At 42.6% G+C, this 57,324-nt stretch overlaps 1 protein-coding gene and 1 pseudogene across 1 annotated transcript in view; both read left to right on the top strand.

Moving 5' to 3' along the window:
• Nucleotides 1-11,530, top strand: part of LOC130367398 (transient receptor potential cation channel subfamily M member 7-like) — a 141,721-nt gene extending 130,191 nt beyond the window's left edge. Inside the window, 3 exon segments of the mRNA XM_056569817.1 lie at nucleotides 7,273-7,324; nucleotides 9,255-9,361; nucleotides 11,143-11,530. Of these exon segments, the coding sequence (XP_056425792.1) occupies nucleotides 7,273-7,324; nucleotides 9,255-9,361; nucleotides 11,143-11,264 (281 nt within the window). The 3' untranslated portion in view covers nucleotides 11,265-11,530.
• Nucleotides 11,531-26,636: 15,106 nt separating this feature from the next.
• On the top strand, nucleotides 26,637-40,949 carry LOC130366912 (migration and invasion enhancer 1-like; annotated as a pseudogene).
• The last annotated feature ends 16,375 nt before the right edge of the window (nucleotides 40,950-57,324 follow it).

The following is a 57,324-nucleotide window of genomic DNA, read 5'->3' as shown; positions in this document are numbered from 1 at the left end:
GAAACTTTGCATGCACTTCAGCCACTTGCACACCCTCCTTGAGCTGCAGCATCAGAGCAGTATCCCCCAACATAGTCTGATTTGCAACGTTTCCACATGTTGGAATTCCACCCTCCATATGTTGGACCGACTATATGAACAGAGAAAAGCTATCACCGATTTCTTGATTATCCAAGTGGATAGGGGGACTTCCTTGTGTAACTTCAGTGTCAACCAGTGGCAGCTCATATGTGACACCTTCCGTTTGCTCAGGCCCTTTGAGGATGCCACCTTATTAGTCTGTCGCCAGGATTATGGGATGAACAATGTCATTCCTCTGCTTCAATTACTTCAGCATGTGTTGGAAACGATTGCTTGTTGGGGCACTGGTGAAGTGGCGCCTATATCTCACAGCTACTTGAGCCCTGTGGGGGCTAAACTGGAGGAGGCGGGGAAGGGGCACAGTGGAGCAGAGTTTAGGTTTCGCGAGATGTGCGTTTTTTCTAGTCATCTGAAAGCAGGAGCAGCCAGAGGAGCTAGAGGGTTATGAGGAAGGAGAGACAGAGGACCCAGACACACATTGGCAGCATGCAGTGGAGATGGAGGCAGGGAGTCCCTCAGAGTCACTTTCACAAATGGTACGATGCACTTGCTTGCGTAGTGACCGCCGAATTGTCACCATTCGGCAGCGGGATAACTTTTCACCTTATTTGACCCTCGCTACCAGCAAAATGGGGGCCTTTTTTACACCCACTGAGAGGGAGGACAAACTGACCTACTACAGAGACATCCTACCTAGTCAGTTGGCGATGCCTATCAGCGCCATCGTCCATCCTCTCGCAGGTCTGACTCGGGGGCCCTTTGTGCTCAGCTTCCACTGCCATTGCTGCTGGGGAGGGGTGGTGGCAAGAGCAGTACCAGCTCCATCAGCAGCAGCCTGAGTCTACAGTCGCGGATGAGTAGCTTTCTTCACACGCATAGTGAAGCAACTCATTAGCAGCAGGTAGACCTGGAGCAGGACCTGAACCAGTAGGTGGTGGCATACCTTGACATGACCATGCCAACACACCTTGAGGATCCGTTGGACTTCTGGGCAGCCAAACTTGATTTGTGGCCGCAACTAGCAGAGCCATCAGAGCGGGTGTTTAGTGCGGCCGGGGCCAAGGATAACTCGTCTGTCCATGAAAAATGTGGAGAGACTGACCTTTGTGAAGAGGAATCAGGCATGGATCAGCCAGGATTTTCACCCACCAATGCCTGATGCATCGGAGTAGATTGACCATGGTGCCACACCAACACTTCACAATCATGGATAGTGCCAAACAGATTTAAGGTGCTGCTCCCCAGTTACAGACATTCCTCCGCATTAGACCACAAGTAAGTACTGAGGATATGCATTAGCTAAAACTTAACTTTTCTTAGGATAAAATATTAGATACTGGTAAGAACTTATATTGCCAATGTCCAGATATGTCATTGTTATCTATGGTCACATTTTCTTATTGTGTCATATTGTAGAAAACTGTTACTTCTATATGCACATATTATTCCTTTTTTTTTTTATTATATGTCTTTTTCTTTTTATTGTAATCATTCTACTTTCCTTTTTATGGAAAAAAAATGTGTATATATATATATATATATATATATATATATATATATATATATAAATATATGTACCAAAAATTTTGTTTTTTAAATCAAACAAAAGGAAAGGTGCGTCAAAAACACACCGTGTACCACCTACACCACCAAGTATTGATGTGATGCTAAGACCTCTAAAAGGTGGAAGGGAACAACGTATGGTCCATTGTAACAGGTGGGGGTAAAAACTTCTCCTGTAAGGCCCTACTCTCGCATTATTAATTCCCTTCTTGGCAAGTGTTTTCTCAGGAACCTCTCCCTATTTCCACCTACAAACACTGCCATTTCACAGGGTTTTTAGGTGGAAATAGGGAGAGTTTTCATTGTGGGGCCACCCTTAGCACCTCGGCCCTTGATAAAGCCGGTTACGGCCGGCGAAACGTCAGGGGGGTGCCAACATATGGCATTTTAATAGCAGTTTAGGGACCACGAGTGAATAACAATTAATACATGAATTGGAGGCATTAAATTAACTCAGGAGAGGAGATTAAAACACCACCCGTTGGGAGAATATCCAATCCTACATTACAATAGGAAAATAATTTCCATATGACTTGCTCCCAACTGTGTTTTTAAAGCACATAATTTATATATTTTTTCCTCACAAATGTTAAGAGTTTTAACAAAGAATAATAAAGATATAAATTTTAATATTAGAGGGTTTCCAAGTATTAGGAAATTAGTCCCATGAGGGCGTGAGCCTGAATGGGAAATTGGATACATTTTGCATAAACCCTGGGACCCTTTGGATGAATTGGATTTTTTGGGCCGCCCTTTCTAGGGCGAGTAACACTTGCCAAGAAGGGAATTAATCATGCAAGACTAGGGCTTTGCAGGGGAAGTGTTTACCCCCACCGGTTACAGTGAACCATATGTTGTTCCCGTCCACCTTTTAGAGGTCTTTGCATCACATCAATACTTGGTGGTGTAGGTGGCACATAGTGTTTTTTGCACACCTTTCCTTTTGTTTGATTTAAAAAAAAATTTGGGTCCATATATTTTATCCTGAGAATATTATTAAAAGTTAAGTTTTACGTAATGCATATCCTCAATACTTACTTGTGCACACTTTTACAAAAGAGACCGTTTTCTTCTGCCTACCTGCCTCAGCTACTATTCTGGTCCTGCCACCCGCCTGATACCACACATCTGATGCCAAGTTCTCCTTTTTTCTCCCACCTTCGTCTCTGGGTACTGGTATTGCCACTCACCACCCCAATATGTCACCGGGTCACTTTCAGGACTCCTGATGCTGCTGATGCCACCTCCAGGTTGTCTCATACTGCCACCATATGTTTTCCTCATGCTGCTGCCACCTCCAGGCTGTCTCATTCTGCAACTATATGGTCTCCTCATACTGCCGCCAACTCCAGGCTGTGTCATTGAGCCACTATATGGTCTGCTCTTGCTTCCGCCAACTCCAATTTGTGTCATTCAGCCACTATATGGTCTCCTCATGCTGCCGCCACCTTCAGGCTGTGTCTCTGTACCGCCATGTGGTCTCCTCATGCTGCTGGCACATTAAATAAAACTTTTTAGGTTCATCTATTTGAAATCTTCAATTTAAATGTTAAAAAATATCTTTAATCTTTTCAATTGTGAGGCCCTATGGTCTCGTCATTCAGCCACTATATGTTCTCCTTATGCTGCCGCCACCTCCACGCTGTGTCATTCAGCCACTATATGGTCTCCTCATACTGATTCCACCTCCAGGCTGTGTCATTGTGCCGCTCTGCAACAGTGATTTGAATAGCGACGCCTCTAATGCATGTCATACTGAATAATAGTATTATTTCACTAACCCAGCACACACCCTATGCGTGTTACAGCAAGGCAAAGTGTTCTACACCCCTATTGAGGCTCTCTGTAGGATTGAAATAGCCATTTTTAATAGAGATTTGCCACGAATAAATTCGGACCAGACCAAATTTTTCAGAAAATTTGTCAAATCGTCCGAATCCAATTTTTAAAAAATTCGCTCATCTATACTAACAATGTATATCAGAGCAAAAACCAAGCCATGAGTTGCAAAGAAGTGCCTGTAGAGCTCAGATATGGAGACTAAAAAAGCTCTGTTGCACATAGTTCCCAAAAGCACAGTGGCCTCCATCATTTTCAAATGGAAGAAGTTTGGAACAACTAGGACTCTACCGTTCAAAGAAGAAAGTCACGATATGGCACTCAAGATGTGCTTGCCCGGCTAGTGGCTAATAATGCAGCAAGAAAACAAACTTCCAGAAGGTCAAACATCACTGCAACACTCCACCAATTTGGGCTTCATGGCAGAGTGGCCAGAAAAAAAGCTGCTTTTCTTTTTCAACTGTAAATGTTTATTGAAGTTTTACAATTTGTCAAACAAAAGTACAGATAACTTAGACAAAAGGCACAGTACTGCAAAGGCAGGGCAAAATCAGGATAGTTCAACAATCAGGAAGCCTCTGACTAAAAAATTTGATAAAGCCTGGACGTTCCAGGAGAGCTAAAGTCGGATACATCCGTATCACCAAAGACAACACAATTAGACAGGGGAAGACAAACAAACACACGTTAGACAAAGGACCACAAAACAGAAAAAAGGGGAGGGGGAAGAGAGGAGGTAGGGGAGTGGGGGAGGGCGAAAGGGAGGAAGAAGGAAAGAAAACAGGCTAGGGAGGCTTCCGGTCCATGAACCTGTCCCAGGGTTCCCAAACTGATAGGAAAAGAGGTTGAGTGTTATTAAGGGAAGCTGTGAGGGACTCAAGGGAACGGATCTCACGAATTCTGGCTATCAATTCAGATTCTGATGGGGGCAAGGGAGATTTCCAGTGCTTAGCAATTAGGGTTTTAGCAGCTAGGACCATGTGCATGAAGAGCTTAAATGGTTTCTTGGGAAGGGATCTACAGGAGAGAATTAAAAGGTATACCATAGGGTCCAGAGGTACTTTTCAATAAAAGACACATGAATGGAGTTTGCAAAAAAAGCACTTTAAGGACTCTCAGACCATGAGAAACAAGATTCTCTGGTCTGATGAAAGAAATATTGAGCATCAGGGCCTGCATAAGGGGGGGGGGGGGGTACAGCCAGTACCCCAGGCCGGCCCGGCCAGGCGCGACACTTTTTTTTTTTTACTTCTTGTCAGTCAGTGAATGACAAAAAGTTAAGAAGAGCCAGAGCAGAGGAGAAGCCAGGAAGACGCGTGACTAACTGGCTGGCCGGGAAGGTAACTGCTGCCTTCAACACTTGGACCACTCCTCCTCAGGGACTACTGCTCTGACGGAGCAGTAGACCTACTGCCTCCAGCCATATACTGTGTGTACAGTATGTCTGTCGGGGCACATAACTACTAATAGGGGCACAGGGGGCCTATAACTAGCTATGGGGGCACAAAGGGGGCCTATAATTACCTATAGGGGCACAACACTGCGAGGGGGCCCTGGCCTTGAGCTGTGTAAGGTCCCCCAAAATTTCTGATGGCAGCCCTGTTGAGCATCATGTCTGAAGGAAACCAGGCACTGCTTATCATCTGCCCAATACCATCTCTACAGTAAAGCAAGGTGTCTGTGAAATCATCATGTTTTGGGGGTGTTTTTCAGTGGCTGCGACAGGGAGACTGGTCAGGGTTGAAGGAAAGCTGAATGGATCAAAGTACAAAGATATTCTTAATGAAAACCTGCTCTAGAGTGGACTGGACCTACAGCTTGGCTAAATATTCACCTTACAACAAGACAATAAGGGAAATTTATCCAAACCTGTGCAGTGGAAAGGTAAAGCAGTTGCCCATAGCAATCAATTAAATTACTTCTTAAATTTCAGGCCTTTTTGAAAATAAAATAAGCATTCCTATTCTCCACTTGTTTTGATAAATCTCCCCTAACTACCCTAAGAACACAGCCAAGACAACAAAGGAGTGATTTAGGGACAACTTTGTAAATGTAATTGAGCAGCCCTTCTTGAGAAGATCTGCAGAGAACAATGGCATAAAATCCAGGTATACAAACCTTGTGGCATCATACCCAAAAAAGGTGCTTCAACCATGTACTGAGTAAATGGTCTAAATACTTATGTAAATGCAATATTTTAGGTAGTTTTTTTTTTCTTTCAATAAATTAGCAAATATTTTTAACATTCTGTTTTCACTTTCTTATAATGGGGCATTGAATGCAGAATGATGGGGGGAAACCTGAATTTCTTTTTATTTTAGCACGTTCGCAACATAACTAAAATGTGAAAAAAGTGAAAGGGTCTGAACTTTCTGAATGCATTGTATAATAAAAGGTAAAATGTACTATATGACTGTATCTCAATAGCCTTTAGGGTAATGCACATTGCTGCACATTACTAGTCCATTGTGTATGGAGATAAAATAAGATAATACACACAGCTGTATTGGGCTGGGTTCACAAAATATAACATTTTAAGTGCATATTACATTTTGTGCATAGATATTCCCACAAAATTTAGACACATTTTACAGATTCCATGTGTAAAATAAAATATGTAATGAATTTTACGCCGTGTGAACCCAGTCGTGCCAGTCTTTTTTGTATGGAGACTAAATAGGGCTGCCAGGGAGGTGTACCTCAGTATGACAAACTAAGATAAACATTGTCCAAAAAAAGGAATAGTGTAGCTCACTTAGGACTAGATATGTACCCAAGGTTACTGGTGTTGCCTACACCCAGAATAGGCCAAGAGTATGTGTAGTATGTACCAGTCCTCAAGTACCCCTTTAATGCCGAACTCAAAATTTTTGGTTCCCTTTAGTACCACTTGAGGTTGGGCTCTTCCCCACGGCCCATCACTGGCTGGTCGCATTTCGATGCAGTGAGGGTCCCTGTGGTTGATCCCACCCAAGACCATTATCATTTCTCGGGTTGCACATCTTATTCCTATTTTGGTTATATCTTAACCAGCGTGGTTGATATTAGTCTCATTTTCAAATAGCACTGTCTATATTTTGTCACTCCTTTTATCTCTATTTCTACATCTCCTTTGTATTCTGTACTCTCCTGTCCTATTAGATCCAGTATGATTAACTCCATACCCATGTATTCCATTGTATTCCACTCCATGTTTTTCATCCATACTTTTTCCTCCATTTTGTGTTACATCACCATGTTGAGGTTATATAAAGCACATCATCTTATCTTTGTACACCTCTATACTGCTACTGAAGAAAAGGCCCGAGGCCTTGAAATGCATCTAGCTATTATACTACTGCACCCCAACGTATACATACAGTATACCAAATACTAACCTTGATGCAACAGCTGGAAGTCCCCTATTTGGGGACCACTGCAGCACGCGCACTATTAGCACTTTATTCACACGAGGACGCCGACATCCACCAATGTACCACCACGCATCTATATATCCATGGTATCCATATAATGTATATAGTCTGTATATAAGTTATATACTTTTCTAATATCATAATTGTGGCATGTATATGCAAGGAGCAGCTGAATATAATCAGTTAAATGTCTGGTTATCAGCAGGTATGTTATATCCCTGAACTGTAAAGTACGGTCATTATCTACCTCTGCCAATAAAGCAGGTAAAGAGTAAAGGTCATTGATATATGTCACGTAATGGATCTGTGTTTAAAAAGAAAAACAACCTGCTCAATGCTTTGTCCTGTGCTAATCATATACATATGTTTCTTTAAGGTGTTGGTGAAAATCTGACAGATCCATCTGTTATTAAAGCAGGGGAACACAGGTGAGATGTGGTTAAAGGAGAGGCCTGCTTACATACTACAAGAACAAAGCAAGCTATAATAGAAATGCTAAAAACTCTAAACCAGGCAATAGCACACTCATAGACTCCTATGGGAGTATTAGGCCTTGTTTCTGTGCAGAATTCTGCATTGGAATTCCTCTGGATATTCCGGAGCAGCAGAGTCCCGTTGATTTCAATGAGATTCTGCTGCGGTGTTCACACGGCCAGAATTTCTGTGCCACATGTTGCTGGCACAGAAATTCCGTTTTCCGTGTCCGCACAAAGAATGAACCTGTTCATTATTTCAGAGGACACCGCACAGAATGCATAGCCATCTATGAGACGGCGCACTCATCGGAATGTCCGCACATGGGAACATAGCCTTAGGGTAGGGTCACATGTGCCGTATTTTGCTGCGTATGCTTTGTAGCATATTTTGCTACCCATTGACTTTAATGGGTAGAAAAATATGCAGCAAAATATGGCAACTGTGACCCTACCCTTAAAGGGGTACTCCGCCCCTAGACATCTTATCCCCTATCCAAAGGATAGGGGATAAGATGTCAGATCGCCGCGGTGCCGCTGCTGGGGAGCCCCGGGATCCCCACTGCGGCACTGCGCTATCATTACAGCACAGAACGAGTTCGCTCTGCACGTAATGACGTGCAATACAGGGGCCAGAGCATCGTTACGTCACAGCTCCGCCCCCTCGTGACGTCACGGCCCGCCCCTTTCAATACAGGTCTATAGGAGGGGGCGCGGCGTTCGTCACGCCCCCTGCCATAGACTTGCAATAAGGGGACGGGCCGTGATGTCACGAGGGGCGGAGCCATGACATCACGCGGCTCTGTCCCCTGTATCGCCCGTCATTACGCACAGAGCGATCCCGGGGATCCCCAGCAGCGGCACCGCGGCGATCTGACATCTTATCCCCTATCCTTTGGATAGGGGATAAGATGTCTAGGGGCGGAGTACCCCTTTAAGGGTAGAAATGTGTGCAAAGTAGGTTAAAGGTGAAAGGTTTACCTTCCTTTGGTTAGAGTAGAATTCTTACATCGGTGATCTCTCTACCAGCTAACAGGCTGTGACTGCATTTAGCTTCTAGAGTTCAGTCTCCTATGATTTTGTTTTACATCCTATACATACGAACTTAATACATTAAGTGGGTGAAGGCTCTCCATTTGATCAAAATTCTATTTGAATATATTGATTTACAGGGTTTGGGTTCCCCATTGTATTCTCTCTGCTGACATCATGACCACAGTGCTCTCTGCTGACATCTCTGTCCATTTTAGGAACTGTCCAGAGCAGCATATGTTTGCTATGGGAATTTTCTCCTACTCTGGACAGTTCTTAAAATGGACAGAGATGTCAGCAGAGAGCACTGTGCTCGTGATTTAAAAAAAAAAAAAGTTTTCCACCGGAGTACCTCTTTAATGGTAGTTGGACTGCAGTAACACAGCATGGCTACTACACAATGAATGGAGTCTTCAGCTTCTGGATTTGTTGACTGTGTAGAACTGGTAAGCCGGTAGTCTAGGATGTTGGGATCCTGCAACAGATAGGCCATTAATATGAGGCAGTTTTCTGAAACCATTGATATCCATTAGACACACAATCATTGGGCAAGGACTTCTAGAGACAACTTTTCTGAGAGCAGTGTGCTAAGCATTGCACTTAAAATATCTACTAGTGTTATTTACTGATACCAGTTTGGATGAATTATGATTTTCATTTAGGCACAATTAATTAATCTCAAAGATTAATTGTAGTTTTATTATATATATCTTCTGTTACTGGAAACTGCAGACTGGTACAATACTGGTATCCAATCTTGTAATTCATAATATGCTTGACTGCATTGACCTTTATAATAATGAGGGTCATGTCCGCCTTGCATCATTTTTCTATGTTTCTTCTTCTTGATCAGATCAGAAGATATGATATTTGGACCAGCAAACCTGGGAGATGATGCCATTAAAAACTTTTGTATGAAACATCAGTGTAATAGGTGCTGCAGATATCTGAAACTTCCTGGTAAGTAAATGTGGGGCAATGTTCAGAAATAATCTTTTTATAAAAAAATAAATCTTGATCTCTAAAGTTTATTGTCCACATACACTGACAATTGGATTGAATGGGGTATGGCATGAATAGGTCAGCAGGCAGGTTTAAGCTTTGCCCCCCCAGATCCATGTTACAAAGGCGCAAAACATGTGTCAGGGACCGACCAGGGGGACAGGGAGAGTGAGCCCTAAACTGACCCTAAAACCACTCTTCCTGCATACTTGCCCATCCACCCTAAACGGTGGATTGACAACTGGGCGCCGGTACCTCCCTGAACTAAAGTGCAGGGGCCTAATAAAAACACATACTAAGAAATAGTCTGTCACAAACCAGAAACATAACAGGAACTATAGTATAAAGTTCAGAGGAAACAGATCAGTGAGCAGCACAGAGGACACTATATCAGCGGACATGAACAGAGGACTCTATAGATAAGCGGTCATGAACAAAACTCCAAAGATCTGAAAAAAAAGAACGAATAAACATATAGTGTTCAACGCACCAGACATGAAAACGGATGAGTCTAAAAAGACTCCAGGAACAGTCAGGAATATAGCAATAGAACACTGTTCACACTGAACACACAAACTGGACACTCCACTTAAGGAGTAGCCATTAATAATAAATCCAAATAGACTACTGGCCAGTGGCATACTCCGCAGTGTGTTCAGGATGCTGGCCCAGTAGGAAAACAGAAATATAAAACACAGAACTTCATATAAACAGATACAAAAGAAAACACAGTGTGAACAGACACATAGCAGAAAGGATAAACAATCCTAAAACCAGCTATACAAACACAGCTTTAAATCCACTTAGAGCATGCCACCTAACCATGGCTAAATCCAAAACATGCAAGGTGCATGCTAAAACAGAGAAAGTAGATTTAAAAGCTCAAATAAGGAGTGTTTCACCCAAAGCCTCTGTTAGCAGCATGTCCAGCATGGCAGTAGCAAGATGTAATGAAGTATCACCAGCACTGAAGCTAGTCAGTGCTGATCTTATGTAGACACATCTTAAAGGCTATTGGCTGAAAAAGCCAGAGACATTAACTATTCCCTGGGAACATAAAACTGTTCACACACAAGCAATCTAATAGCTGTGTGTGAACACAGACCACGACAGACATTGACAACATGGTGTGAATGCATTCTGAAGGGTGAAGACCTGGTGGGTACTTATACTCCACTCCCGCATCTTGCGCAGACTGTTATGATAACACAGCGGGTCCACAACCATTTCCTGCTACACTAATATTAAACTTAAAAAGGTGTCAACTAATGTAAATCCAATTCTAATTTACGGGAATATTCCCAACAGACATTAGAGTTGATGCACTCAAATCTGTCCACATAGTCCTGGTTAGTGCACAACTGCTCACTGCTCCATTTCATCTTGTCAGGTAATCGGGATTAATCAAAGCAGACATCAGGTCCATTTCACACTCAGTCTTGCCCTCACACATAACGCTCTACCAATACCAAAACGTATTCTTGTTTAGTATAATAAGCTAAGATATGGCACACCATTCCTTGCCCAACCCTGGGTTTCCCTTTAACAGACAAGATCAGTCCAAGTAATTTCATGCACAAGACCTATTAATCAGATATGGACCCATGTGTGAACCCCTCTAAGAAATGTAACTATTGTTTGTGCCTATATGACTCTACTGACCATATATAATTGTTATACATGGTGGCAATGAAGTATTTTTATAGTTTGTAGCTAACTGTTGCGATGTGTTGTCACAGAAATGAAGAGAAATGAGTACATGATAGATGCAGCGTTGCTCCATGGGAAATCTCAAGCCTCTATTGCAAACTGTGGGACAGAAGCTCAAGCCAACAACCTATCAGTGTCTTGTACTGAGTGATTTATCCTGCTGGTTGTATAACTTTGATGTTTCTTTCTTGTTTACAGCATGTTATAGGTCCTGTTGTCACTATGAGTATTGCTGTGTCATTGTGACAGGCTGCACATGCACAGATATGTTACATTTATGTTGTGCCTACTTCCAATACACTATATTGGAGGTTGTTTACATTGTATGTAGCACTGAATGAATCATTTCATTGGGGTCATGTAGTAATATTAACCTCGGCCTCTCGAGAAGGACTAATACAAAACAGGCAATATCAGTGACGTCTTAGCTGCTCTGTGTTAACATATAACACATGATCACTGGCTAATGCGAAAGAGGAAGGTATTCAAGACATGGTTACATCATTCCGGAGCTTACATTATTCTGGAGGTTACATTCTGTCTGATATGAGAAGATTCAGAATACTGGACACAGTTTTTTTCTTTTTTTCTTTTTTTTTTCAATCATACATAACAACTACCAAAGACAAAACTAGAAATTTCTGACTTTAAAGCGTTACTGTCGTTAGAAACAACTTTTTTTTTTACATTTAAAACTTCCTTAAAAGCTAAGCATTTTCCCAATATACTCCATTAAAAAATGTTATTGCTAAAAAATGGTTTAAAAAATGGCCACTAGGGGTCTCTATCTCTTTAATTTTGCAAATGAACCCTGAAAATCCAACCTTTTTGGTCAATCAAAAAAAGGACCAAAATATCTGAGGGGAGGGAGGCGTGGTTATCTCTATTCTGTGCCTCAGAGTACAGACAAGATGCAGACAGCTTGCAGACATTTAAGAAGAGAAGCATTTCCATGCACAGTGACAAGCAATACAAGGTGCCAAACTATTATTTATATGCAAAATGGTTTCTCTTTGGTCATTTTATGAACTTATTTCTTGTGAATTTGCACCGTATAGGTTCCACATGGCTGCAATTGGGTTATAAAAAGCATGCACAAAATGCATGTTTTTCTTCTGTCCTTGCACCGTATAGTTTCACATGGCTGCATTAGAATTATATAGAGCATGCATTTAGGCAGAAAGCTTTGAAAATGTAAAAATGTTTGTGCAGACTTCATTACACGGGAGGGGGGAGGAGAGGAGGGAGGGGGCAGCTCATCAATGGTCAGAGATAAATAGTGCATAGTGGGGAGGGGTATAAACAAGGCATATTATACATGATGACTACTTAAATTTTGTCAGTAGTCTATCATTCTATTAATAGATATGACAAGACTTTTAAAGGGGTACTCCGGTGGGAAACAATTTCTTCATACCAACTTTCTCCAGAAAGTTAAACAGATTTTTAAATTACGTAAAAATTACTATAAAAAAAATCCTAACCCTTCCAGTACTTATCAAATGCTGTATACTACAGAGGAAGTTGAGTTGTTCTTTTCAGTCTGACCACAGTCAGGAACTGTCAGGAACTGTCCAGTGCAGAAGCAAATGCCCTAGCAAACCTCTCCTGCTCTGGACAGTTCCTGACACAGACAGAGATGGCAGCAGAGAGCAATGTGGTCAGACTGAAAAGAACAACTCAACTTCCTCTGTAGTATACAGCAGCTGATAAGTATTTTAAGGATTAAGATTTTTACATAGAAGTAATTAACAAATCTTTCTGGCACCAGTTTATTTGAAAAAAATAGTTTTCCACCGGAGTACCCCTTTAATGTCTAAAGGTACAGTGTACAGTAAATGCACTATGAACATTTTAACACTTTAACTACTGTAGAACCTAGGGATAGGGGGAAGCTTCCAGTCTACTAATTATTCACTGATTAACATGAAACCCTATCCTCACATTTTTTATATAGAAGGTCCAGGCTGCTGTGTATTTCTGTTCTGCAGCAGCTGAGGCATAATACTTTATAATAGACCTTGTTGCTCTAGAAAAGAGAGCAGTACCTGTCAATCAGTGGTCATCCAGGAGAACAAAATAGCCACAAAAATAATCTGTGGTGGCCTAGTTTAGCAGAAATTAGTGCCTATGTAGCATCGGTCATTTCAGTATAGTCATGAGGTTGTGACATCATAATGCAATCTTTATGCAAACATTATTTACAAAAGCTAATGGAAAGCTATAAATGAAGAAATATGTAGTATTTTTACAATTATATGTATGTTATATTTTCCTAAACTTTTTCAATGTATTTTAGCTAAAGAAAAATAATTTTGTTTGCTTACTACATTGACCTGTAAAGCATTGTTTACAAACATCTTCACTGTATATCATACAAAATAAAATAGTATGAGAATAGCAAAGATACATGTATTAAATTGAAACACTTGAATTTTTGTGGTCCTGCGTCAAAGAGAAGATACTATTTGTTTTTATCAGATTTGTCATTTTTTTATTCTTATTTTTCTATATAATAAAAGATCAAAATTCCAATTCTAATATGTGTGTTTTATTTAAAGGCTGAGCTGTTTACTGCAGGTGCTGTCCTTGTATTCCTCATGCATTTACATGGGACAGAAATGTTGTGGTATTTCTATGCAGAGTAGCAGGCAAGTGGATGAGATCTTAAAGGGGTACTCGGCCCCTAGACATCCAAAGGATAGGGGATAAGAAGTCTGTCTCCCTGCTGCACCCAGCGTTCGTTTAGAGCATCGGGTGCTGCGCTAGAGGCTCGTGACGTCACGGTCATGCCCCACTCATGACATCAAGCCATGCCCCCTCAATACAAGTCTATGGGAGGGGGCATGATGGCTGTCATGCCCCCTCCCATAGACTTGCATTGAGGGATTGTGACTGTGACATCACAAGAGGGGTGTGACTGAGAAGTCATGAGCCTCCGCCCCGCATCACCGTCCATCAGCGCTGTGGTGTTACTACAACCACCATCATGGACCAGCTTTGGTCCATGATGGTGGTAGTAGTATCACCGCAGCACTGAGAGATGGCAGGAATGGCTCCTGCACATTCACAGGCGGCGGGAGATTACTGCAGCGCTTATACTACAACTCCCATGATGGGAGTTGTAGTATCAGCACAGAGGGACATATCACAGCGGATCTCACTTCTGAGACTCGCTGCGTTCTTCACTTATGAGGCAGAGAAGCGGGCGGCATCAGCGTTCGCTCCCCGGCCAGCGGGGAATGATTCTCTGCTGGACCATGTGACCAATCAGGACTCCAGGCGGAGGATTTGACTTGCGCTGCAGAGATTCATTCCCCAACGGAGTCAGTAGGCTGGCAGGGGACCAAGCGCTGATGCCGCCCACTTCCCTGCTAGATGAGTGCATCGGGGGCCACAGAGGGGTCCTGGCATGCTGGGAGTTGTAGTTTTGCCAGCGTTGGGGAAATACAGTTTGGAGACCACTGTAGATGCTAAAAGAGAAAGGGGTTCAGTGCATTACAATAACCCGATCCCCGCCGGCGTTGGGTCGGAATTTAAAAGGAGAAGGGGTTCGGCGCAGGAGTCTCCAAACTGGCATCTTTGCATTTGAGTGGAATTTGTTGAATGCCAAAAAAAAAGGATGCAGTGGTGATGGAAAAAAATGTATTTAACGAAATTGATTTTTTTTTATAACAAAATTTTTATAAATTTTTAAACAGGAATCAATTTATGTGGGCGGGCAGGGCACTAAAAATGTGGCCGACAATAATTAAAATGTAGAGTGTGTCTTTTTACTTTTTTTTCAAAATATTTTTTAGGTAGTACTACTACTCCCAGCATGGAACACACTCTGCCATGATGGGAGCAGTAGTACCTGCACTAATAGACAGATCTCCCCGGATGTCACTACTGACACCCAATGTGATCGTCCATAATATAGCAGAGATGCAGAGCGGCTCTATACAGGGCTCGCATCTTGGCACTATACTTCGGGCCGGCCAGTGATGTGAATAGAAATTTACATCACTCATTCATATTTTCCGCCCAGAGTGGAGATTGGCCGGATGGTGGCAGCCAATCACCACTCTCAGTGGGAAATATGAATGGTGAGTGGCCGGCCGGAGTACAGAGCAGAGATGCGAGCGCAGGAAAAAAGCCGCTCCACATCTCATGATGTGGATGAAGGATGATCGCAGCGGGTGTCGGGATTGACACCCGCTGTGATCTGTCCTTAACTGCAGGCACTACTGCTCCCCACATGGAGCACACTCTGCTCCATGCTGGGAGCTGTAGTACCTGCATTAATAGACAGATTGCAGTGAGTGTCACTCCTGACACCCGTTGCGATCCTCCTGTATAATGTAGAGATGTGGCCGGCCACTCTTCTATGGTCCCCTGCACTGACTTATATATACACCTTTTCATATTTCCCACAGAGAGCTGTGATTGGCTGGATCCATCTGGCCAATCACAGCTCTCTGCGGGAAATATGAATAGGTGTATATATACGTCAGTGCAGAGGACCATTGAAGAGTGGCCGGCCCCATCTATAAATTATACAGGAGGATCGCAACGAGTGTCAGAAGTGACATGGGTGATCTGTCAATTAGTACAGACACTACTACTTCCATCATGGAACAGCGTGTTCCATGCTGGGAGTAGTAGTACTACCTAAAAAATGTTTTAAAAAAAACTAAACACACACACACTACATTTTTATTATTGTCGGCTACATTTTTAGTGCCCTGCCCGCCCACATAAATTGATCCCTGTTTAAAAATGTATTAAAATTTCGTTATAATAAAGATAAATTCCCTTAAATACAATTTTTTCCATTACTTCTGTATCTTTTTTATTATTATTTTTTTTATGGTACCCTACGAAATGTAATAAAAAAAAGTATCTCCATCACTTTTTTGTTTCCCTTAAGTCCAAAAAAGAATAAAAACCGCCTGAAAAAATGCCAAAGTTAAAACCCACACGTTTTTCTTGTTTTTTTTTTTACTCCTATAGACTTCTATGGGAGGAAAACACCACAATTTCAGGGGGAAAAAACGCCATAGACTCAACATGCTGCGGCTTTGCAAAACCACTGAGGAGCTGAATAACAACAAAAACGAGTGAAAAAAACGCCAAAAGAATAAAAAACAAAACAATGAACGGAAAACGCAGAAAAAGTGGAATAAAAATTTGCGCTTTCTTATTGATTTACAGCTAACATCTGGCCACAGCGTTTTTTGGCCGAAAAAAACGCCATGCGGCAGAATTGGGTTCCCCCCCCCCCCCCCCCCCCGCACCCCCAAATAAAAACAAGCGGAAACAGCCTAAGAGTAAAAACACATGATGTGGTTGTGTTCCAGTTGGCTGTAAGCAGTAACTACTTCTAATATGCTACTGTTAACCTGCATTTTACTAATACTTGGACTAACACTTAATAGTTTTAGCAGTTACATCCTAATTGCTAAACGACGAAAACTGTCAAGCAACAGCAGCGTTTCAGAATCGCAACATAACTGCATTGGGGGAGATTTATCAAAACCTGTGCAATGGAAAGGTTGCTGAGTTGCCCATAGCAACCAATCAGATCGCTTCTTTCATTTTGCAGAGTCCTTGTTAAAAATGCGCTCTGATTGGTTGCTATGGGAAACTGGGTACATTGCCTCTGGACTGGTTTTGGTAAATCTCCCCCAATGTGTGTTTTTGCCCTTACATTACTTTTTTTTCTCAATAAACTATTTATTACTTTCCAAACTCTTAAAACATAGAAGTTCAAGATTACAATTATGAGGAAACATTCCATAACATTGATAGCTGTGCATGATATAATATGCAATAGAACGTGCAGGTTATAAATTGAACCTCAGGAGGTATCATGCATAAACAAAGTGGGTAAACTGGGGAAGAGAGAAAGAAGAGACAGAGAGAAAGGGTAGAGGGGGGGGGGGTAGGAAGAGGAAAGGATAGGAGGGAAGGGGGGGGGGTTGGGGGGGATAGGACGACATCAATGGTTGACCTGATGTAGCAGCCACGGAGACCAAATCCGAAGAAATTTATCATGTGTTCTATTCGCTCTACGGGACATCTCTTTAAATTGACAGATCTGATGAACCTTAGCCCTCCACTCGTTCAAGGAAGGTGGGGTGGGACTCAACCACTTTAAAGGTATCAAGGATTTAGCGGCCGCTAGCAGGTGAGTTAACAAGAGGTCTCTGTGTGGTCGGTACAAGTCCGATGGTCTACCTAAGAGAACCATCTCTGGGTTCAGTGTAAGCGAGGTATGCAAGATAGCGTTGATTTCTCCCTCAATCTCCAGCCAAAACCCAGTTATGTTGGCACAAGTCCACCATATGTGGGCGTGGGTGCCCGTGTGCTTCTCACATCTCCAGCAAAGCCCGGAGGAGGAGAGACCATGAAGGTGCAAGAACTCAGGGGTCCTATGCCATCGAGACAGCAATTTGTAATGCATCTCTCTCAGTCTAATACATCTGGAGAAGCCTTGGGAGTGAGTGAGCCCTTACATGACTTGTATCACATTTATGATGTGTCTTAGACACTTGTGCACCTCACTTAAAAAGGGGGCATCGCTTTGCTAGAATGGTTTAGTAAGAAAGTGCATAACTGTTTTGTGTTGTTGCTATTTACTTTGTGATGCAATCCCCCACACTTCTTTAAAGGGGTACTCTGGGGAAGTAAACCCATAGCCCATCCTTCTCCTCTCACCAACCTAGTTATTTGTCTAAATATCATTCATGAGCTATAAACAGCAGTTTTCCTCTTTCAGCTGTCACTTAGATGCAGGAAGAGAAATAAGTCATTATCAGATACCGCTTGTCTTTCTGCAAAGCCCTCACTGAGACTAGCCCCCACCCTCCTAGAAGACAAACACCACCTGATTTCTGGCTTCACAGCCACATCTCCCCTCCCCCTCCCTGTGTAAGGATCTTCCTGGGAGAAAAACAGCCCAGCACATAATGCTGTTCTTTTCCTGCTGTAGATCCAATCACTGACTGCTGCCATGCCATTCAGAGTATAGCATGATTTATTGCTGGGGGAAGAATAGTTTGAAAGAAAAGACATGTACAGTGTTTTTACAACAACACAGCATACACACAGATAGCAAAAGCAATTGGCTGGCATCCATTACACAGAGTTGCACTGACTGCTGGGAGTTGTAGTTTGGGCTGCAAGCAAGAAAAAAGAATATTGAGGAGACAACAGGGGCCACAGGAGCTAGCAAAATCACATGGATAACTACAGGGGACACAGAACAGGTATTGTGGTGGCTTTGGGGCATTTTTCTTTTTCTTTACTTCCCCGAAGCACCCCTTTAATAAGCAAATAAAACTGGACATTACTATTATGTCTCTAAATATGTCAGTCTTTGGAATGCACCCAACCACTAACCTATTATTATTTACATTCACAGACCACTATACTTATGTAGACACAGGAGTCTACATGTAGAGCTGTTCGTAACAGACTGCTTATATACAATTGTCTGACTAAAGGTTCAGTAGTAGGAGTCACAATAGCAATTTGATGCCAATGCCTCAGGTCCTAATACATATAATTTAGCAGGAATTGTGAGAAAACAAGATTCGAGCCAACTGTGCACTTTGGATATATTTTTCAGGCTCTGTACTAAAAACTGAATTTAAATGGTTAATCAATTGTACACAGATGTGAATGGGTTTCCCCTTTTCCTGTATTTGTTTCCTTGCAGACTACAATCTCCTCATCTCACATCTGAAGTATTCACCCTTTACTTAGTTGCTGGAACACATGAAAACTTGTATTTCAGTTATGGGGTATCTACGTAAGTAAGTATATATCTTCTGCATAATATGCATCCTAAATATATACAAACTTACAAAAGAAGAGAACTGGAGTCATTTAAACCATGATTATTACAAAATGTATAAATCTTTATTAGTATATATCACATAAAAAATGGAGAGATTCCACCCAAGGGGGGGATAAAACAAAAAGTGTTCCACTCCGGTGTCTCAATCACTGCTCATACTACATAGATACTGCCAAAAAGTTACAGTTGTAATGTAAAGAGGTATGAATATCAGTAAAAGATAGTTAATACATATAAACACAATACAATAATGCATCATAAATAGATATTTCCTTTTATCTTATATTATATAATGTATATAAAAAATCTACACAATATACAGTATAGCACATTACAAGTGAACCCCTGTACCAATCGTAATTCTTTCATACATTTCAGCAGCGCTATTTGAGATAATGCTTCTGCACCATCAGATGAACCTGCAATATATCTGGATAGTGGGGGGAATTTATCATTGGATTTACCGTAATTTTGTGGTGTAGATTTGTTGCACAGTTTGTCTCAGATGCTGTTTAGAGACAATTCATTGCGATTTTTGGTTTAGAAGGTTTTAAAAAAAGAACCTACCAAGTTGTGATCTCAGTTGATATCATGCAGTTGGTCAGGAATTTATGATGCAACTTTTCAGTTTGTCGCATCTGTTGTCGCAAGGGTTAAAAAGGACACAAAAAGGGGGAAATTTATCAAAAAGTGTGCAGAGGAAGAGTGGTGCAACTGGCAACCAATCAGATTGCTTTTTTCATTTTTAAAGAGGCCTTTGAAAAAAAGCAAGCTGATTGGTTGCTGATTGGTTGCCAAGCTGATTGGTTGAAGTAAGAAATTGATCCGCACCAGATTTATCACATGTCCTGCACCATGTAATAGTAATAAATTTGGTGCAGGTACACAGTTTCCATCACACAAATTAAAAGAGTAAAAAGACGGGCATCTACACCACTCTTGATGAACTCCGCTCTGTGCCTTGTGCAATATTGTGGCTACATAAGGGAAGGCAATACAGTGTTCAGCAATGCTTTGGTGACATTGCATCCTGTTGCACACAACATATTCCAGCAATAAAATAGCAATAACAGTTGCAAATAGTTGTTAACAATGACGTATAGTGGTAATTGCATTTACTCACTATCACTGTTGGAGGAGGAAGGGCCAAAGTGGGCAGCAATGTCTGAAGGGCTGGGAGAGAACAGTGTAAAAGTTTACCAGTACCAGAATCCATAGAAGGAAAATGTCTGCCTGCATAGCAGATCTGAAATAATCACTGCCTGCTAGTGTATGCCCTGCATCTTGGTCCCTGTGCTAGTGAATGTCTACATACTTGTGGTAAACCAGTACGGAATACTGTATCCTGCCCATCCTGTCAGGCAGATGTTGCCTTCAGTGTCTGTCTTGGGCCCACTACTTAGGACTCAATATATTATATTGTTATGCCATTGTTGTTATTCTAGAATTTTCTATATTACTGTTTCTTTTAGTCTGTTAGCAGAGAAGGTGCAGAGTGGATTAGGGGACCTGTCTGCCTCAATGGAAATCCTCCAAATTGCCCTGTATATAGTGTAAGGGGGGAGCTGTTTACTTGTAACCGTAAGTGTACGTGCCCAGTTTTTAGCTGTGACCTTTTACTGAGAACTCAAAATGTACCAGAACTGTAGAACGGCACTCTCGATATATATATATATATATATATATATATATATATATATATATTCAGAGTAATAGAATTCACAGAAGAAGCAGCACATCCGCCAGGTAATTAAAGTAAAAGTAACGTAGGTGCACACAGTCATAGGAGGCTTGGTTAGAGCTCCAACTTGAATAGCAGCAGAGAAGACCTCAGCACACAAGTGTCTTAGTGCAAAAAAAGTGACTTTTATTCCATCATTAGCAAACAAATAGAGTGCAACATTTCGGTAGACTCACACCACCATCTTCAGGCATAGTGCAATGAACAAACACTGGCTCTTAAATAGCCACAGACATCATCAATTCATGTTACATCCAATCAGTGTTAAGATACAAATACATCTAATTTACATAAAAGCGCATGTGCATAATTAATTAATAAATACAGTTATATAAACATCATTAATTTAAAGTGCAAATATATACTGTGCAAATAACTACAGATAGTATGAACATATAAAATCCTTTCCCCAGTGTAGGCTCCAACATAGAAAATAGAAAAAATTGAGGTTTTATCAAAAATGAAATTTTCCGCGATGTCCGTGATTACATTGCGAATATGTGCGGCAACTCACAGGCGTGTGTGGCTGCTCGGAGCGGCACATTGCCACTGTGAGCAGGAAATTGGGGGGGGGGGGGGACAACTGGTGGAACAATATAGGGTCGAGTCATCCGCAGATCCGCTGCGTAAAATACGCTGCGGATCTGTTCCATGTGACCCTACCCTTAAACATTTTTTTAAAACAATTTTTGCTATTTTTATTATAAAATAACAATAATGATTTATTTTAAAAACAGCACCACACTTATCCTCAGGTTGTGTGTAGTATTGAAGCTAAGTTCCCTTGAAGTGAATAGAGTCAAGTTGTAATACTAGACACAACCTAAGGACAGATGGATAACCCCTTTAGGCAAGGTTTCCACACAGGTTTTTTTCTGGTATTTTTTTCAGAATACAGCAGGAAGGAGAAGTATAAGTCCTGGAAACATTAAGGGTTATCCAGGATTTAAAAATAAATAAATAAAAAATAAAAAAACAGAGCAGATTTATTATAAACCAAAAGAAACACAGCACCACACCTGTCAGGTTGTGTTTGCTATAGCAGCTCTGTTGGAGCCTGGTTGTAATACCACACACAAGCTGAGGACAGGTGTGGTGCTGTTTTTGAAAGCAATCACCTCTGGTTTTCTATTCCTGGAATACCCTTTTAAGACTAAGTAGAGACTTCTTGTTCTGTACAGATCACTTTCCAGCAGTATACTCTAGAGATGAGCACATTTTTGGAAAATTCGGTTTGGTCTGAATTTATTTGCGGCGAATCACTATTAAAAATGGCTATTTCTGGGCTACAGAGAGCCTCAATGGGGTGTAGAACACTTTGCCTTGTCGTAACACGCATAAGGAGTATGCTGTGTTAGTGAAATAATACTGTTATTTAGAGCATCTGGATATGGCAGCAGGGTCATGAGACCATATGGTGTCACAATTGAAGAGATTAAAGAGATTTTTTAATGTAAATTTTTATTTAATTTAAATTTTTTTACATTTTTTTTAAATCCTTTTTTGAGGACCCGTTCTGGTAAATATCAAGTTGGCGGTCCGCCGCGAGGCGAGCTACCACCTGTTCCAGCCCTTGCCTCTCAGTGTGACTCCGTTCGCCAAGGCAAACCATGTGAAGAACAGCGTGACACCACCATGCCCTGCACACATGGTATGCTGAAGGGCCACTGAGACTTGTCCGTGCATTGGAGGCTGAAGACACAGTGGAGGATGAGGAGGCAGAGTCGCACAATGTCACAGGACCAACGGTCTGAGAGCGTGGAGGCGGAAGCGGTGTGACCTGTCCAAGTTGCTGTTGAAGCTGTGCAGGAACCACATTCACCCAGTGAGCCGTAAAGGACATGTATTGTTCCTGACCGTAGTTACAGCTCCACCCTCAGCACTGCCGTACACTTTGGTAGAGTAGGGTGGTGGGTGTTAATACCTGTACCCGGTGACGAAGGTGGGTGAAAGAAGAACTTGCCATCAGATGTGTGGCTTCAGGCTAGTGGCAGGATCAGAATAGTATCTGAGGCAGATAGGCAGAAGAACAAAGTCTCTTTTGTCAAAGTATTGAGGATATGCATTACGTAAAACTTAACATTTAATATTATTCTTAGGATAAAATATATGTACCCAATTTTTTTTTTTAAATCTAACAAAAGGAAAGGTGTGCAAAAAACCCCATGTGCCACCTACACCAGCAAGTATTAAGGGAAATAATAGTGCGAGTATAGGGCCTTACAGGGGAAGTTTTTACCCCCACCGGTTACAATGAACCATACATTGTTCCCTTCCACCTTTTAGAGGTCTTTCATCGCATCAATACTTGGTGATGTAGGTGGCACTTGGTGTTTTGAACACCTTTCCTTTTGTTAGATTTCAAAAAATGTTTGGGTCCATATATTTTATCCTAAGAAATGTTACGTTTTAGCTAATGCATATCCTCAATACTTACTTGTGGTCTGATGCAGAGGCATTCTGTAACTGGGGACTGGCACCTTAATTATATTTTGCAGTATCCATGGCAGCACAATGAGAGAGCCTGGAGGTGGCAGCATCAGCATGAGACCAAATGGGGGCACAATGATAGAGCCTGAAGGTGGCAGCATCAGCATGAGGAGACCATATGGTGGCAAAATGAGAGAGCCTGGAGGTGGCAGCATCAGCATGAAGAGACCTTATGGCGGCACAATGACAGCCTGGAGGTGGCAGCAACAGCATGAAGGCCATGGCAACTGAGGGTAAAGTCTGAGAAACCCACTGACTGTTGACTGGGGGTTTCGGATGTCACCCCATAGGATACTTCTATGGGGGTGGGAACAGCATAGGACAGAGGCAATTGGAGGACAGGGATTGGTCCCGGGCCATGCCAACTGATGGTTGTGTCTGAGGAACCCCCCGACTGTTGACTGGGGGTGTCAGATATCACTTGTGAACAAGTTGATGACCGAGTGAACCAATCAATCACGGTTGCTGGGCTGCTGGTCGAGACACGACCTCTCGCTGCGACTTCTGCTGCCACTCTCCCCTACTCTGCTGTGACCTCTGCCTGTGCCTGATGAATTTAGGCCTCTGCCACTCCTATGTGCACATCCTGGCACTTCTCTGCCTGACATAATTATACCCCAGCTGAGTGTGTATATGTTACACTATGCGCTCCACTACACTTAAAACTGTATTAGACTACAGAAACAAGTGTGTAGCTTTGGCTGGCCTTTCACAGTAACTAGGCCCAAATTAGTTTAACAGGAGAAAAACGTACACCATGTAGGTGTACGTACAGTTTACACTTATGAGAGGAGGACTATGCACTACACTAATAAACTGTATAAGGCTCCAAAAACAAGGGTGTGGCATTGGCTGGCCTTTCACAGTAAGTAGGCCAAAATTTGTTTGACAGGAAACAAAAAAAAAAACTACACCACCTATGTACACACAGGTTAGAGGACAATACGCTCCGCTACGCAACCTGTATTAGGCACTGTAATCAGGTGACTATGGCTTTTCGTGCCCACCCTAATTGGCCCCTGTTATCTTTAGAGCAGGGGTCTCAAACTCCCGGCCCGCGGAACGAAAATTTGTGGCCCGTACCAGGGATGTTTAATTTGTATTGCCCGACGTCCAGGACATGCAGTTCCGGGGGCCAGGCAGGTGATTTCTTCAGGCATTTAGCCCTGCTTCGGGCAATCAGCGCTAAATGCCGGAAGGCTTCACTTACCCCGCGCTCCTCCTCCCCGTCTTCGGTTGGCTGGTCGAACTGCTCCTCACACCTGCCCGAGTCTGATGAGGGACGTCGCGCATGTGATGTCCCTCCACAGACCCGCACAGGAGGACGTCAGTGACTTCACTCGTCAGGCCGCCGCTGCAGAGAAGCGCAGCGCAGGACAGGTGTGTCTATGTGTGTGTGTGCATGTGTGTGTATCTGTCTGTCTGTGTGTGTGCATGTGTGGGTGTCTGTCTGTCTGTCTGTTTGTGTGAGAGTCGGGGGGGGGGGATGACAATGCTACCTAATGTGGGGAACCTGCTACTACCTAATGTGGGGAACCTGCTTCTACCTAATGTGGGGAAACTGCTTCTGCCTAATGTGGGGAAACTGCTACTACCTAATGTGAGAAACATGCTACTACCTAATGTGAGGAACCTGCTACCAACTAATGTGGGGAACCTGCTACCACCTAATGTGGGGAACCCTCTTCTACCTAATGTGGGGAACCTACTACTACCTAATGTGGGGAACCTGCTACTATCTAATGTGGGGAACCTGCTTCTACCTAATGTGGGGAACCTGCTTCTGCCTAATGTGGGGAAACTGCTACTACCTAATGTGAGAAACATGCTACTACCTAATGTGAGGAACCTGCTACCAACTAATGTGGGGAACCTGCTACCACCTAATGTGGGGAACCCTCTTCTACCTAATGTGGGGAACCTGCTACTACCTAATGTGGGGAACCTGCTACTATCTAATGTGGGGAACCTGCTACTACCTACCTAATGTGGGGAACCTGCTGCCTACCTAATGTGGGGAACCCCCAGAAGTAGCACCCCGTCAGCTAGTGCTATTACCACACGGGGGTAGGGGGAATGGGGGGGGGGGTTGCTGGTGGATGATGGGGGTGTTTCTGGTGGATGGTGAGGGGTGCATGATGGGGGAATTATATGTGAGGGGCGCATGATGGGGTCATTGTATGTGAGGGGTGCATGATGGGGTCATTATATGTGAGGGGCGTATGATGGGGGCATTATATGTGAGGGGCGCATGATGGGGGCATTATATGTAAGGGACGCATGCGGCCCAGCCTCATCCAGCTGCTACCTCCAGTGGCCCCCGGATAATTTGAGTTTGAGACCCCTGCTTTAGAGTTTTTGTACACCCAACTGCAGCAGTACAAAATCGCTGTGTAGTACAGCCCAGTACAGTATTATTAGGCACATTATTAAGCAGGTGACAATGGCTTTTAGTGCTCAGCTAAATGACTGCTATAAGCTTTAGAGTCGCTGTACACCCCACTGCAGCAGTACAGAGTCACTGAGTATTACACCCAAAAGTGTACTTTCCCTCTCTCTCTGCCTTTCCTGTCAGTGCTTTTCTGCAGTGATTTAGGCTGCTGCTGAATTGCTGCTGTCAAGGTGTTTTTCTGTGCAACACACACAATGCTCTATCTCTCCCTGCAATGAAAGGCTCTCTCTGAAATAAAACGCTGGAATGGCTGGCCGCAAGATGGCTGCTGATTATATAGGGCTGTGACATCACAGAGGTGGTTGGCTGCTGATAGGCTGCATGCTGCATGTGATTCAGGGTCATCCCGCCTGCCCGCCTTCCCAGAGTTCCTTGCCCCATGTCCTCACATGTGGATCCGTCATTTTAGATGCCCTGGAGCCTGGACCAGAGTAAATGGAGTTTAATGAAGCGATTTGTTTCATCGAATCGCGGTGATATTCAGATTGCGAATCAAATTTTTCCTGAAATTCGTAACAAATTCGCATTCGTCAGATTCAATTCGCTCATCCCTATTATACTCCTTAGGCTAGGTTCACATTGTTGTTATCCCGTTCAGGGTTCATTTTTTTTTTCTTGCGACAAACAGACCCAAAAAACGGGTAGTAACACAATGGACACACACAATAGGTGATGTTCACAACTTACTGCCTAATAACTATCCTGCATATTGTTGCCTATATCCATGAGGGTTTGCCTTAAGGCATATTTATAGTTATGTTAAAAAAAATGGCTGTCCACATAATAATGTACACAAATAAATAAAATAATACAAATTTACTATCAGAAAATAGAAACAGATTAGAAGAAAAAAAGTATCCGATCAGTATGAAAATAAAGGCAACACCCTTTACCCGCAGTGGACCCTTCTTACAATTTGATTTTCTCATTGCTGCTTCTATTGACTAAACACAGTTGCCATGGAAAAGACTAGCTTTGTGTATTCATAGTCCTGGAGATAGTAAGGGTCCATTCCTAAGCATGCAGGATATTGTGTCGCTGGTTTCATGTAACAGGTCAGGTGACATAGACAACACTATGGGGAAATGACTAAGCAGATTTCCAAACAGGTTCCTCTGGTAACACTCCCATCAGATGCTTTAAACATCAGCGCTGTAGCCTTCAACATTAATAGAAAGCAGAAAGATGCAGAAGCAAGCAATGAAGATTCACATAGAATACTGGTAAGTTGCTCCTGTATTATATCATGGATCTAGGATCAGCAATGGCTACTAGTATTATTTATCTAACATGCGTGTGTTTATAGCTGTATTTGCTTTTTTTTGCTCAGGGACACTAGTCTTCTGCCATATATGCCTCTTCTTTAACCTATCTCTCTGTGAATGTGAAATATTTACTTTAATATTATACATTTTTATAAAGTTCAAAGTTGCTATATTTATGCTGGCACTTGTATATATATATATATACATATATATAGATCACAAACATAAACCGCAGCACACCAGATTAACGTGAAGTGGTCTTTATTCCAACCAACGGAGCAACGTTTCAGACGCCCATGCGTCCTTTCTCAAGCCACTTGAGAAAGGACGCTTGAGAAAGGACGCATGGGTGTCTGAAACGTTGCTCCGTTGGTTGGAATAAAGACCACTTCACGTTAATCTGGTGTGCTGCGGTTTATGTTTGTGATCTGGATTTAGGAAGAGCTCCTGACCTGGGCTTATCTCCGCTTGCACCCCCCCCCCGTGAATAAAGGACTGATGTGCCACTCCACTTGCTTGTTTTTCTATATATATATATATATATATATATATATATATCTATATATATATATATACATATATATATGTGTGTTCATACAAGAAGTAGCACGGCACTGCGCTTGTGGAGGAAACTAACGTGTTGGATATGCGTCGGTGTAGCTGGGTGCTGCTGGTGGTGCTCCGACACAATAGGATTTTCATATGGTATTCAAAGAGAAGAAATCGGCAACTCACCATCTCAGCTGGTATATTCTTCTTTACTGAAGCATACTCACGTTACAATATAACAGAGGGAGAGGGTTATATAATATAATACTCACGTTACAATATAACAGAGGGAGAGGGTTATATAATATAATACTCACGTTACAATATAACAGAGGGAGAGGGTTATATAATATAATACTCACGTTACAATATAACAGAGGGAGAGGGTAATGGGGGGGGATAGTGATGTGCGACCGAGCTCCTGTTTCGCACACTAAGTGTGCTTCCTCCGGCCATTATGGCCGGAGGAAGCACACTTAGTGTGCGAAACAGGAGCTCGGTCGCACATCACTATCCCCTCCCCCATTACCCTCTCCCTCTGTTATATCGTAACATGAGTATTATATTATATAACCCTCTCCCTCTGTTATATTGTAACGTGTGTTTAGACACTTAGTGTGCGAAACAGAAGCTCGGTCACACATCACTATCCCCCCACTACCCTCTCCCTCTGTTATATTGTAACGTGAGTATTATATTATATAACCCTCTCCCTCTGTTATATTGTAAAGTGAGTATGCTTCAACAAAGAAGAATATACCAGCTGAGATGGTGAGTTGCCGATTTCTTCTCTTCTCGTTGAATATATATATGTGTTATTGCTATGTATTGTTTGTAGCAATATACGTAGTAGTCTATGTGTACATTGCGTGAGAATGCCAAACCTAAAAGTGACTTCACTTGTTAGACAGGATGAGGAACCATGAAAGATTTCATCACTCGTGTCCCTGTCCAGACAGTTAATGATTTTTGCCATGTTTCCTGACACACCTTGTTCCACCTTTGGATCTCTATTAATGTACAGCACGTTTTATAATGTGGATGTTACATACAGAATAATAATCATTGTATGTCATGTGTTTTAAAGGGAACATGTCATCAGATTTTACTACTATAAAACGTTGTCACTGTGCTGTAAATAGTGTAAACGCCTATATACCTTTGAAAAGAAAAGTTCTAAAAACATTTGCGTCATTTGCTAATGAGAGTCACCCGGTGAATCCAGGGCTCCAGAGTGTCCGGTGAATCCCGGGCTCCAGAGTGTCTGGCTAACACAGTAAAAACCCAGCCCATTTTCCTTTGATATGGATGAAGCCTCCTATATCATCCACAGGTCTCTCCAAATCTGGTTAGATGTAGACCGGTGAAAAAGAGTCATAGCAGGGCATTCACAATGGAGTGACATTGTACACAAGTGCTCTGGGAATCCAGTAATATGGGTATTCACATTAATCCATTGGCTGGGCTAGCTATGACTGGCCCTGGTGGGTTAAACCTGGTGTCCAATGGACATTTCAGTTTTAATTTGCATATGGTGCAGGAGTTTTCATAACAGTTTTCTAAGATATACAGCACTACACATGGTGGGTTAAACCTGGTGACAGGATAGGTGAATGAGCACCTAAGAGATGTAGAATTAAATTCAGCATCCAATGGTAAAATTAAATGGTAATCTGCACCAATAAGGTGGAGATGGCTTGGTGGAAAGGAGGTCTGGTTTCCTAGAAAGGGGTGTAGGACCCCACCCCACGCTACATTTATTACAAGCATAAATGGTCATGGAAATCCACAGCAGCTCTGAACTGGCATAGATTTCTGAGGCTGCAGCATAGATGCAAAAGCCTCAGGTTGGGCCAACGTTTTGCGCTGCGCTCAGCAATTGGGCGGGAAGAGAACACAGTATTGCACATAGGATGTTTGGCCTTCCCTTGTGCTTAATTTATTACAATTATTTCTGATGCCTGCACACAGACATAAATTGTAGTTAAATTCTATGCCAGCTCGGGAATGCACTTGGACTTACTGAGAGGTGTGAACCCCTCAATAAATCCAGTGCAGTGGACACCGTGACATTTCAGATAAAAGCAGAATATGAAATGCAGCACTATATAAATCCCCCCTTAAAGGGGTAGTCCAGTGGTGAAAAACTTATCTCTCTGTACGGGGGCCAGGTTCTCTGGCCAGATAGCGGGTGTCGACCTCCGCACGAAACGGCGGCCGACACGCCCCCTCAATACATCTCTATGGCAGAGCCAGAGATTGCCGAAGGCAGCGCTTCGGCTCTGCCATAGAGTTGTATTGAGGGGGCGTGTCGGCCGCCACTTTGTGCGGAGGTCGACACGCCCCCTTCCCGTGGGCTGTCGTGGCTCCGTACAGGAGATCGCAGGGGGCCCCAGCGGTCGGACCCCCCGGGATCTCAAACTTATCCCCTATCCTTAGGATAGGGGATAAGTTGTTCACCACTGGGTCACCACTGGACTACTCCTTTAATGTTCTTTGTTATTTTCATAAAAACTTATTGAACAAATGCATGAGAAAATAACCTTTCAAATAACTATCCAACAAATGTTTTCAGGTTCGCTCAATGATTAAAAGGGTTATCCACAATAAGTTGATTTTAGTATGTACCTGGCAGACAGTAATGGAAATGCTTAGGAAGGATCTGCGCTTGTCTTGGGCTAAATGGCTATGTTGTAAGATTACCATAACACTGTGGCTAGCTTTTTGTGAACTAGTATTTCCTGTTTGACTTTTCTTTTTTTGACTACAAATCCCACAATTCCATTTTCCTCCCTCCCACACATCAGCCACCCCACCCATGGAAACATAAATGAGCTGCAGACCTGTGGTTTTCAATTAGGGTGCCTACAGCTGTTGCATTAGTTGCAGATTGAATGCTCCACCCATTGTAGCAGACAGGCTCCCTGTCATCAGCTGACTAGTGAGTCAGGTCTCGGCCGCATTGCAACCTGGGAAAAATCTGAGACAACAGTCATTTTGTATGCTGATATTAATATAAAAATTGGAGTGAAAATCACAGAAGAATTGTGAGAAAACCGTCACACACAAGTACAGACACTATATTATGAACTACACCAACTTTTCAGCCCCTGTAGAATAGTCAAATAAAAAAAATTCCTGGAATACCCCTTTAATTATTCAAAAACACAAGAATTACAAAAATGCTACATCTAAGGTTATGTTCACACATTCAGGTTTTTAATAGCAATTACTGTAATATCATTGGCAATACTGTAAAATAAAAAGGATTCCTTTTTAAATAAAAGCAACCTGATATGAAAAATCCATAAATATAAAAGGGCTGTATTTTAAAAGCTTCCTGCTGTTTCCTAAAAAAAAAAAGATTTAAAACAAAAAAATAGAAAAAATAGAAAAAATAAGGATGTTTTAACAGGATGAAAAAATGTTGTGTAAACGTATCCTAATGGATTATTTTTCTCACATGTTGCTTTGCAGTGGAAGGTGAGGATACGAATCCCGTTATCAGGAGCTAGCCTCTGAAATAAAGGAGCATGTAACTGATGCGGAGATTAGTGGAGGTGTAGGCAGAGTTGGTGAGTATTCTCTTTTTCTTTATGAGCTTGTAGGCCCTGTTTACATGTTTGGGATTTCATGCAGATTCTTCACCAAAATCCACATGCAATAGGTATCTCCTTAAATAGATGTAACTATGCCGCTGAAAAAATAAACATGGATTAGTCCGACATGGATGGGACTAATCCAGGTTTAGATCTGCAGCACATCAAACTCCACATCTGGATCCTGTAGTAAATATGTGTTGGATTTGCAATATGTAAACATACCCTTAGGCTACAGTATGTTACACAGTGTAAAATATAGTGGTGTATTTTATTTTATACGTATATAGTAGGCACAACCTTCTGTGAGCTACTGTAAGTCCATACACATGGGAGGTCCTGGGAACTACGGAGGTGCTCGATCTCTATAGTAAAACAATAATCCAAGAGAATTGAGCAATTAATAGGGTTCACTCACCGCTTCTGGTGCTCAATCTTTATTTCGAGGTAAAGTACAAAAAGCACATCAGAGTGCCAAGCTCGGACACGTCCGAGCTTGGCCCCCTGATGCGCTTTTTGTACTGCACCTCGAAATATTGAGCACCAGAAGCGGTGAGTGAACTCTCTTAATTTCTTGATTCTCTTGGATTAGTATTTTATTTTATGTGTGCATTTTTTGCCGGAATCTGCAAAAATGCGGCTGCAAAAACATTGCGGCCACACTTTTGCAGACCTACAGTGAGGATCAAAAGTTTGGGCACCCCAGGTAAAAATTTGTCTTAATGTGCATAAAGAAGCCAAGGAAAGATGGAAAAATCTCCAAAAGGCATCAAATTACAGATTACACATTCTTATAATATGTCAACAAAAGTTAGATTTTATTTCCATCATTTACACTTTCAAAATAACAAAAAAATGGCATCTGCAAAAGTTTGGACACCCTGCAGAGTTAATATCTTGTACTGCCCTCTTTGGCAATTATCACAGCTTGTAAACGCTTTTTGTAGCCAGCTAAGAGTCTTTCAATTCTTGTTTGAGGTATCTTTGCCCATTCTTCCTTACAAAAGTCTTCCAGTTCTTTGAGATTTCTGGGCTGTCTGTCAAGCACTGCTCTTTTAAGGTCTATCCATAGATTTTCAATTATGTTGAGGTCAGCAGATTGTGAAGGCCATGGCAAAACCTTCCGTTTACGCCTCTTGATGTAATGCCCCATGGATTTCGAGGTGTGTTTAGGATCATTATCCATTTGTAGAAGCCATCCTCTCTTTAACTTCAGCTTTTTCACAGATGGCATCAAGTAGGCATCAAAAATTTGCTGAAATTTTATTGAATCCATTTTTCCTTCTACTCGTGAGATGTTCCCTATGCCACTGGCTGCAATATAACCCCAAAGCATGATTGATCCACCCCCACGCTTAACAGTTGGACAGAGGTTCTTTTCATTAAATGCTGTTCCCCTTCTTCTCCAAATGTCTTCCCAGATGATGATTGAGAACAATCCATGACACTGGCAGGTCTCAGCTTTGCAAAGGGGGCAATGCATGCTATAAATTCTGCACGGTGCCCAAACTTTTGCAGACGCCATTTTTTTGTTTTCTTGTATTTTGAAAGTGTAAATGATGGAAATAAAATCTAACTTTTGTTGACATATTATAAGAATGTCTAATCTGTAATTTGATGCCTTTTGGAGATTTTTCCATCTTTCCTTGGCTTCTTTATGCACAATGACAGGCATTTATCAAGGGGTTAAGTCAGGTTTTCTTTACTATAATTGTCGCAAAATTGTCGCAACTGCAACTACATGTGTTTTCGTGTGACAATTTGCGTGAAGAACAAGAAAAGCAAGAAAATTCTAACTTGCTTATGAAGTTAATTTTTCAAAATGGATTTGCTTTAGTCAGGTATTTATTAACTGCGGCAGTCGCAGCTGCGCAATAAAATGTTGCAACGGCAGTAAAAATTTACTAACCATGGAGCAGGAAAAGCTACTGCCGCCCCGGCTCCGACATACTTTCTCCCTGCTACCCTCACTTCGCTACAGGGACACTGCAGTGAAATACATCCCCCCTCTCACCTGCCAGCGCCACACAACTCCCATCTGTCTGCTAACTGTTGCAAGACTACAAGTCCCAGCATGCCCTTACAGTGAGGACACGCTGGGAGTTGTAGTCTTGTAGCAGCGGGAGCTGAGCGACGCGGGCGGGAGACAAGGGGGGGGGGGAGACATTATTAAGTGAGGGTAGCGGGGAGGCAGTATGAGGAGCCCGGGCGGCTGCACTGTAATGTCAGTCCTTATAACATATACCGGCACCGCAGACTCCAAAATCCCCTCCTGTCATTTCACATTTCCCGCTGGGTCCTATGATTGGCCAGGACCAGCAGCCAATCACAGGACCAGACCGGAACAGTGATATGATTAGGGGATATAGGAGTCTTTAAGGGCATGCTGGGAGTTGTAGTCCTGCAGCTGGGGGCAGGGGACAAGCTTGTCACTTGCCCACACATCTCCTGCACCACACAACTACAACTCCCAGCATGTCCTTACTGTAAGGGCATGCTGGGAGTTGTAGTCGTGCGGGGCGGGAGATGTGCGAGCAGGTGATAATAAATGTACTAACCAATTTTTTTTTCTCATTTCAGATCCGTGTATCCTGTGGACTCCTTCGGATTCGGTGGACTACTTCGATGACCAGCATTTTTCTTTGTTTGATTTTAATAATATGGTTAACGAGGGCTTGTGGGGGAGTGTTTTTTGTAATAAATTTTTTTTAAACCTGTTGTGTTTTTTCCTTACTTTACTTGACAGGCTTAGTAGTGGAAGCTGTCTTATAGGCGGAGTCCATTACTGAGCTGGGCTTAGCGTTAGCCACAAAAACAGCTAGCGCTAACCCCCCAGCTAACGCCACAGGGGTGCCGGGAAGAGCCGGTACCAAAAGGCCCGAAGCGTCAAAAATGGCACTCCTGGGCCTAGGCGGTAACAGGCTGGCGTTATTTAGGCTGGGGAGGGCCAGTAACAATGGTCCTCGCCCACCCTGGTAACGTCAGGCTGTTGCTGTTTGGTTGGTATTTGGCTGAGAATAAAAATAAGGGGGACCCTATGCGTTTTTTTATTAAACAAATAATTTAATATTTAAAAAAAAACACATAGGGTCCTCCCTATTTTTATTCTCAGCCAAATACAAACCAAACAGCAACAGCCTGACGTTACCAGGATGGGCGAGGACCATTGTTACTGGCCCTCCCCAGCCTAAATAACACCAGCCTGTTGCCGACTAGGCCCAGGAGCATTTTTGACGCTCCGGGCCTGTTGGTACCGGCTCTTCCCGTCACCCCTGTGGTTTTGGGTACCGGGGTAATAATTGGGGGTTAGCGCTAGCTGTTTTTGTGGCTAACGCTAAGCCCGACTTAGTAATGGACTCCATCTGTAAGACAGCTTCCACTATTAAGCCTGTCCAGTAAGTAAAAAAAAAAAAAAACACAACAGGTTTAAAAAATAATTTATTACTAAAAACTCTCCCCCACAAGCCCTCGTTAACCATTTTATTAACATCAAGCAAAGAAAAACACTGGTCGACGAAGTAGCCCACCGAATCCGAAGTCCATAGGATACACGGATACAAGGATCTGTAGAAGAAGTAACAAATAAATAAAAAAATGAGTAAGTACATTTAGGGAGAAAAAACTGTGTTAAAAATGTTTTTTATAAACACACACACATTATATATATATATATATATATATATATATATAAATATAAATATATATATATATATATATATATATATGCACATTTTTTTTTCAAAGCTGCATAGTGGTGTTCTGTAGTCATTATTTGGTTTTTGCTTATGTGTGCTAAAAAATGGTATTTAAAAGTGATTTCTTGGTTTTTGCTCATGTAAGCCAAATTTATCAACCCCCTGTGATAGTATGATAAATATGTCATACATAAGCAAAAAAATTGCAAGAAAAAAATGGCTACAGAACTTGCTTACCAAAGCAACGATGATAAATGTCCCCGAATAATACCAATTTTTACCTGGGGTGCCCAAACTTTTGATCCCTACTGTACATAGTATTAGGTTGATGATATGGCTGGTCGGTGTTGTCAGCACATATCAACTGCAGACAATGACCCATATTTATTATGCAATTTGTGCCAGGTTCTGGCATAAACAGTGTTGCTACACTATCACAACGTTTTTTCTTGCTGCTCACCAGATTTAGTATGGCTCTCAAAGAGCCATACTTTGTACCAGATTATTTGGAATAGGAAGAAATGGCACAAATTCTGGTGCAAATCTATAACCACTCATAGTAAAGCTTAGATTATATTTGCCGACATTCAGGGATTCATATTTGCAAAATTTTGAAAGAGATATGCACCTTAAATTTGTTGCAGATCACTTTTACTGTGTCATTAACTAGGAGTCCACACTGCAAAAATACTGCATTTCAATGGGATTCTGCTGTTCTGTTCTCACTGCAGAATCGCAACAGTGGAATTCTGCCGGTTAAATGAATGTCCACCGAAAGAATGAACATGTTCATTCTTTAAGCAGAATTTATGTGGATTGCATTGCTGTCTATGAGACGGTGCATGTCTGCGCAGTCCTACCGCCGATGATTTCGGCACCTCCTGCTGCAAGTGGACATTCAACCAATGAAATATTGTCCGTAAAGATAATCACTTTAGATACAGAGAATTTGGACAGATGTTAAAGGGGTACTTCGGTGGAAAACTTTATTTATTTATTTATTTTTTTATCAACTGGTGCCAGAAAGTTAAACAGATTTGTAAATTGCTTCTATTAAAAAATCTTAATCCTTCCAGTACTTATTAGCTGCTGAATACTACAGTGAAAATTCTTTTCTTTTTGGAACTGAGTGGTGGAAATGTATCAAAGCTGTCTATTTCCCGCATCAATATAAACCAACCTACAGAAGGTTTGGCCGGTCCATTGTGCGTCTAATTTATCAAAAGTCGCACGGCTCTTAAATTCTGTGCACAGACTTCGGGATCTATGATTTAGACTGTATTTAAACCTGCTCCAGCATGGTCATACATTTCAGCGTACTTTCTACCAATGCGACTTTTTGTCGAAAAGTCGCTATTGATAAATTTAGCACCAATGCATTTTTCCGTCTAAAATGGACTAGAATGCGTCATGTTCTAAAAATCCTCTAAAGCAAAAGGCGCGAAAGTCGCACATATTTGGACTGCAACTTTCTGTGACAATTTAGACAGGATAAACCAGTCTAAATCCTTTGAAAAATCTCCCTCAGTGCTCTCTGCTGACATCATGACCACAGTGCTCTCTGCTGACACCTCTCTGCTGTCCATTTTAGGAACTGTCCAGAGCAGCATATGTTTTCTATGGGGATTTTCTTCTACTCTGGACAGTTCTTAAAATGGACAGAGATGTCAGCAGAGAGTACTGCGCTTGTGATGTCAGCAGAGAGCTCTGTGTTCCAAAATGAAAAGAATTTCCTCTGTAGTATTCAACAGCTAATAAGTACTGGAAGGATTAAGATTTTTTAACAGAAGTAATTTACTAAATCTGTTTAACTTTCTGGCACCAGTTGATAAAAAAAAAAAAAGTTTTCCACCGGAGCACCCCTTTAAGTAGTTGGATTGTATAAAAGAGTACTGCATGCGACCAATAGAACACCAGGGAGACGCTGAACATCGATGTATGCTGGAATGCTGCTGATGGACATAGGGCACCATTTGGTTACTTGATTTTGTTGACTAAACTTTGCAGCGGACAGGCATTTTGTTCAATTATTTAAAATGGTAATAATTGATATTTGTATACAGTGATCCCTCAACTTACAATGGCCTCTACATACAATAGTTTCAACATACAATGGTCTTTTCTGGACCATTGTAACTTGAAACCAGACAGTGAAACAGACAGTCCAGATCTGTGAAACGTGTCAATGGCCGGAAGAACTGACCAATCAGAATGGGCATTTTACTGGTAAAATCCCTGTATTACTGAAGCGTATGCACTGACTGGTGTCTGGTAGCACCCCCTACAGTACAGGGAGGTATTACATGTTCTGTACTACTCTTTACCTGTATTACTGAAGCGTATGCACTGACTGGTGTCTGGTAGCACCCCCTACAGTACAGGGAGGTATTACATGTTCTGTACTACTCTTTACCTGTATTACTGAAGCGTATGCACTGACTGGTGTCTGTTAGCGCCCCCTACAGTACAGGGAGGTATTACATGTTCTGTACTACTCTTTACCTGTATTACTGAAGCGTATGCACTGACTGGTGTCTGTTAGCGCCCCCTACAGTACAGGGAGGTATTACATGTTCTGTACTACTCTTTACCTGTATTACTGAAGCGTATGCACTGACTGGTGTCTGTTAGCGCCCCCTACAGTACAGGGAGGTATTACATGTTCTGTGCTCTTTATCTGTGCCAGGGTTAGCTGCTCCTTTTGGACACCAGGTGAGGGCGGCTCCATGTTACGTTTTTTAGGACACTGTGTGTACTGTAAAGGACCCTGGAGAAGCTCCTGTCCTCTACATAGACAGTGATTACAGCTCCCAGCAGATCTTTCTTATATTTATCTGTAAGCATTTGCTTTATCTTTATTAGTTATTTACTTATTTTTCTTTAATCCTCACTTTTTCCTATTTTTGGATGACATTTTGATGGCTTCAGAACCAATTACCAGGTTTCCATAGAGTTATGGTCTCAACATACAATGGTTTCAACATACAATGGTCATTCTGGAACCAATTAATATTGTAACTTGAGGGACCGCTGTATATGTATTTTTATTTATTTATTTATAAGTCTACTAATTTATTATTTACAGGAAGCTTTGAGGTTAAAGTCAATGATGAGTTGATCTTCTCCAAGCTGGAATGCGGAGGCTTCCCATATGCAAAGGACGTAAGTATTGATATTTTATTTGCATTAAAAGGGGAAGTTTTGTTATAGAAGAGCAGCTAAAAGTATCTAAGGATTTCAATACATGTGTGCAGATACTGTCCAGTATTATATCAGGGTAAGAAATGTGGTCATCTTTAGAATTTAGAAGGATAAAAAAAAAAGTTACAAGAAGAAAAGTTAAGAGATTATATATTTATTGTTTGAAAAATAGTTCTGAGAAATTTGATATTTCCATAGCATGACATGTATAGCTAATGCCACCGGGTGTGCCATTTACATTAGCCAACACAACCAAAAAGGGTGATGGTTTTCATGTATGCACCATCAATTTAGCTTAAAGGAAAACCGTTATCCCGTTCACCCACACTAAACCCAATATACTGGGTTATAGTGCGGGTGACCAGGAGACCGATGCAGGGTCTCTAACAGTGGTACCTTCAGTCTGGCGCCCGGTCCCTATGAAGGTCCGCTTCTTTCTTTAGTGAATTGCGCACTGGAGGCAGGCCCGCCGGGTGAATTTAAATATTCATGGGCGCTGGTCACATGAGCGCTTACGTGACCAGCACTACATGAATATTCTAATTCATCTGGCAGGCCCGCCTCCTGTGTGCAATACAGCAAAGAAAGAAGCGGACCTTCAGAGGGACCGGGCGCCAGACTGAATGTACGTATGTTAGTCAGAGACCCTGCATCGGTCTCCTGGTCACCCGCACTATAACACAGTGACCGTTTTCCTTTAACAGTAAAAAGCAATGCTGATGTAATATAAACTCTGTTGCACAGCATCTGTTACGATCACACCCCATCGGCCCAGCTGAGACACTGGAGAGAATGTGATAATGCAAGGGATAATGCCACCAGAACTGGGTACCTGTGATAGTCCCAACAAGTCACTAAATTAACCCTTATTAATTGTGTTCTACCTTTAGAAAGGTGAACTTATATTTAGAGCAAAGACCAGAGCTGTATAATTAAACAGTTAAAAAATGTTTCAAAGTTTTATGTACAAAAAAACAAGTAGCACACAGGTTGTAAAAAGTATAAGTAATGCCACATGACCAAAAAAGGGATAAACACAAGAAAATCCTTACATATGATTATCAGTGTATAGAAGCCCTTGTGAGAGAAATTTCATGGGATAGTTTTCAAGATGTAACGAAAAGCTGTAACCAGGTTTGTAACAAAGAAATGTCCTCAGCATCTATATTATATATGTGGTGTCAGGTGATGGTAATGTGCAAATTAACCTTTTCGTGATGCCAGGGCACGGTTAACCTAAACACCGTCCGAGGTTGAGTCAGCTTCTCCTGAGCCAGGCATGGGCAATAAATACTCCAACGCAAGGTTACAGATAAACTGACTTTACTGAGGTAGGATAGATGATAAAAATCCGTTACAGCTCAGATTAATACAAAGGGAGGTTCAGGGTAAACCTTGGAAGCCTATCGCCTTGCTGAGATTTGTAGTAGCTTAAATTGTGCTGTAAATGGCTAAACAGGCTTAAAGCAACAGGTAAAATGCCAGAACATAGACCATAGCATAACGTTGCATTATATTGAGTCCTGAGTAGTGTGAGCCCAAGACGGACACTGAAGGCAACATCTGCCACACAGGATGGGCAGTCCGCTTCTTTCTTCACTGAATTGCGTGCTGGAGGCTGGCCCGCCGGCTGGATTTGAATATTCATGGTCACTGGTCACATGATTGCTTGTGTCTACTGATTGCTCATGTGGCCAACGACCATGAATATTCAAATCCAGCTGGCGGGCCAGCCTCCAGCACGCAATTCAGTGCAGATAGAAGCAGAAATTCAGAGGGACCAGGTACATTAGACCACGCATCAGCCTCCTGTTCTCCCGTGTATTGGGTTTGGTGTGGGTTAACAGGATGACTGTTTTCCTTTAAGGCTACATTCACACTACCATCGCGCCCTGTCAATTATGGCCATCAAACTCTTTTTTTTTTTTTTGGGAGTTTGACGGCCGTCACTTTGACAGGGCACAACGGGCAATAACAGGTCCCGATGAACCCCATTATAGTCAATGGAGTCCGTCGGGCGCCGCTATTTTTAGAAGGAATAGTGGGAGAAAAAGACGGTGCAAGCACTATTTTTTCTCCTGCTATTCTCCCCGGCGGTCCTGACAGCCATCACACTACCGGGTCAAACTACTCACTCAGTTCATGGTCTAGACATGATACATATACACAATGAAAATACATAAGGATCGATCTTACACTCAAGCATAGGGCCTGACAGTATCTACTGGAGCAAACTACAAGTTTTCTTCTGATAGAATCTGTGTAACTCCATAAAGCAAACATGTGTGAAGCAGAGGCATACAGAGCCACCGTAGGGCCCATAGACTTCTAAATTCTCTTATTGTTCCATACAGCTTGGAGGACACTGTTTGCTGTGCCACTATCTACTGCCCCTCTCTTTGTACAGCAGTAGAGATGAGCGAACTTACAGTAAATTCGATTCGTCACGAACTTCTCGGCTCGGCAGTTAATGACTTATCCTGCCTAAATTAGTTCAGCTTTCAGGTGCTCCCGTGGGCTGGAAAAGGTGGATACAGTCCTAGGAGACTCTTTCCTAGGACTGTATCCACCTTTTCCAGCCCACGGGAGCACCTGAAAGCTGAACTAATTCATGCAGGATAAGTCATCAACTGCCGAGCCGAGAAGTTTGTGACGAATCGAATTTACTTTAAGTCCACTCATCTCTATGCAGCAGTATTACAATAACATATACTTGTGACTTATATTTGTGATTTTTGTGTGTAAATAGATCATAGAAATGCTGGAGAAGATGAAACAAGGGAAACAGGCTGAAAAGGTCACCAGGAACAAAAAAGGCTGCATTGTCCAATGAAGGAAGGAAGAGAGAGTTGGGAACAGACTGGGCTACAGACAAGAGCAGATTCTGCCAATGACTGGTTTCTTCATAAAAGCCGAGGAAATCACGACCAATCTTAGAATCTGATCTTAAATCCTGTAACTTGGCTGTACCCTTCTCAGCATGGAATAAATGTTCTAAACACTGTATGATGTGTTGTCTTTTCATTTTACTTACGTGTCAATATGAAGGTTGTTTTCAGATTCCGAATCATTGGATATCATTAAGGTGCTAGAGGAATATGATTGACTTTCTAATATTACAAATGGCCCCCCCCGTGTACCTATTATTACTTGGCACAGTGTTTCCAAGGTGCCTCCAGCTGTGGCAAAACTACAACTCCTAGCATGCCCGGACAGCCAAAGGCTGTCCGGGCATGCTGGGAGTTGTAGTTTTGCCACAGCTTCAGGCACCCTGGTTGGGAAACACTGACTTAGCATTTAAAGCGAAATTTTCACCTCCACACGCAGTGCCGCCCTCGCCTCCATACGAGGTACGGAGGTGTAGGCACCATCAGTTTGGGCATAACGGGTTCTAAATAAAGGTCTTTTTCCTTATTTTGCCTGCGGTTTGTGAAGTTATATTCATGCTGTCTTGTAATGCCAGGGGAAGAGTCGGATGGGCCGTCCAACTCTCGCAGCGGCACGCCTCCTCCCTAACCTAACCCCCTCCTAGCATGGAGCTCTGTACTTCAATCATTCAGGACCAGCAAAGTAAGGAAAAGGACCTTCTCTAACTGGTGGTGCCTGCTCCCCCGTACCTCATACAGAGGTGAGGGCAGTACTGCGCTCTCTGTCCGGCCAGCTCCTAGCGGGAAATATGAAGTGTGGTGATTTCTTATTCCTTTCTGGGAGCTCTGATTGGTTGGCACTGACTGACCAATCAAAGCTCCCGGAAGGGAATATGACATCACAGCAATGTAACTTTATATTCCCGAGCTGGGAGCAGGTGAAGTTAAAAAAACTGTGACCCAAAGTCAAATCTGACCTGAGCTCAGAGCTCTTAGCCCTTCTCAATGCTGATCGCTGTTAGTTCTGGGAATTAGGGTTAGGATTAGGGGTTAGGACTAGGGTTAGGGGTTAGGATTAGGGGTCAGGGTTAGGATTAAGGGGTTAAGGTTAGGATTAGTGTTAGAGGTTAGGATTAGGGTTATGGATTAGGGAGTGAGAGGGAGTCGGCTGTAAAGCAGAAAAGGGTGTCCCTGTGCAAAGGGTCACATTCCGCTTCGAGGACACAGTTTTCTTCAATACACCGGCTGGGGAGCACGGAGCACAGTACAGCCAGCAGCCAGCAGAAGTGCAGCGCTGGCCCAAAAAATTTGTTACAAAATGAGTTACAAATGAGATTTGCAACTTGTTTTTTGCTTAACAACAAATCGGAGCTTGATTTAACGCTCAATTTAACAAATTGCGTTATCGATGTTCATCGATAATATGGATTAATTGTTGCAGCCTTAATGCAAAGGCTGTCAGTGTAAAATCAATGAGCCCACAAAATGTAATCTGATCTACCAAAATTGTTGTTTTTTTGTGTGGTATGTTGTTTCAGACTTTCACTCTATTTACTATGGGGACGCACAAATCGGGGGGAAAAAAAGTAGTACGTTTTACCCATCTTTCTCATGAATTGCATGATTTTTGTGAATTTATTAGTAAATTGGTTGGATTGGTCTGAAATCATGAAGCCACACCCCTTTAGCAGGTTTTTCAGTGATTTTGGTGTGGAAGTCAGGTTGGCTTTTTTTTTACGGAAATTCTGGTGCGGGCAGCGTGCGCTACAATTGTAGCCCACAAGCTGACAAAAAACAGTCTGAACACACTAGTAAGTCAGGGCCTCTATGTTGCTCCACTCAGTAAATACGTCATGAAACTTGTCACCAATAATTTGCAGTTATGACACAAGCTGTGGTCCATCTAAAATTCCCTGGCTATTCTCCCCATCTTCCCGTCTAGATGCTGCTCTGTACATCCCCTTGTCTTTACTGTAATCTGTTCTTTCTCTATAGTTAGCCATACAGGATTGATAAACGTAGATGTCTCTCAAAAAACGAAAGAGATTCCGCTGTCAATCTTACAAGTATAAGGCGGCCCACCTGCTGTGCCCCTCCCCATCCCCATTGACAGATGTTCGGAAACCAAGAACTAGTCATGTTTGGTTTCAGAATGAGTGATTCTTCATTTCCCCAGTAGATGAGCTTTTTCATAGATGTCTCACCAGCTGTGTACCCCCTGTTGTTTCACCAGCAGTGTACCCCCTGTTGTTTCACCAGCAGTGTACCCCCTGTTGTTTCACCAGCAGTGTACCCCCTGTTGTTTCACCAGCAGTGTACCCCCTGTTGTTTCACCAGCAGTGTACCCCCTGTTGTTTCACCAGCAGTGTACCCCCTGTTGTTTCACCAGCAGTGTACCCCCTGTTGTTTCACCAGCAGTGTACCCCCTGTTGTTTCACCAGCAGTGTACCCCCTGTTGTTTCACCAGCAGTGTACCCCCTGTTGTTTCACCAGCAGTGTACCCCCTGTTGTTTCACCAGCAGTGTACCCCCTGTTGTTTCACCAGCAGTGTACCCCCTGTTGTTTCACCAGCAGTGTACCCCCTGTTGTTTCACCAGCAGTGTACCCCCTGTTGTTTCACCAGCTGTGTACCCCCTGTTGTTTCACCAGCAGTGAGTTAATGTGGTTTTCACCAACTGCTATTTTATGTATATGACTACGGTAGCTGAACATCTAAAGGATCGTCCACTATTGGCTTTAGCACCCTGGTTTTATGAGGTCAGGAAAAGTCTTTATTGTTCAAGAAACAGCGCCACTCCTGGCCAAAAGTGTCTGGTATTGTAGCTCAACCCCAGCTACATCACCAGATACAGGTCACCGAGGCGTTTGCACGTGTATACATATGTAAGTCTGTACACACCGTAGCCTGTTTTGCCAGCATATTTGATACATGTCAGTACAGGCAACTGTAAACGCTTACGTTTGTAAGAAAAATGTGTGAACTTACAAGAGAATGACACCATTTCTGATTTGAAAACTGAGTAGATTATTATTTTGATGACCAGCAATAGAAGCATTGGAATTTTTTGATGTTTCAGAAAGTAACTTCTGTGACAATAGCTATGTAAGCGGCTGCTGGTCACAACCAGCACAGTAATGTGGATAGTGTAAGCAGATGCCTCCTAGAAGAAAGGACATGTTGTATAGTATGATCTGGCAACAGATAAATAATGTAAGAAAGGGTCATTAAAGCATAACTGTCAGATCCCACAAAAAAAAAAAAATGTATTCAGTCCCTAATCCTGACCATGTACATCTAATTTTAATTCCTCTATAACCTATATTTATTAGAAATCCTCTCATGGGAAGGGGCGTGTCCCTTCTTGTGGTGGTGGGAGGTGATTGGTGTGTGGTAGAAGGGGGCGTGTCTATCCCTTGCAGTGGTGGGAGGTGATTGGTGTGTCTGCTCGTGCAGCCTTGTCCATGAGTCACTGGTTAGTGTCCAGGTAGGCATGGGGACCCCTAGTTGTGGGATTGTCAGGAGCTGTTATCTTTATTAAATATTTAAAAACATTTCAACAACCATATTACAAAAGGTCTTTAATTTTTATCAGTAACAACATCTGATCAGCAGGGGTGCCAGGAGTTGACCCCTGCCTATGTAAAGCTACATTCTCATCATGATTGTGTCATACCGCTGCCAAATCCAGTGGGGAAATTTAAAAATCAACATCGCTGGACCCACGTTGCATGCCATTCATTTGAATGAGCCGAATAGAGTCGGATAGTGACTCCGGTCGGTCTCATTTTTGGACTGTATATGGTTTTGTTGCCGAACTGTCACATTAGTCTGGCAATAAAACTGATACAGTTCAAAAGGGGACCATACAAAAGGATCCTAGAGTGGTTGTGAAGCAGGTAGGCAGAGCTTGACCCCTGCAATTTCGGTGCGGGTGGTCTATTGAGTTTTACATAGACAGTATGCCATAAACATGTATTGATTATGGCACATAAAGGGTTAATGGCAGACAACAGCGGCATCAGCTGCTGATATAAGCTGGGACCTGCCTTGCATGAAGCAAGCGCAGCTCATGCTTTATGTTCATGACATAAATATACGTCATGGCGCGACAAGTCTCAGGGCACCCTGACGTATATTTATGTAATGGGTCCTCTTGGGGTTAAAGTTGTATCTACTGAAATCAACCTACTATTTATCTGTCCTTGTAGATGGAAGATACTTGTTTTCATATCTTTGTGTCACTTTGAAGGCTATAGAGAACTGTCTCCCAATCTCTATCCAGGTAGCAAATATGAACTTTTCCGTTATCTCTCTTTACATGATTTACGTGTTAGTTAATCTTGCATGTAGTAATATCATGGTGATGAGTCTAATTACAAGGCTAGTAGGTTACACCTACAAACACCCATACGACAGCCCATATGCAATCTATAAATAAGCAAATTCTCTCCTTGAGGATTTTGTTTCCATTCAGTAAAAGGCACAACAAGGCAAAATATATCAATATATTGAAGCACCTTACACAAATAAATGGATATGTGTTGCAATGGTGAATGAAGGTTCTGGAGGTATTAACCCTTAATTGTCGTGATGCCAGGGTGCGGTTTGCTTAGTATTAGAGGTCCTACCGCCAACCTGCCCACAAATGGCAGGGATAATAAACGGAATGTACACAGCAGAATTTATGAGATAACTGGAAACTTTTACTTGAACTTTTATGCAACAGTCTTTACAATTGTACAGTTTCTCTCGAGGTAACCTGGATGCAGGTTCCTCACAGGCTTTGTTGGGACTGATAGTAATGAGCTTTAACCCCCTTAACGACTCAGGATGTATATTTACGTCCTGCGCCGGCTCCCGCGATATGAAGCGGGGTCGCGCTGCGACCCCGCATCACATCGCGTCGGTCTCGGCACTCATCAATGGCCAGGACCCGCGGCTAATACCACACATGTGCGGTATTAACCCTTTAGAAGCGGCGGTCAAAGCTGACCGCCGCTTCTAAAGTGAAAGTGAAAGTATCCCGGCTAGTCAGATTTCACCGCGGCGGTCACGTCCAGCTTACAGGACACCGGGAGGGCCCTTACCTGCCTCCTCGGTGTCCGATCGACGAATGACTGCTCCGTGCCTGAGATCCAGGCAGGAGCAGTCAAGCGCCGATAACACTGATCACAGGCGTGTTAATACACGCCAGTGATCAGCATGAGAGATCAGTGTGTGCAGTGTTATAGGTCCCTATGGGACCTATAACACTGCAAAAAAAAAAAGTAAAAAAAAAGTGTTAATAAAGGTCATTTAACCCCTTCCCTAATAAAAGTTTGAATCACCCCCCCCCCCTTTTGCCATAAAAAAAATAAAACAGTGTAAATAAAAAAAATAAACATATGTGGTATCGCCGCGTGCATAAATGTTCGAACTATAAAAATATATCATTAATTAAACCGCACGGTCAATGGCGTACGCGCAAAAAAAATCCAAAGTCCAAAAAAGCGTATTTTTGGACACTTTTTATACCATTAAAAAATTAATAAAAAGTGATCAAAAAATCCGATCAAAACAAACATCATACCGAGAAAAACTTCAGATCACGGCGCAAAAAATGAGTCCTCATACCGCCCTGTACGTGGAAAAATAAAAAAGTTATAGGGGTCAGAAGATGACATTTTTAAACGTATACATTTTCCTGCATGTAGTTATGATTTTTTCCAGAAGTGCGACAAAATCCAACCTATATAAGTAGGGTATCATTTTAATCGTATGGACCTACAGAATAAAGATAAGGTGTAATTTTTACCAAAATATGCACTGCGTACAAACAGAAGCCCCCAAAAGTTACAAAATGGCGTTTTTCTTCGATTTTGTCGCACAATGATTTTTTTTTCCGTTTCGCCGTGAATTTTTGGTAAAATGACTAATGTCACTGCAAAGTAGAATTGGTGACACAAAAAATAAGCCATAATATGGATTTTTAGGTGGAAAATTGAAAGGGTTATGATTTTTAAAAGGTAAGGAGGAAAAAATGAAAGTGCAAAGTCCTTAAGTGGTTAAGCAGGCCACTGTGCTACTAATTATAAGATTTGAGTAGAATAGTAGTCACACAGGATTTGTAGGTTTGAGCTTTATAACTCACGGGTTTAGTGGCTGCTGGTTCTTTAGGCTTTGGCCTAGATGAATTGAGATTGGAAATATGCTGATTGTGCTTCTTTAGTGTCCAGGTCTCAAGAGAGTGCAGGAACAGGAGAGCAAATTTACAGACTACAGCCCTTTATATAATAGGGGGCTGGACTAAGCTTATTGGCCAGCAAACCTGTAAGTCCTGAACCTAGTGAACTCTGGGTACATCACATGACCCAGGAAAGTCCTTAAAGGAGTAGTCCAGTGGTGAACCCAGTGGTGAACAACTTATGGATAGGGGATAGGGGATAAGTTTGAGATTGCGGGGGGTCCGACCGCTGGGGCCCCCTGCGATCTCCTGTACGGAGCCCTGACAGCCCGCGGGAAGGGAGTGTGTCGAATTCTGCACGAAGCGCTGCCTTCGGCAATCTCCGGCTCTGCCATAGAGATGTATTGAGGGGGCGTGTCGGCCACCGCTTCGTGCGGAGGTCGACACCCGCTATCTGGCCGGAGAGCCTGGCCCCCGTACAGAGAGATCGCAGGGGGCCCCAGCGGTCGGACCCCCCGCAATCTCAAACTTATCCCCTATCCTTAGGATAGGGGATATGTTTTTCACCACTTGACTACCCCTTTAAGCATATGTACATTCACAACTGTAGATCACATGACCTGGGAAGGTCCTATACATTTATTATACCTATACATTAAATAATAGACATTTAAATACAATTATATGAGGCAACCAAGGGGCAAGCCCTGCAGGAGAGCCCTGTGGAGATGGAGGGACTCTAGCAGAGGGGACTTAACACAAGGGACAGGACAAGGTCCTGTATCGGGACACCACAGAAATATAAGCAAAAACATAGTATGCCCTTCATCCCCCCATACCCCTTCCCTTTCACCTCCTTGGTTGAACTTTAACTTTTTCAACCGTACTAAGTATGTAACTATGTATAAGTATGGAACAATGCAATAATTGAATTCAATATTTGTTTTTCTTATAGCTTATACATTTCAATTCTTAGATGTTGTGGTTAAACAAGTGCCTTGAGTTACAATGTATGCTTTAGTGAGTGACATGCAGTCGGTGTCAGATTGCCTCACACATAATTCCCTGGGTTTACATTGCTGCGGCTCTAACAACTGACTAGAGTACAGACATTGTAATGCTCATTGGCCTTTATGTAGGAGTCACTGGAAACCAAACTAACCACTCCCACAAACAAAAGGCCAATGCTATTGACTGATTTTCCCTGAGACTCCACACCATCCAATTTGTTGGTAATGGATGTTACAGTTGCTACACTAATATGGGCACAATGGTCAGCTGAAGACTACTCTACAGTGAGGGTTGTCGATTCCTCCTGCACGCTCTGCAGAAGATGCTTTACTCTAAAACTTAAACGGAAACCAGTGGGAGGTAAGAAGAATCTATTTGGAACAACTATTTTTAACGTACAATTCACAACAAAACACATATTTCTTCACTTATTTGATGAACAGATACTAGGAAGAGTGCAACATAAACTGAACAGAAATGTCAGAAGACTGCATAAACATGGAGGACTGGGGAAGGTGGAGCAGGCTGACATACTGGAATGGGTAGGAAACTTGTTGTTGAGCGGTTTGATCGGTTTTCATGGAAAGCCCACAAAAGAAACAGTAGCTGCTTCATTGGAAAAATACCTCACTTTTTCCCAACACCAACAACTCCAAAACTGGTTCAGTCTATTTTGCACAGAAGACAAAGAAAACGTAACAACTTTATTTCAAGAAATTAACCAATTGCAGGAACGACTTGGATTTAATTTTAGGACAATTCATAAACCCGCACAAGTTCTCTGCATTGAAAAATACAATATTGACTTTAGAGATTCCCAGCATCCGAATGATCTGCGAGTGGTTTTACTGGTGGAAAAGGAAACGGGCTACATTTGTAATTTTTATATTTATTCAATAACTGAAGTCCTCAGACAAACTCAGTGCATCCCGTTCCTATACATAATCCGAAAGCTTTTAGATTCCTTTTGCAGAAGAAATTACACAGTGCAAATTGACAGATCAGCCCAAATAAATGAAGCAATTATTGAAGAGTTTGACAACCTTGGCATAAAACTACAGTTTGTTTCTAAGCTCGGAGGGAAATATGGTAATGAGGAATACCATGCCCCCATTCTGAGAGATTATGCCAAATTGTCTTGTTTGAATGGATACAGTATATTTCCAGTGGATGGAAGAGACTATGACACAATCACATTTTTGGTTGTGTTTTGGCTTTTAGTTCATTTTTCTTGTATTAACGCGTTTATCATTTATGTACTGAAAACTGTAGAAGATTTATCTCTACAGAAGTTTGTAAAACATCTATTACGAGAAGTGTTTGGAAAGAACACTCATTCTAGCATTGTTCAATCTGAAGAAACTACTTCTGATGAAGCTTCAGATACAGATGATACAGAATGGTGAGTGCGGGAAGGATTATATGCTCTTATGTTGGTACTCTATAAGTAAAGGTTATTATTAGGATTATTATTATTATTATTATTAAATAAACCTCAAGCAAGTGGTTACATCTAATAAAAGCTGATACACTATGTTATGTCTAGTGCAGGGCTTTAGAAAGATTTAAAGTCATGAACCTTACATCAGGTCATCACTAGTAATAACACAGTATATCAGTTTTTCCTGCAGTGTTCCTTTAATTAAAATGTCGATTTTATTTTTACAAAATGCTGCCTGATCTTAAAGTGGCTGCCAGTGCTTGTGATAAGTAATGCCCCTGATGTCGCCCCAAGTAGCGAAGCAGGAAAACGTCAGGAAAGCACAAGCCCTGGAGTGGGCACTGGGACAGTAACTAAACTGCTGACCACATCAGCTTCAGTGCTCCACTGCTCCTTTGTTCTGGGGACCTTCTGCTATGGCCAAGCCAAAGCAGTAGGTCCCGACCCAGGACCGGAGGAGCAGTAGAGGGCAGTATGGCTTTGCTGCTGAGGGTAGCATGTCTGTGGGGGCTGCCTACCTATTATTATATATGGGGGCATAGATGAGAGGAGGCCTACAACTATATGGGGGCATAGAGGGGGCCAATAAATATATAGGGGCAGTAGATTTTTGTGATTTCCAAGATATGGCCATTTCAGCTTTGTAAAAATTATAAATATTTTTAGATGGTCTTGATGATGCTAGGTCTGATTTTGGAGCACTTAAGCAATTACCCCAAAAATACACACCATTTTTAAAGGGGTACTCCAGAGGAAAACAATCTTTTTTTAAATCAACTGGTGCCAACAAGTTAAATAGATTTGTAAATTACTTCTATTTCAAAATCTTAATCCTTCCACTACTTATTAGCTGCTGTATGCTCAACAAGTTCTTTTCTTTTTGAATTTATTTTCTGTCTGACCACAGTGCTCTCTGCTGACACCTCTGTCCATGTCAGGAACTGTCCAGAGTAGGAGAGGTTTGCTATGGGGATTTACTCCTGCTCTGGACAGTTCTTGACATAGACAAAGGTGTCAAAGGTGACAAAGCACCTTTCTGCTTATTCTCCCACCCACCCTCCCTCCCCCTCTCTCTCTCTCTCTCTCTCTCTCTCCCCCCCCCCCCCCCCCCCCTCTCTCATCTTTCTCTCTCTCTCATCTCTCTTTCTCATATCTCTCTCTCTCTCATCTCTCTCACATCTTTCTTTCTCATATCTCTCTCTCATCTCTGTCTCTCATTTCTCTCTCTCTCATCTCTCTCTCACCTCTCTCTCATTTCTCTCTCTCTCATCTCTCTCTCACCTCTCTCTCATTTCTCTCTCTCATCTCTCACCTCTCTCTCATTTCTCTCTCTCTCTCTCTCTCTCTCTCTCACCTCTCTCATTTCTCTCCCTCTCTCTCATCTCTCTCTCTCATCCCTCTCAGTCTCTCATCTCTCTCTCCTCTCTCTCTCTCCTCTCTCTCTCATCTCTCTCTCATCTCTCTCTCATCTCTCACTCTCATCTCTCACTCTCATCTCTCTCCTCTCTCTCATCTCTCTCTCTCATCTCTCGCTCTCATCTCTCGCTCTCACCTCTCTCTCTCACCTCTCTCTCATCTCTCTCTCTCATCTCTCTCTCATCTCCCTCTCATCTCTCCCTCTCATCTCTCTCTCTCATCTCCCTCTCATCTCTCTCTCTCATCTCTCTCTCATCTCCCTCTCATCTCTCTCTCTCATCTCTCTCTCATCTCTCTCTCTCATCTCTCTCTCATCTCTCTCTCTCATCTCTCTCTCATCTCTCTCTCATCTCTCTCTCATCTCCCTCTCATCTCTCTCTCTCATCTCTCTCTCATCTCTCTCTCTCATCTCTCTCTCATCTCTCTCTCATCTCTCTCTCATCTCTCTCTCATCTCTCTCATTCCTCTCTATCATCTCTCTCTCTCTCATTTCTCGCCTCTCTCTCTCTCCTCTATCATCTCTCTCATCTCTCTCTCATCTCTCTCTTCTCTTTCTCTCATCTCTCAGTCCGGTCACCGAACCGTAGTCATACAATACATTTAAAAAAAGAGCCCCAGCAGCTTAACCCTTTACATGCTAATTATAAAAGCTTAGTTTAAAGCCAATTCTAGTGCATTACCATAGAGTAAGCATAAGCAACAGGATCAAAAGCAGCTAATAACACAATAAATATACACATATAAATGTGTAGCTCCTATGATAAATAGCAGGAACATAGAGAACGTATGGAAAGCTGCATGAGTTCAACTCAGTGTGAACAGTGTTCTATCTTTTTAAATGACCTATTTGGCCTCATAAGACACATGCATAAAACTAAGATGCACGTAGATCCACATACAGCAAGTATCAATACATATCTATATATATATATATATATATAAAACTCAATGTGTGTGTGTGTGTGTGTGTGTATGTTCCAGCATCACGTCCATACGGCTAAAGATATTAGGATGAAACTTGGCACACATGTTACTTATATGTCAACAACAAACATAGGATAGGTGATTTAACCCTTACTCACCCCATTTGCCAGGGTCGGGGTTTTTGTTTAAAGTCTCATACAAGTCTATGGGAAATATATGTTTACTGCATAACTTCAAAACGGTTGGAGATATTTCGATAATACTTGGTCACATGTTACTTAAATGTCCACTTAAAATATAGGATAGTTAATTTAACCCTTAACTACCCCCATTTGTGAGGTCAGGGTTTTCGTTTAAAGTCCCATGCAAAGCAATGGGAAATGTATGTTCCCACATAACTTCTGGACGGCTGGAGATATTTTAATACCTGGTATTACGGGTCGTAATATGAGGTCAACATAGGAGGTCGGGATATAAGGATGGAATAGGAGGTCGGGTTGGAGGTCGGGTTGGAGGTCGGGATAGGAGGTCAGGAGGTCGGGTTGGAGGTCGGGATAGGAGGTCAGGATAGGAGGACGGGATAGGAGGACGGGATAGGAGGTCAGGATAGGAGGTCAAGATAGGAGGACGGAAATAGGAGGACGGAATAGGAGGACGGGATAGGAGGACGGGATAAGAAGTCGGGATAGGAGGTCGAGATAGGAGGATGGGATATGAGGACGGGATATGAGGATGGGATAAAGAGGACGGGATAGGAAGTCGACATAGGAGGTCGAGATAGAAGGACAGGATCTGAGGATGGGATAGGAGGACGGGATAGGAAGTCGGAATAAGAGGTCGAGATAGGAGGACAGGATAGGAGGACGGGAGAGGAGGACAGGATAGGAGGACTGGATAGAAGGATGGGATAGGAGGGTCGGGATAGGAGGTCAGGATATGAGGACAAGATATGGGGTTGGGTTATGACAACAATATATGAGGGCGGGATATGAAGTCAAAAGCTTCCTCTGTTGATTTTCCTCACAACAAGGATTAGGAAGGAAAAACCGGGCAACGCTGGGTACTCAGCTAGTCTTCAATAAAAATAGAAATTATGTTTACATGTGTCAAAAAAGGAGAGGTGACATATAAAAGCTTGATGATTAATAATGTATCACTGAATCCAATCGTTTATTTAAACCATGGGGGGCACGACTGCCTAATTTCAAAATGCAGTATATTTCACGATTAAGCAATTTATGTCTAATGTTACCACCCCCTCAAAGGAACAGTAACATGTTCAAACCCCTGTAACATAAGAGTTGAGACATCACCTCCATGGCACTCCGCGCAATGCTTGGAGACCATGGAGACGTGTCTTGAATTGAAGTGGGCAACGTCAGACAAATGCTTTCCTGTGCAAACTTTAAGAGAATTTGAGGTGCACCCCACATATTGGAGAGGACACTTACAGCATATGTAACATCTATGTGTTCACATGCATAGTCACAATTTATATACTGTCTAATAGTATATTCCTTGCTGTGAAAACATGTTGTGACAGTAGTTGAGTTCCTCATTACTCCACAGCATATGCACCTATTTTGTTAACAACAATAAGAACCTTGATGTACCAGCCAGGTAGGTTTGTTTGTTGCATCCTGCGCAAAAAGAGGGGACAGAATCTAGGGGACAATAGTGGGGGCCCTTCTCGAGCTGCATCTATTACCATGTTTTAAAGCCTCTTTATTTGCCAGATCCGATGCTATAAATGGTATATACTTATGAATAATGGTACATATTTCCTTGTATTCTTCACTGTAAATGGTAACAAATATAATGGGTGAGGTGTATTTTTTCATGGTTTGTTTGGGACTACGTTTCATGGCAATGAGATCTTACCGTATCTTGGTAGAAGCTATCCTTCTGCCCCAATCTATGTCCCAGGGAGCATACCCACGATTCCGTAAGTGTATAGAAGTTTGCTCCGATTCCCGTAGGAAATCGCTCTCAAGAGAGCAATTCCTCCTGATCCAGATCATCTCCCCTACCAGTAGATTCTGCACTACCTGTGGGGGGTGGCACAATGCAGCATGCAAAATAGCATTCACAGCAGTACTCTGTCTGTATGTACAGGGTGGGCCATTTACATGGATACAGCTTAATAAAATGGGAATGGTTGGTGATATTAACTTCCTGTTTGTGGCACATTAGTATAAGTAAGGGGGGAAACTTTTCAAGATGGATGGTGACCATGGCGGCCTTTTTGAAGTTGGCCATTTTGAATCCAACTTTTGTTTTTTCAATAGGAAGAGGGTCATGTGACACATCAAACTTATTGGGAATTTCACAAGAAAAACAATGATGTTCTTGGTTTTAACATAACTTTATTCTTTCATGAGTTATTTACAAGTTTCTGACCACTTATAAAATGTGTTCAATGTGCTGCCCATTGTGTTGGATTGTCAATGCAACCCTCTTCTCCCACTCTTCACACACTGATAGCAAAACCACAGGAGAAATGCTAGCACAGGCTTCCAGTATCCGTAGTTTCAGGTGCTGCACATCTCGTATCTTCACAGCATAGACATTTGCCTTCAGATGGCCCCAAAGATAAAAATCTAAGGGGGTCAGATCGGGAGACCTCAAGGCCACTGGATATGCAAAATTGCTACATGATGATGTGTTTACCTCTTTATGCACTGAAGCTGGCACGTTCCCTGAGTTTTTCCAGCAAGATGGTGCACCACCACATTATGGGTGTCAGGTCCGAGCATTCCTAGATGAACAGTTTCCTGGTAAGTGGATTGGTCGTTGTGGGCCAGTTGAATGGCCCCCAAGGTCTCCCGATCTGACCCCCCCTGGGGTCATCTGAAGGCAATTGTCTATGCTGTGAAGATACGAGATGTGCAGCACCTGAAACTACGGATGCTGGAAGCCTGTGCTAGCATTTCTCCTTGTTATGATTCGGCTAGCTGGATGTGGATCCTCTGTGTCAGTGAGGGATTGGCGTGGATCATGTCGGTGGACCGGTTCTAGGGTTGCTACTGGTTTTCACTAGAGCCCGCCGCAAAGCGGGATGGTCTTGCTGCGGCGGTAGCAACCAGGTCGTATCCACCAGCAACGGCTCTACCTCGCTGACTGCTGAGAAGGCGTGGGACAGAAGGACTAGGCAGAAGCAAGGTCAGATGTAGCAGAAGGTCGGGGCAGGCAGCAAGGTTCATAGTCAATAGTAATAGCAGGAGGTCAGGAACACAGTAATGGTAAACACAGTAGTAGCTTTCTCTAGGCACAAAGGCAACAAGATCCGGCAAGGAAGTGCAGAGGAACATGATAGCCGGGGACCGGGACGGGTAAGTGGCTTGGGATGCGATTCACGAGCGGGGCGTCCCGCTATGCGAATCGCATCCCCATTGTGAATGTCAGTGCAGCGCTCCCGGTCAGCGGGTCCGACCGGGGCGCTGCATAGAGGAGAACACCGCGAACGCTCCGGGGAGGAGCAGGGACCCGGAGCGCTCGGCGTAACACTCCTGCGGTGTTGCTTTCAGTGTGTGAAGAGTGGGAGAAGAGGGTTGCATTGACAATCCAACACAATGGGCAGCACATTCAACACATTTTATAAGTGGTCAGAAACTTGTAAATAACTCATGAAAGACTAAAGTTACGTTAAAACCAAGCACATCATTGTTTTTTTTGTGAAATTCCCAATAAGTTTGATGTGTCACATGACCGTCTTCCTATTGAAAAAACAAAAGTTGGATTCAAAAGGGCCAACTTCAAAATGGCCGCCATGGTCACCACCCATCTTGAAAAGTTTCCCCCCTCACATATACTAATGTGCCACAAACAGGAAGTTAATATCACCAACCATTCCCATTTTATTAAGGTGTATCCATATAAATGGCCCACCCTGTAGATGTGTATACCTTGTGTCGGCCTGGGTCACCCCTCATATGCAGATCCCAAAAATCTACCTCCACTGTTACCGTGAAAGATAGATCAAAACCGAATGACCATGGATTCAGGAGTTTGTCTGGTGCAGAGAGGAACCATCAGGCAGCCAAGTAAAATCAATGGATTTATTAAATGCAACGCGTTTCGCTGCGCATGCGCAGCTTCATCAGGCATAACAAGAGAAGGCTGGTAACAGATACCAGCCTTCTCTTGTTATGCCTGATGAAGCTGCGCATATGCAGCTAAACGCGTTGCATTTAATAAATCCATTGATTTTACTTGGCTGCCTGATGGTTCCTCTCTGCGCCAGACAAACTCCTGAATCCATGGTCATTCGGTTTTGATTTTACTTTTACCCAGGAGGGCTGCAGTGGACCTTCATCTACATTTCTTCTGCATTTTACCTTGTTGTGTGTGGGCGCACAACCAACTTTGGTAAGCGGCTTGGGAATTACCGCCCCCTACCCCCACTAACAAGATCTGCTGATCCTGCACATGAGGCGCCTTCCTCCCTCTCTCGTGAAAGATAGATGACATAAATTGGTATTAAGGTAAGGGGTAAAGTCTGGTATGGCCGCCACAGTCGATTCTTATATGAATATCGTCTATGTAGTGGCAATACCAGACAATGGAAGAACAAAAAGGATTATGGGGAAGAAAAGTGTCCCCCTCTCCCACCAACACATAAATATGTTGGCGAGAGAGGGGGAGAATTTCGCCCCATAGAAGTTCAAGTCACCTGTAAAAATTATTTCGTATTGAACATAAAAAGTTGTGGCTTAAAAGAAACTCTACAACTAACAGAATAAACTCACAAAAGTCATTTTGGTATTTGGCATAGGTTTGTAAAAACCACAATAAGGCTAGAAGTGCTAGGTGGTGTGTAATTACTGAATAAAGGGAAGAAACGTCTGCTGTAATCCAGCTATACGAATCAACTTTCTCTACAATGTTCAAAACATGCTTGGAGTCTTTAAGATACCCTGGAGCCCAGAGCTGAAGCATAGTGTCCACCCAGGAACAAATTCTTTCATTTAGGGAAGAAATTCCTGCCACAATGGGCCTCATTGGTGGGGGGGAAATACTGCTTGTGTACTTGAGCTGGAGGTAGTAGCGGACACACTGGGTTACCCAGAGACAACAGCCGTTTCAAACATCAAGCGTACAGCGATCAATACTTGGTGCTTATACCAAGCCGACAAGCAACCTAGGAAGTTATCGCAAGGCCAAAGCTTCTACATGCGCCCGAATAGTGATACCTATAAACCACGTTTAGTGTTTACTGAAACGATAGATCTTGAGAGAGCATGCAGACAGGACACGCCTAAACCGAATGCAGCGTACCTGACCGAGATTCCTCCCAGATGACAATAAGAAATGGGAAACAATCAGATGTGGAGACACCACTGTCATGGAATGGAGACATTAACCAGCAGTATAATTTAGTCAGATGTCACAGAGGAACCCACTGCAATCCTACACAGGTAGATGCCAATTAAGGCACATCATTCCTTACTGGAGCAGGTATACCACTCACAGAGATCAAGGTGCCAATAAGCTCTAATAGCACATGCAGTGAAGGACCAGGGGATCTCCTAATATACAGACACAGTGAAT

The sequence above is a fragment of the Hyla sarda genome, chromosome 4 (genome assembly GCF_029499605.1).
Source record: "Hyla sarda isolate aHylSar1 chromosome 4, aHylSar1.hap1, whole genome shotgun sequence".
Taxonomy (NCBI): Eukaryota; Metazoa; Chordata; class Amphibia; order Anura; family Hylidae; genus Hyla; species Hyla sarda.
Note: the sequence above shows the minus strand (reverse complement) of the source record. Positions and strands in the feature narration are given on the sequence as shown.